Source organism: Panthera onca, chromosome D1, assembly GCF_046562875.1.
Source record: "Panthera onca isolate mPanOnc1 chromosome D1, mPanOnc1 haplotype 2, whole genome shotgun sequence".
NCBI classification, from domain to species: domain Eukaryota; kingdom Metazoa; phylum Chordata; class Mammalia; order Carnivora; family Felidae; genus Panthera; species Panthera onca.
This window is the reverse complement of record NC_138348.1, coordinates 234,596-293,811: the sequence shown is the minus strand read 5'-3', so window position 1 is coordinate 293,811 and position 59,216 is coordinate 234,596. Positions and strand designations below refer to the sequence as shown.

Sequence of the window (59,216 nt, the reverse complement as noted above, 5' to 3'; positions counted from 1 at the left end):
TGGCTGAGAGACGGAGATGCTGAGGCACAGAATGTTGGTGAGCCCCCTACTCTCAGCTCTTCTGTCCCCACTGGAACCTAGAGCTTCTCCCGACCCCCCCTGCTCTGCTGCAAGGAGCGGTCCACCTGTGGCCTCGCCCCTGAGCCTGAGCTCACCTCCACCGTGTCCCCGCCTGGACCACTACCCTTCACTCTGGGTACAGCCTGGCTCAACCCTCCCTTCAGATACACGTGCCCTGGCAGGGTCCACCATGGGACTCAGGAGCGGGGAAGTTGTCTCAGAAGCCCAGCACTTTGTGGCTCAGGTGGCCTGGTGGCAGGTCAGAGCACTTAGCAGAGCGGCTCTGACGACGTGGTCCCACACCCCGTGCCCGGGGCTCGCAGGGGGCCCGAGTCAGCAGGACTCACCCCGCCTGGGGAAGGGCCCAGCGGCCCTGAGCTTCCTCAGCCACACAGGTGATTGCCTGAAGGCCCAGGCACCAGGGGCTGTGAAGGCAGCCGATTCCGGCCTCTCTCAGGCAAAGCTGGTCCTGTGAGCACAGCACATGGAGCCACAGATCTGGGTGGCATGTGTCCTGGCCTCAGATCCCAAGGTTTCCCGAGGCCCGAAGGACTCACATTCATGGTGGTAAATACTGAAAGTATTGACAGAAATGCTCTCGTAAAATACCCTTACAGGGAAGGGAGAGAAATCTGCGGGTTTCGGGACGACGCCTGTAAGTCTGTAAAGGTGAACAGACTGCGGAGAACTCCACCACATTCTGTTTTCTGAGGGCTGACGGCGAGGTTGGGGCTACGGGACTGTCAGCCCAGGCAAGAACGACTCTCTGCTCCTTAAAAACAGGAGCTGCTGGGAATTTAAGGCCCAGAGGCGCTGGCTAGGGGAGCATCAGGGAGACAGAGCTGCCCCCGGGGCGAGGACATCAGGGCCTGGGGTCCCCACCCTGAAGCCCTGGTCTGACAGGCAAGGACCTGTGTCTGGCCGATCCCAGGAGCAGAGGCCCAGGCTGGGAGAGGAATCTTCCCTGCAGGGGCCTGAGGACGGGGGTGGGGGTGGGGGTGTCTGCTGCCCCAGACAGGCGCTGTGAGCCAGAGAGGCCAGACGGAGGCCAGGGGCATCTGGGACCAGCCCAGAGAGAGCTTGGGAGGCCCTGACTCCAGCTGACCTGGCTGTGAGCCTCTGAGAACTGTCCTCACTGAGACATCAGAGTATCTTTGGGCCACAAGACAGGCCACTGGGGCTGGGAGGGCAGATTCCCAAGGTGAGGACATGCCTGTTCCTGCTTGTGGGATTTTACCTGGGGCGCTCCCGGTGGCTTTGTCATCCTAACCCCCTCCACAGCGTGGCCACCAGCCCCCAGTTAAAAGGAGTCGAGGCATGGGGCACCTGGGTGGCTCAGTCGGTTGAGCGTCCGACTTCGGCTCAGGTCATGATCTCACGGTCGGTGAGTTCGAGCCCCGCGTCGGGCTCTGTGCTGACAGCTCGGAGCCTGGAGCCTGCTTCGGATTCTGTGCCTCCCTCTCTCTCTGCCCCTCCCCCGCTCGTGCTCTGCCTCTCTCTGTTTCAAAAATAAATAAAAACATTAAAAAAAAAAAAAACAAGGAGTCGAGGCAGCCTGGAGACAGTGGGAACGGGAGGCCCGCCTCCTGCTGTACTTTGGCCTCACGGAGGACGACGGCTGGGCAGGGTGCTCTGGAGCTTGGAGGAGGAAGGAAAAGGGAGCAGGGTCCAGGGTCCGTGGCCCACGGAGGCCTCGTGCTCTCCCCAAGACAGGGCAGCATGGACCCCGACACGGGTTCCATCCTGCGACTCTGGGATCATGACCTGAGCTGAAATCAAGAGTCAGACGCTCAGTGGACTGAGCCCCGCAGGCGCCCCGTAATGATTCAGTTTGTAAAAATGACGTGTGTTATAGAAAACACACATTTCTTGAGGAAAGCAAGCTGAGGGAAGAAAAGCGTATCCCTCCATTCACAGTTATATATATTCAACCTACTCTTCAGTTATTTTAAGGCATTTTCACTCAGTTGAGACAAAAAAATGCATATGTGTTTTTAATCTGTATTTTTTCACTTAACTGTGTAACATAAGCATTTTCCCATATGCTCGTAGCACTTTGAAAGAATACTTTGTAACGGCTCAGAGGTGCTTTCTCAGACGTCTCCCTGCAGTTGGACATGTAGGTGGTTTATAATTTTTGCCTCAAAGGACAGATTCATATACACTGTCGTTATTTTGGGGTTTTTTTCCTTAGGATAGCTTATAAAAAGTTAAGTTAATAAAGCATAAGCAGTTTTAAGGCTTCCGATTCTTTTTGCTGAATTGCTTTCCCAAAGGGCTGTGCCAGATGGGGCCGGGTGACGAGATCGGCCTTTATCTTACATCCTTCACTGAGAGTAGGACACCTGTCCCTGTCGGGCCAGGCATTCCTCCCCCACCTGGGCTGGAGACGCCTGCAATGACGCCTGTGTCAGGGGAAATCTATTGGTTGTTTTAACATGATGCGAATGTAAATGCAGACAGACCCCCCTGCGCCGGTGGAGTTGGAGACCAGGAGGAGACCGAGCCCAGGAGCTGGCTGGCAGTGTGGACCATGAGTTCGCATTACTCGTGCTCAAAAGCCCTTGCCTCTGTTCCCTGAACCCTAATGGGCCATTTGAGGCCCGTTGGCCTGCGCTCACTGCTGTGTGACCCTAGCGTCCTTCTACCTTCTCAGGAAAAGTGATCATAGTTCCCAGGCAAGGTATTGCAGGAAGTTGTGGGCAAGTGACCAACTGTGTGACAGGTGGAGCGCCCCTCCTTCACTTTCCTCTCCCTGCTGGCTTGAATGTGGCTGTGATGCCGGTGGTTTAGCAGCCACTTTGAGCCATGTGGCGAGACCAAGTGTTTACAGTGGCAGAACAACAATTAATACTAGTCCTGGACTAACCCTGCCACGGGGACTCCGCGGCCTCAGTCTTAGTGCACGTGTCTGGGTTTGCGCCATCACACCCGCACAGGCTCTGTGCCGCTAGGTCCCTCTCTCGGTCCCTCTTTGTCACAGTTTGGTCCTGGCCCCTGCTGCTGTCACAGCCTGCCATGGGGTTCCCGAGGCAGAAATGTGGGTGAGATGGAGCCACATAATCCCAGAGCGAATGTGTGTCAACGCTGGGCCTGGACCACAGGGCCACATGGGCTGCATGAGGGTGTGCCCTGACGCTGTGGGTGCTGCCTGCCCCCCGTGACCTCAGGTACCCACCAATGCTGTCCCATGTTTCCACGTGCCTCGCCCTGCTGCAGTTCCGCTCCGAGTCCTCAGCTTCCGAGCCGGGTGCCCCACGTCCCTGTTGGGGGCACTCTGCTCTCTGGTGGCCCAGAGCCTTCCCCAACTGCTGCCCTAGAACCACAGGATCCATGCGGCCCGGGGCCAGCGTGTGCCCTCAGGATCCCAAAGGTCCTCGCCTCTCCCAGTTGGGGTCCACAAAGCAGGGGCTCAGGGCAGCAGTTTCTTCTTCATCTTCAGTCCTTCCTGCCCATTTCTCCTCTAAGGGAACAAACACTGGACTTGGGGGTGGGAGTCAAGGGCTGGATGCTCTGGGGGCGGGGGGCTGGGGAAAGTGTGTCCCGGGATCTGGAAGAGTGAAGCCTGGGATAGTGGGGAGTGCTCGTGTGCTCCACTCATGCTGTACCCCAGGAGGGAAGTGCCAATCTAACTCATAGGGGAACCCCCCTGCAGGTGAGGGCAATGTCCTCAGGTGGGGGGAGGGGTCCCCACCCGACCAGGTCCTCAGGAAGGTGTCAACACCCCCCCCCCACACACACACACACACAGGGAGGGGTGTGTCTTCCAGCACAGGAGTGGCAGCAGAAGGATCGGCCAGGAGAAGGAGGAAGAAGGAGGGAGGGGTGAGTCCCACGCGGAAGTCAGGTAGGACGCGCCCAGCTGCCTTGCTGCCACACTTCGGTCCAGCTCTGCGGGCACCGCGATCGCTAGCCCCTCGCCAGACTCTGGGACCGGCATGCAGGTGAGTCGGGCCGGGCGGGGTCCACGCTTGTGGCCAGGCCACGCCCACCCCGTGGGCCCCTCCGGCCAGCCCTGCCAGCCTCACCTGGAAAGTGCCTGTGGAGGTTCCCTGGAGCCCTCAAGGCTGAGGTGAGGGTGGCCAGAGCTCAGACGGAGCCCCTGGGTTGGCTGGGGGTTGGAGCGGGACAGAGGGCAGATTTCCTCCTGCCCAGCCAGGGATTCTGGGGACCCCAGGGCCGGGCCTTTAGTGCATATGTAGGGCCTACAAGAGGAGAGCTTGTCCATCCCTAGACCTTGCAGCTCTGCCCTGCAGAGGGAGAGGGGGCTCTGGCCTCCAGGGTGGCCGACCGGGCCCTCTGCTCCCTGGGAGTCCTGCCCCAGGCGGGTTGGTGGCCGGCTGGGGGATGTTGGACTCTGATTCTGGGAGGCAGAGTAAGAGGCTGTGGGGGTCCCAGGGAGGTGGGCAGGAAAACATCCTGGGAAGACATCGTTTCTCCCCTCTGCCAGGGAAGGTCATCCGGGCCTGGGCCAACGACTGGGTAGCTCTGGGAGGAGACCCATGCCGAGGATGAGAGCGAAACCAGCCTCCCACTCAGCCTCCCTGGGGCTCTGCCAGGTGTGGGCCAAGCAGGCGGCCTCCTGCCCCACCTTTGCCCAGGGCCTCCTCGGCCCTTCCAGAGCCAACTCTGGCGCCTGGCTGCTCAGGCTAGCACACGGGCACACCTTAGCCTGACCCCAGCTTCCTCTGCCAGCCCTTTCCCCTCATGCCAGTCCCAAGCTGGGGTGAGGGAGACACTTGGGGGTGCCTAGGGGCGGGTGGGGAGGTGGCACGGGGTTTGGCTTAGGCTCGAGAATCAATGCCTTGAAAGGGACGTACGCAGATGCAGACAGCAGGGAGGACTTGGCGGCCCCAGCCACGAGCGGGATCTGAACACACCCTTCCACTCCAATCCCGTCCATGGCTCCCCATGGCCCCAGCTGCCTGAGCAGCTTCCATAATCCCTCTTCTGCCAACCCCCAGCCTCACTTCCTGGCAGCTCCCTTCTTGCTCTTTATGCTTCTGCCAAGCTCAAGTGCTGAGTTCTGAGTCCCTGGGAATACTAACTACCAAGTCCTTGTTGATGCTGAGCACTGAGTCTCTGGGAGGTACTGAGTACCAAGTCTTTGGATGTGCTGAGTACTGAGTCCCTGGGAGGTGCTGAGTACTGAGTCCCCGGGAGGTCCTGAGTACTAAGTCCCCGGACACTGATTGCATGCTGCCCCTCAGGGCCTGTCCCTACATGTTTCCCTCTCCCAGGAACGCTGCCCCTACTTTTTTGCCTCCTGCCAGCCTGTTGCCCTACAAGGCCAAGCTCCGGGCCGCCTCTCCAGGCCCCCGTGTCTACTTACACCGCACATCACCCCCAAGCCTGCTCTGTAGCAGGTTGCATCATAAAGGGTCTGGGGATGGGTGGATGGACACATGCAATGAGGAACTGACAGAAGACAGACGGACAGCTGAGGAGGTGGAGGGGAGCTGGGGGGTGCAGATGACTAGCTTCAGAAGTTGAAGAGAGAAGCAGGTGTGGGGAGATTCGCTCAGGAAGGGTGGACCCAGGGCGTCTGGGCTGAGTAAGCGAGGGTGGGCTTCTCTGTGTTTGTACACTTTAGTGGGGGCAGGAGGGTCCCCTGCTGGATGATGGAAGTCCAGGATGCCCATGGGGCCCAGGCAGAAGTGTGCTGTGACCCCAGGGTGAGATGTGCCACGGAGAGTGAGGGGCGGTCCAAACGTATTCCTTGTGCAGCTGGGGTGTCACCCGTGTGTGCTCCATGTGGCCCACCTGATCAGGAGCTGGGTGGCAGTCCCACCTGCACAGCAGTGTCCTCAGTCTCACTGGTGACCTAGAGGCCAAACTGGGAAGGACTTCCCCAGCTCTAACTGTTCGTGTCCTGTGCTGTCGGGGCGGGAATGTCTCCCAGGAGTTGTGGTGTCTCCAGAAGTTTCCTCGTTTGGAGCCACTCTGGCCCGTGTTACGCCGTGGGCCCTGGCCCACTAGGTGTGCGGCTCGCCGGGGGTGGAAGCTGGAAGGACTAAAGGGAGAACAATATGGGTCTCCGAGCCTGCACCCCTCATCTGTGCAGGGACTTGCCTGGGGTCTGCACATGGCCGAGGCCAAGTGTGTAGGGACAGCCCCTGTCTCTGCCCCGGGGGCCTGGGGGCCTGATGGCCACACGCAGCTTCCTGGAGGTGGAGCTTGCTGAAGGTGGGGGCGACTTCACATAAGCCCAGTCCCCACGTGTGAAGGCCTGTCACCCTGGAGGACAGAGGGACCGATGGACAGCCTCGTCCTGGAGGCCGTGGCTGTGGCTGTGGCCCACAGAAGGGACTTGCATCCAGTGAGTGACCTCAGGGATGGTGAGCCCAGAGTACATGGGAAGCAGATTCTCAGAACCTGGTCCCTGTCTGGCTGTGGGGAGGAGGACGGCCAAATGGGAGGGGGGACCCTGACCTGACGGCTCCTGTGGGTGCCTGCCCATTGTCGGGGGTGACCAGGCAGCGACCTGGGTGGGGGGGATCTCTGTCCAGTGGCGGGAATCAGATACCTTAGGTGCATCACTCCCCACTGTCCAGATCACACGCCAGGCCCCCAGGAGAGGCCGAGTCAGCCTTTCCCAGTTGCTCTGGGCAACTGTCCCAAAGCTGTGCAATGTCTCTGGTAGGGGAAGGTGCTGTCCAAATCGGGAGCTGTACCAGGCCCAGCAGCCTCATTTTCTGGGATTCAGTAAGGGCCCCCCGCCAAAAGCCTGAGCCTTGAGGTGCCTCTAGGACAGTCCCTCCTCCCCAGGCTCCATCCTCCTGCTCGGACCCCAGTGTTCTGCCCAGTCTGGTTTCCCCATGCTAACCCTTCACCACCTGGGGTCCCATCTCCCACCCCTGGTTGTCCTGCCTGTTCTTCCCACTGAAGCTGGGGTCTCTCCTCGCAGGATCTGCCAGAGGCGCTCAGTTCGGGGTTGGGGGTGGACAGGGAGAGCCCCCTCCCGCGTCTGAGGTCAAGTACATGAGGTCCCGTCAGTGCACGGGTCATCGTCCAACACGGCACTTGCTGAGCCTGTGGTGGGCGAGCCACAGAACCCGAGGCTGATGACCTGGATGTCCCTGTTCCCATCCAGCTGAGACTTCACTCTCTTCCCCGAGACAGAGGCACATCAGCCCAGGGGCTCTCCCCGTCCCTGCAATTCTGTGAACGGCAGGTTTCTCCTCTGGCCCAAGATGGGACAGGAGTTTCAGACACCGTAAGCCACATCCGAGCGCTAGAGGCTTGTTGTCTGTGTTAGCCCAGGCTTCTGAGATGGACACGGGGAGAGTGGGGCCGACCCGGGTCCCACCCTGGGGCCAGTAGTTCCTGGTGTGCCTGGGTGGGGTTGCAGTTTTGAAACAAATAAAACACAGATGCCCAGTTAAATTGAATTTTACACGAAAACTTTCTTTTTAGGTATAAGTGTGTCCCATGCAATAATTGGGACATACTTATACCACAAAGCATCTGTTGTTCGTCTCGGATTCAACTGGGACCGGGCAGCCTGCATTCTTCCTGACAGCCCTTCAGGGCAGACTGGCTGGAGCAGTCCAGGGAGGCTTTCTGAAGGAGGCAGGTCTTGAGCTGGGTGGAAAGTGGCCGTGGAAGGGAAGGGGTAGGAGGTGGGCGGACCGGCAGGGGGAAGGCCTGGCAGCGGGCAGGATAGAGAGGAGGGTGTGATGTGGTGCCAGACAGCCACGGGCCACACTGAGCTCATAAGCCAGGAGAAGGGCGGCAGGGGTGGTGGGCTGGCAGGAGGCCACGGCAAGAGCCCAGCAGGAGCGAGGTGGGCGCTCTGTGGGCCCAGCCCCCAGGGCGTCCCCCGCACCCTCATCCCTGGGAAGCTGCAGGGTCCCTGCGCCTCCCCGGAGAGCTGCCGGCTGGGAAGCACGCTTAGGGCCACACTGGGGTGCAGGGCGCGTCCCGCAGCCAGGCCGGAAGAGGTGGGCAGTCTTGCCTGAGGGCGCACAGGGTTGGCAACCCAGGCTCTGGGCTCCAAGGCCAAGGTCCCCTCCACATCTCAGCCTGGAGCTCCCCCCTTGGGACCCACTGTGACTGTCTGCCCTCGTCGCCCGCCTCCCGCACCTCCACTCCCTCGGCTGCCCGGCCCCGCGGCGAAAGGGCCCAGGTCTGCCTCGCAGCCTGCTGTCTGTCTGCTCATGAGGAGTGAGTGAGGCCTGAGCCCGCCCCCTCCCCACCTGTGCACGTTTAGCGCCTCTGTAAAGATTCCTGAGGTGTACAGAGACAGCACGAGGCTTCGCAGCGCCCCTCGCCCTGCTGCTCCGATGCCACAGCCCCGTGGCTGGGCGTCTGGCCAGAACCTAGAGCCCGACACGGGCACCTGGACTCCGATGTCACCAGCTGCCCCACTTGTGTCCTTCCTGTTCCCGGGTCCTTGCGGGATCCCACGTGGCACTTAGCCTCACGTCTCCTTGGGCACCTCCCGTCCGTGACGTTCCCTCTCTCCCTCCTTGTCCCTGGCCATCCGGCTTTGAGTCTGCTCAGGCTCTGGAGAAAGTCTGCTGTTTTCTCAAGCTGACCCAGGACTCCGTGTTTTGGGGGTGGGGGGTCCCTAACAGCTAACCCATACCACTGTGACCTAGACCTTCATCATGTAGGGTGGGGGCCGCCGCTGGGCTCCTCTCCTTCCCCTTCCCACACGTCCTTTCTCGGCCGGGAAGGCTGGAGCGCACTCACAAGGGGGAGCACGGAGGGAGGAAGAGAGAAGGCCCCGTGCCGTCCATAAACGCCGCCACAGTAACGGGGGCCCAGGAGGGGCCCCGGGGGCTGTGCACTCGTCCGCCTCCTCCTTGAGGTTCTGCCCCTGACTTATGATCCGTCCGTCTGGACGTCCTGCAGTACGTACCTCTGGGGCTTCTCATCGACTTTGACTGAGCTCAGAGCCCTGTCACGTTGGTCCCCAGGGCTCCGTGTGTCGCAGCCCGTTCACGTCTCTGCTGCGTGATTGTCCACCGTGTGCGGGATAACTTCGTCCAGCCACCCGCTGGTGGGAACTCGGGTTATCGCCACAATTTCTGTATGCAATATGCTACCGGGAGCATCCCGATCAGGGGTAGGTGGCCCGGCTGTACAGTCTAGGATGTTCAGCTTTGTTTCGCAAATTCGTGCGCAGGGAACCTGTTTGACGCGGAAGGGCCACTGACACGCCCGTAACCCAGTGGGTAGAGGGGATGCCTCCGGTGACCTGACCCGTGTTTCCCTGACCGTCTAGAGTTCCCGTGTCTTCCTCTTCTGCGAAACCCCTCTCTGCTGCTTGTCTTTTCTCAAGGATTTGAGGAGCCGTTTGCTTATGTTTTTGAACAGACCTTTGCCGGAGGCCCCGACGCCTCTCCAGCCATCCTTGCTCCTTGTGGTCCCAGCCCCGCTTGCAGCTTCCCCCTCGTCCGCTCGTTTTCCTGCACCCTTGCTTTACGTGTTGCCCCGTGCTGTCCCCTCGGTGCCGAGGCGCCCCGGCCGGGAGGGCTCTCCCCGCAGGAATGAGCCCCACCCTCCTCTACTCCCAGGCTGAGGAGAGCCTCCGGATCCTGGTGGGGACCGAAGGAGACAGCTTCCCGCTGATGGAGATCAACGCCGGTGAGGTGAGTCCCCTGGTGAGGGGAGATGGGCCCCACCCATCCCCGGGCCCTGTGCCGGCCCCAGCCTCGCGCCTCCTACCTCCAGACCGAGGCCTCCGAGCAGTGGGATTACGTCCTCGTGGCTGACCGCCGCACCCAGAGAAACCCCAGGCAGGCCTGCCAGCAGCGACGGTTCCTGGAGGAGCTCAGGACAAAGGGCTTCCATTACAAGGTGTGCTGGCTGAGCGCCTGGCTTGGTGTGGGGCACAGGGGACAAGTGTGTCCCGGGGGCCCGGAGACACGGCTGGGGCCTTGTGCCTGAGGTGGAAGGGACAGGCCAGTGTCAAAAAAGGACGAAGGGGATGGTTTCCAAAGTGGAGCGGAGGTCCCCAAGCGCCCTCCCACCCCCCAGATGATGGAGGACCGCGAGAAGGTGTTCTTTGGGGTCCGAGCCGACAGCAGGATCTTTGATCTGTACCGCACACTCCTCATGGAGCCTGAGGGTCCTGCCGCCAGAGTGCAGCCTGCCAGGCCAGCCCCCATCCCAGCCACCACCAGGTGAGAGGCTGGCCCAGAACGCCGTGTCCCTGGTCCGGTCAGGCTTCCAGGCGTGGTCTCGTGTCAGAGGTCCCAGGGGCCGGGCTCTGTGACTCGGTGTCCGTGTCTGTCTGTGATAAGGGACAATTTAGTTCTTGCTTCTAGGAGAGTTCTGAAGGTTACGTGTGTTCCCCGAAGGGAGGGCGGGATTTGGACAGGCCGGGAGGACCCTCCCAGCCAGCCCTTCCCCCATCCCCGCCGACCTGGGATGTGGGTCCCCACCTCCCCTCTCCAGACCAGCTGCCCCTCCCCGGACCTCTCTCCTCAGCCTCCCAGGCCTCCCAGCCTCTTCTCTGCAAGCATCTCCTTCCCCTGCTGAGACTCCACCTTCCACACCACTCTACCCTCGCTCCCCATATCCCTCCTCTGTCACCTGCCTGGCCTTGGCACAGGCCTCTCTGAGCCTCAGTCTCCCTGTATGCAAAATGGCTCACGGGGTGCGAGGGGGATTTGTGCACGTAAAGGCGTAGAGTGTGCTCTGAATGTGCGGGGGCTCCAGGTGGGAGGTGTGATTGGAGGCGGGGGGGGGGGGGGTCCAGGCCCAGTATCTGGGAGGGAACGGTGCAGGCCTGAGCCCTGGGAGGGGTCCTGGGAGGGGAGGGCCTACCCTGAGAGAGCCCCATACTGGAGCCGTGGGGCACAGGCCACAGGAGGACTTAAGAGGTGGGGGTCGGGCTCCCAGGTGAGTCTTAGATTCTGGGCTCCGGTCAGGCAATCAAGGCAGGCAGGCTGGAGGCTCCACTAGGGACACAGAGGGGCCTGGGACCTGGCCAGACAGAGGATGGGGTCCCCTGAGGAGCTCTTGTGTTCCAGAATCCGAATTGTCAACTTTGTACTGAACAGCAAGACAGCAGCTGGTGGTAAGGATGGGGTTGGCAGGTGGCCTGTGCGGCGCCCCACCCCTGCCCCAGGAGCGGTGTCAATGTGGGGAGAGCAGGGCAGGGTCCCCCCTCACCCCTCTGACCTGACACTCCCTGTGACCTCCAGACACGTTAGAGGATTTGGTGAAGGATGGGGTCTTTGAGACCAGATTCGCCCTGCACAAGGTGAGGGGTGGGCCCGGGCTGGGAGAAGGCCTGAGGGCGGGACCGGAGGCAGGGAGCCCTCGCTGTCTGTCACCTGTGCCCAGGGGGAGGACGACCTGAAGAAGAAATGGGCCCAGTGGAGAAACATGGTCAACAAGCAGCCGATTGATGACATCAGGTGACACTGCCTCAGACAAATCACCTGCGTCCCCACAGACACACCCGTGGCCCCACAGACACATGCATGTGCCTGCCTACACACCCAAGATCCCCAGACACACCTGTGTCCCCACAGGCACAGACACACCCGTGGCCACGGCAAACAGATGTGTCTGTGCTCCTGGGTGGGACACAGCAGTCTGGTCTCCCCATGTGCCACCTGGACCCCGGCACTGGCCTGTGGGGTCACATCCGGGGGTGGGGAGGGGCGGCCTGACGGGGCAGCCTCCCCACAGGGACTACTTTGGCGAGAAGGTGGCCCTGTACTTCGCCTGGCTGGGCTGGTACACGTACATGCTGGTGCCCGCTGCGGTGGCCGGCCTCGTCATCTTCCTGAGCGGCTTCTCCCTGTTCAACGCCAGTCAGATCAGGTGGGGATGGGAGGCCTGGGGCGGGGGCGGGGGGGGGGGGACAGGGCCCCTCGGGGACCCCTCCTCCCCGAGTCAGGGGAGAGCCGCCACCAGCCCGTCCCTGCGCCCTCAGCAAGGAGATCTGTGAGGCGGACGACATCCTGCTGTGTCCTCGCGGGGACCATGGCCGCAAGTACCAACGGCTCTCGGACACCTGCGTGTTTGCCAAGGTTTGCGGCTCCGGGGGGTTCTGCTCCCCCCCACCCGGGGGTCCCCTCCGGCCATCCTCTCCCACGAGCAGGGCGGAGGGTCTGCCCCTGCAGGGCCGTGGGGTGGGGGGCGGCAGGCCACAGAAGGCTGTCCCCAGCCTGGCTGCCGCTCTCCCCAGCTCACTCACCTCTTCGACAACGAGGGTACCGTGCTCTTTGCCATCTTCATGGCTCTGTGGGGTGAGTCGCTGGGGTGCTGGGAGGGAGGTGGGGGGGGCGGCCTGAGCCCCGGGGCCACTCCCCGCCCCCTGCCACCACCCCAGCCCTGCCCCCTCTTCCCCCCCCCCCACTCAGCCACGGTGTTCCTGGAGATCTGGAAGCGGCAACGAGCCCGAGTGGTCCTGCACTGGGACCTGTATGGGTGGGACGAGGACCAGGTGAGCGGCCGGCCGTGCAGGGCTCTTTCCAGTGCCCCGTGCGGCCCCCACAGCGCGTGGGACGCGGGTGTCCCTGTGTGGCAGGCCGTCCCCCGACTGAGTGGTGCGTTCCCTCCACAGGAGGAAATGGCACTTGAGCTCATTAACTGCCCTGATTACAAGCTCCGGCCACACCAGCACTCCTACCTGAGAAGCACGGCCATCCTCACTCTGTGTCTCTTGATGGTACTCCTGGGGGGCCTGCCGGGGGGCTGGAGACGTGGGCCGGCGACAGCCCTCCTGAGGACCCTCCCCGCAGATCTGCCTCATGATCGGCATGGCCCACGTCCTGGTGGTCTACCGCGTCCTGGCCGCCGCCCTCTTCAACTCCGCCCTGCTCTTCCAGGAAGAGCAGGTGACCACGGCCGTGGTGGTGACCGGGGCCCTGGTCCACTACGTGGCCATCCTCATCATGACCAAGGTGGCTGGAGGGGGGGCGGACAGAGGGAGGGCGGGGCGGGGGTCTCCACCGAGGCCCCAAGTGAGCCGTCTGGTCTCCCATCCTGCAGGTCAACAAGCGTGTGGCCCTCAAGCTCTGTGACTTTGGTGAGAGAGGAGGCGTCCGGCGCCTCTCTGGCCTTGGGGGGAGGGGTGCGCGGGGGAGGGACAGGACCCTTCAGGGCTGGGAGCCTGGGTCCCTGGATCCTCTGTGTCTCCGCCGCCTCTCACAGCTGGCAGACAGGTGAGGGCTGGCGGTGTCTCTGAGTTGTCGGGAGAGGGACAGGTTGGGGACGGGAGAGGGACAGCCTCCGTCTCATTCTAGAGAAGCCCAGGACGTTCTCAGAGCGGGAGAGCAAGTTCACCGTCAAGTTCTTCACTCTGCAGTTCTTTGCCCACTTCTCCTCCCTCGTCTACATCGCCTTCATCCTGGGCAGGTAGGGGCGGCCCCTCCCACCGCCGGCCTTCAACTCTTTCCCCTTTAAAGGAAATACCTGCTCATCTTAATTTTTAAAACAGTTTGTGCTCAGAGCAGTTGGAGCCCAATGCGAAAACACGTACAAGAGCTCACGGTGAACCCCCGGCTCTCTGCTCCCTGCCCTCGAGGTGACCCTGTAACCGTTCGGTGGGTCTTTCCAGAACTTTTTACACATTGAAGTACCCACGCATATACACCTGTTGACATACACTGCTCTCTCCTGTAAATAATCCTATCTTCTCTTTACGCTGAAAACTTACCATGGGCACCTCCCACATCCGCATGGATGCTGAGGCCTCATTTTTAAAACCACGCTATGAGCGCTATTTTGTGGAACGTGCTGGAATTTGTTTTCTCAGTTCAGCCGGTGGACGTTTGGCTCATCTCCAATGTTTGAGCTTCATAAAGCTGCATCCCGTGTAACACACATGCACCCCCCATTCCCTCTCCTTCTGGCAAAATGGACACGTTTTCGGTTCAACCAACATACACTTTTTGGTCTCTCCTGAAAAAAATAATTGCTTCACCTGTTCTGTGTGTTTAAATAGCACAAGACACAAACATATTGCCAGTTAGTTCCAAACTCCAGCAGAACTTACAAAACCAACCCAAACCACGCCGAGTCCCCCAAGTACGTTCAAAGACATCAGGCGGTGCCTAGACCTGGGCCGTCCCTGGAGATGCCCCCGCGTAGGGGCCTGCCCCTCCCCTTGCGGCCGTGTGTGCTCACGCTGGGTCCAGGAGCCCCTTGTGGTCTGCTGTGTGGGACCCCAGGTTTCCCAGGCTTCCTGAGGAAGGGTCCGTAGGAAATCGGAGGCCCCTACTGCTGGAGGCAGACCTCTCCCTGCTCTAACCTCGGCTACGCTGGCTTCTGAAATCTCTCAGCAGACTGTCTCGGTGGGTGTTTTCACTGGACGGGCTTGAGCGGTTCGCCTCTCTCCTCTGCCTCGTCCACGGCGATCTCTGTCCAGGATCATCTCCACCTCCACACAAGTATCCTGCCCTATTCCTTTCCAGGAGTGCTCTCAGCAGTGCGCCCGATGTCTGGGCCTCCCTGCTCCTGCCTCTCCCCTCCCCAGGCCTGCCGGCCCTTCCCTGGATGCCCACTTCTCCTCTTCTCCCGACCTCTAAACATGCCAACGCCCCGGTATCTGTCCTCATGACCTGACGTCATCTAGACACATCAGTGAGGCCCACGTTCCTGTCTCCAGCACAGAGCTCTCCCTGAAGTCCAGACTCACGGGTCCGGCTGCCTCTCGTTCCCCCTCAGATGCCCCGGCGGCACGCCGGCCTTACCGCCCGCTTGTCCACGCCGTCCCTCCTGCGCCCAGAGCCCTGGTCCCCCCACATTCCCCACTTTCCCTCTGGCCCCACGCTCTCTTTGCTTGCAGTCTCTCTTACGGGACCGCAGCTCCCTGAGGGGTCTTTGCTGAGTGGGCAACCACAGCAGGCTTGGCCTGTAGAATCGACCTCAGTCAAGTGGACAGAAATGACCAGGCACTTGCAGGGCCCGGAGCCTCGGGTCCTTCAGTCGCGAGTGGCTTTCATGCATCTTGTGTCTTTGGACACAGACGCCATTCCTTTTGTTTGGAAATGGGACCTTCTGAATGGACCGCCTAATTGCTTTTGCTTTTTTTCCTCCCGTTTTTGCTCCAGCTTCTGGGAGTTCTTCTCGGCACTGTTTCCCAACCCTTTGATTGAATGTTTTACTTCTGTACACGCACTTCCCCTCAGGGCCCTCCTTTGGACAGTTCCTTCACAGCCTCCTTCTCATGCCCCCTGACCCCATGGCTTTTCTTGTCTGAGGAGCTTCCTCTTTTTTCCCCTTCTGCTCTGCAATTCCTTCTATGCTTTCCACGTTTCTTTTACTCTTTCCCTAATGGTCTCCGATTTGGATGTTAGCGGCCTCCTTAGATGTCCTCCTTAGATGTTCTTGGCCCCCGTCCATCAGTGAGAAAGGCGCGTGCCAGTGGTTTTGCTCTGGGCCACATCTCTCCCGCGAGGGGCTTTTGCTCTGTCAGTCCCTGCATCCTGCCTGGTGGCAGAAGGAAGCTTGTCAGTGTTGCTGGGAGCTCAGTGGGGGAGAGACAGTATGGGGGTCTCAGTATGCAGTGGTCCAGCCCCCTAGAAGTGAGACTCTGTCTTCCTGACCGTTGGCCAGGAACCTGATTTTTGGTTTAATGCAGTTTGTATTTTTTTTATCATGTAAGGGAAAGGAGGTGATTTTAAGCACAAAGTAATCCTATGTGCACCGTTTCAATGGGGAGAAACAGGCCACTCCTAACAGGTCTTGTCAAGCACCTGTCTGCGCCTGGGATGGCCGGGCTGCTTGTGTGTGTGTGTGCGAGTGCGTGTGGAGGGATGTGTCTGGATGTGGGAAGGTCCCCCACCCCCACCCAGTCAGAAGCAAGGTCTGCCCCTCCTCTAGCCTAACTGTCCTTCCTAGGATCAATGGTCACCCCGGGAAGTCTGTGCGCCTGGCGGGGCTGTGGAGGCTGGAGGAGGTCAGTCTGTCCGGTACACTTTGTCATGCTGTCCCTGAGCACCGCCCCCCCCCCCCCACAGCCCTGCCTCCCCATACCTGACCTCCCATCCCCACCCCTGACCTCTCCACCCCTGACCTCCCATCCCCCACAGCCCTGCCTCCCCATACCTGACCTCCCATCCCCACCCCTGATCTCCCACTCCCCACCCCTGACCCCCTGACCCCCCCATCCCCCCACAGTGCCATCTCAGTGGCTGCATGATGGACCTGTTCCTGCAGATGGCCATTATCATGGGTCTGAAACAAACACTCAGCAACTGCATGGAGTACCTGGGCCCGTGAGGACCTCCCTCCTTCCCTAGGGCCCTCCCGCTCCCCCCCACCCCAGGGAGCCCCCTCATCTCCACATCTCCCAGAGCCAGCAGTCCCAAAGGGTCCTCAGCCCCCAGTTCCCCTCCCTGTTCCCCACTTGTTCTCATCACCCCCAGGTGGCTGGCCCACAAGTGTCGCCTAATACGGGTCAAGCTGGGCCACGCATCCGAGGACCCTGAGCTCAGGGACTGGCGGCGCAACTACCTCCTCAACCCAGTCAACACCTTCAGCCTGTTTGATGAGTTCATGGAGATGAGTACGTGGGTGGAGTTGGGGGCCTGAACGAGTCTCAGGGGCAGGTACTGGGGGACTGGCCGAGGGGGCGGGCACTGGGGGCGGGCGTTCTGGCGGGTGGCTGCCCCACGGCACAAGGGGACATCTCCACACCCCCCAGTGATCCAGTACGGCTTCACGACCATCTTCGTGGCGGCCTTCCCGCTCGCCCCGCTGCTGGCGCTCTTCAGCAACCTCGTGGAGATCCGCCTGGACGCCATCAAGATGGTCAGGCTGCAGCGGCGCCTGGTGCCCCGCAAGGCCAAGGACATCGGTCAGGGGCCCGACTCGGTGGCGAGGAGCACGGGCACTCCAGCCGGGGGCGGGGTGGCGAGGGGTGCTGGGACCAGGTGGTGCCCTCGAAATGATCCCAAGATAAGCCCCCTCCCCCCAGCCCTTCCCCAGGTTCTGCCTAGGCTGAGAGCTGGCCTTGGAGAGTGGTGCTCAGGCCCCAGGAAGAGGCGGGGCTGGTGTGCACCCGCAGGCCCCTGCCTCCCTCCCAGAGGAGGATCCAACTTGGGGGGGGGGGGGGCGGGCAGGCAGAGGAGCTGGGCTCTGAGAGCCCGGACCTGAGGGAGGGAGGGGTCCAGCAGCTGGGGGCAGGGACTAACAGGTGGCCTCCGTCACCCAGACTGCCCTTGCCGAGATGGCCAGGTATCAGGGAAGAGCAGAGGGGACTGGGTGCTGGGTGTGGGCAGAGGGAGAGGTCGGGGGGGAGAGGCCCCACTCTAGGGCCCAGGTTAAGGTGTTCTGACCCGGGAGTGGGGCAAGCTTGGGGCAGCTGAGGGGTTCAGGCAGAAGATGGGGGCCAGGGGGGACCTGAGCCCCTCCTGGTCTATGTCCGCCACGGCCCAGGTTTTCCTCGTCAGTGAATGCTGCCCACTGAACAGAGGCATGGGCAGAGGTGACAAGGCCCCATGACCATCCAAGCTCCCAGCCTTGGGGGACCATGGGTGGAGGTGGGGCGGGCAGTGCCAGAGGATCAGGGTTTGAGGAAGCAGACTGCTTCACCCCACTGCTGTGGCCCAGGGACCTGGCTGCAGGTGCTGGAGACCATCGGCGTGCTGGCGGTCATTGCCAATGGAATGGTCATCGCCTTCACATCAGAGTTCATCCCCCGAGTGGTGTACAAGTACCACTATGGCCCGTGCCGAAAGGGGGCCGACCCTGCAGTCGAGTAAGGGGGTGCCAGGGGAGCCTCAAACTGTCCAGAGACGCCTGGGAAAACTGGCCCAACCACAGCCCAGCCCTAGGGGAGCACAGGGGAAGGGCTTGATGTGTCTGTGGTTGTCATGAATCTGGGCCTGAGGGGGGTCCTGCCCTCCCATGACAATCTGCTAGGAACCCCCATGGGGGAATTAAGGTCCCAGCAGGAGCTGTTTTCTGAGCAGCCACCACCAGAATGACTCCCTCCCAAAAGTCAGATCCTCTGGGGTCTGCTCCACAGAAGAGGGCCGAACAGGGGACCGCTGCTCCTACAGATGGGGTTTGCAGGGGTCTCCCTCCGGAAGGCTCCCCTCGGTTTTTGCCACGGAAGGCGGGGGGGGGGCCCTCTGAGTCCCTTCAGTCACCCCCAGAGGCCCCTCTCCCACGCAGAGAAATGAAGGGGGTTCCGTGCTGTGCTCCACCCTGACAGCCCCCACCACACAGGGATTAGCTCCAGGAAAGCACCCTGGAAGCCAGAAGAGGCCACGCTCGGCAGCCCACACCTGCCTCTGCCCTTCTCTCCCTCCCCCAGCTGCCTCACGGGTTACATCAACCACAGTCTGTCCGTGTTCCACACCAAGGACTTCCAGGACCCCATCCGGATAGAGGGCTCAGAGAACGTGACTGAGTGCAGGTCTGGATTCCCCCAGCCCCCATGAGCAACCTCTGAATTCCTGCCCTCGGCCCCCTGACCTCAGGTGCTTCCCCCTGCCAGGTACCGGGACTATCGCAACGCTCAGGACTACAACTTATCCGAGCAGTTCTGGGTCCTGCTGGCCATCCGCCTGGTCTTCCTTATCCTGTTTGAGGTGGGCCAGAACCGGGGGAGGGGCCCCACAACGGAGGCGGCTCTCTCCAGCCCTTCTCCCTGGCCCCCAGCCCCTAAAATGCCTGCTCAGCCCTTGTCCCGTCCCCCCACGCCCAGCACGTGGCCTTGTGCATCAAGCTCATTGCCGCCTGGTTCGTGCCCGATGTCCCCCAGTCGGTAAAGAACAAGGTTCTGGAAGACAAGTACCGGACACTCCGGGAAAAGATATGGTATGGGAGGCTGAGGCCAGGCGGGGGTGGCGCCGGGCCCCAGGCCCGAGGTAGGACCTCACCCTGAACCCCAACACTTCACCCTGATCCCCAACAATCCCGGTCCTGCCTCCAGCTCCAGCCGCAAGAGCACAGATGTGTAGGAGACCCAGAGCTGGCCAAGAAGACCGGTGCCCGGAGCTGGGACTCAGAGCCACCACCACCTCCCCACCCACCCACCGCTTACGTGTGGGGTCCCGGGAGGCCAGCGTATACGCGGGGTCTTGGAGGGCCTGCGTGCGTTTGAGGTGTTGGTGAGCAGCACTCTGTGGTCTAGGAGGCCTGTTTCACGTGTTAGGGCTCAGGCTTGGTACAGCCCTGACTTGAACTCTGAGTGACTCCTGCCGCTCACAGAACTGGGGGGGGGGGGGGGGGGGTGCTTCTCAGCGGTCAGAACACAGGAAAACCAGCCCAGTCTCCTGAGCCTCTCTCTGACTTGTGGGACCCATATCCTACCCTCCCCACCCCACCCCAATTCTGGCTGGTCAGGGGGCCCTGACCCCACCTCTCTGGCTCTCCTCAGCCTGAAGAACTTTCTATAATAAAATAAAAACTTTTTCATGTCAATTCTGGGCCTCTTGTGGATTGTGTCTGTCCTCAGGGCTAGATGGGAAATTCTCCCAGATGGAGAAAAGTCTGGAATGTGGTAGCCTCCTGGTCCTCCTCTGGTTTTCCGTGGGTTTCCAAGAGAGCAGCGCCGTGTTGAGATCCTACCGTCCCTGCACGGGAGGGTCAGGGGCAGGCTTCCCGGAGGAAGAGCTGGGGAGGAGGGGCAGAACCAGAACGGTGCCCCGGGGGACAGTGGAAACTCTGAGGAGTCCCCCAGGTCCAAGACTCTGCCGGCTGGTTGGGCCGGTTCGCCCTCTGCCCCCAGGCTGCGTGGCTGCAGTTCCGAGGCTTCCCGGCGCCTGAGAGCAGGACGGTCTTAAGCGCCGGACTTGGGCGCACAACGGGGACTCTCGGGTCCGCCCTCAGGCCCTGGCTGCTGGGCGGGGCTGCACCTGCCGCCGCCGCCGGGATCGTCGCCGCTGCGCACCTGGCTCAGGTGAGCTGCCCCGCCCCCGCGGTCGGCGCGATCCCCAGGTCTTGGCAGCAGGTGAGTGGCTCAGACCCACGGAGGTGAGTTGCGGTCGCCGGCTCCTGGGAGCCGGAATGGCTCGGAGCTTGGGGGCCCCTTGTCCCGAAGAGCCTCTGGGCCGTGGCGGGCGCGGTCCCGCAGGAAGTGGCTCGGAGTCGGGCCGGCTGTCCCCGTCGCCCGGAAGCCTGAGTTTGTCGGCGTCCCGGCCCCGTGGGCCTGGCGGCGGAGCGGGGGGGGGGGGGGGGGGGGGGGGTTGGGGGGGGGGGAGGGGAACCGCAAGGGCCACGTTTCCCGCTCCGCCCGACGTGGGCAGTGGCTTCCTCGTGACCTTTGCCCAGGGGAGGGAGGTGGGACGCGGAGGCGCGCGGGGACCCTCGCCGCCGCCCGCCGCTCGGATCCCAGGCGCGAGGCCTCCCAGGGCCCCCGGGGCGTACCGAGGAGCCGGCTGGGGCCGTGCGCGGCGCTGGCCGCCGGGCGGAGCTACCGTCACGCGCGCGCTCCCGCCGTCCGTGTGTGGCCCCCACCTGCCGTGCTAGGCCTGCGCGCCCTCCGCGCCACCGCCGTGCGCGCCCGACCCGCCATCCACGGCCCCCTCGTGCGCGCCCCAGTCCGCCCTCGGCTCTCGGTGCGCGTTCCCATCGCGATACCCGCGTCCCCGCCCTCTGTGCCCGACCCCGACCCGCGTGCTCACCGCGCCTAGAGGGTGGGGGACTGCTAAATCCGGATCGCCCCTGACTAAGGCGGAGCGCCGGAGGTGGGGTGTATAGCGGAGGAGAACGGGGCGTGTGGCCCGGGGGAGCGGGACAGAGCTCCTCGCCTGCGGGGCCGAGACCTTGTGTGCAGTTCTGTCCTGCGGGAGACACGTCGGGGGGCGCAGCAAACGCGTGGCGCACAGAGCGTTGCAGGCCCGCTGAGCGGAAGATGTAACGAGACCGTGGGGTCCTAAGCAGCAAACCAGACGGCGGAGGGGTGGGATCGCCGCCCCCCCCCCATAGCCCCCCCCTTCCCCCGCCGTTTCCTGCGCCGCCGCCGAGGGGGCCAGAGCACAAGCAGAAGACCCGGAGCTTTCTAGGAACCCCTGGGGATGGGGGTGGGGGTGGGGTGGGGGGAGGGGAGGGGAGGGGCGGTTCTTGATGGTGCCTGAGGTGACGGGGGCTTGTGGGCGCTCACCTTGGAGCGTGAGCCTGGGGAGGAGGGTGTAGTTTAGAGGAAGAAGGGGGGGGGGGGCTGTCATGGCTGTGAGATGGTGGCACCGGGGACACACACTGAGCAACAGGAAGTCTGGCAGGAACTTGGAGAGGCAGCAAGGCTGCTTGGGGCTCTCTGTGTCCTCCCTGGGTACCCCTAGGCCGGTCACTGACGACTGTATGCCGGGTGCTTACGCCATCCGCCTCTGGGCGTCAGGCCCATTGAGGCACCTTCCAGGAGGGGCTGGTAGCAATACCCGCGCGCATCCAGGAAGCTGCAGCTCGGTGGGGAGAGGGTGCGGGCAGGTCTTCCGGTAGTTCTGTGGGACCCTGAGCCCTAGATGCACCATCAGCTGAGGGTCTTGCCAGCCATGGGGTGGGGGTGGGGGTGAGCAGGGCTGGGGCAGGGTCAGAGCAAGGACAAATGAAAGCCAGTACTGAGGGTGGCCCACTGGTGGGCCTCTGCTCTGGGTAGGTGAAAGCAGGGACAGGGCCTGAAGGGGACCCTCGCCCGGTTTCTATGGGTAGTGATGCCAGCCACCGATTTCTGGGCCCTGAGTCCCACGTCAGTCTGGGAGGGAAAGTGACAAAAGGGGATGCCAGCTGCCTCGCCTCCCCCCCCCCCCCCCCACACACAGCTGGGCTCAGAGCCCAGGAACCTCTATTGAGGCCTTTTCTTGTTTCCTTATCTGGAAAAGGGGGGACTGCCTTCCCATCCCAGCCTGAAACTAAGGTCCATGTGATACACAGCCCCTGCCTGGGCACTGTACGGGGGAAGTGGACCGGGAGGGAGCCCAAAAGCTCTGCTCAAGGCCCCATTACTGGCAGGAATATCCACAGGACTCCCCTCACCCCAGCAGCTCACAGGCCAGATGCACATTGGAGGCTCTCACCACCCTGAGCGTCACTCTGTCGGCTGTGTCTGGGAGGCGGTGACCCCATGCGACTGTGTGTGGGACGACCCTGACTGGGGGGGTCTCCCTAGGACCCCCTCACATCAGCCGGGGCCCCGGCCTCTCCGCAGCCTCCTCTCCGTCGCCCAGGCTTGGCCTCGGGAAGTACACTGCCTCGGTGGGCTGGGGTGGGCCCCGGAGGAAGGAGCCGCTTGACTCCGAGCGAACAGGAAGAAGTAGAGCAGGCGGGGCAGGGGCGAGAACCACCAACTGCGCGCCTGCCTGGGTGGGGTTTGGGGTCAGGAGAGGATGTGACCGTAAAGCCAGGAAGCTGCAGGGAAAGTTCTGATTAACACACACGCACAAACAAAAGGCAGGTCCTCACTGTGCTTGGCGATGTGCTCTGGGGCCGCGGTGCTGCGGGCCGGACCCGGGGCCCAGCTGAGCACACAGTTTGCTCCCAAGCAAGCGTCGATGACCTCGACGACCGCCATCCCCCCCCAGGAGGAGAGAGCCGGCACCAGGTGACTTCGTGTGCTCCCCCGACAGCCCTGCCGCTCCGCGTGGGCCTGTGTCCCTGCCCTCGGACACCATTCTGACCTGAGGCCGGTCCTCAGAGTCGGGCCCGGCCGAGGGGAGGCCCCGCAGCACGTGTAGCCTGTGTGTGCCTGTAAGAGCAGGGGGTGACGGGAGGCTGTGTGCGCGCCATGGGTGGCAAGGGCAGGTGTGAGATGCAGCGGGTGGTGTGGGGTTTGTACAGATGCTCGAGGCCATGCGCCCTGTGGGAGCCGTTGCAAGTACGTGTGTGCCGTGTGTGTGGCCACAAGAGTGCTGGAGGTGCGGGGTGGGGGGTGGGGTGCATGTAGTGCAGGTGTGCATGGGGAGGGGGCTGTGTGTGCACGTGGTGTGCAAAACAGACTATGCAGGGGAGGGTGCGCAGGGGGAGGTTGTGCGGTTTGGCCTGACCTTCCAGGAGGGCGGGAGACTGCCTCCCCGGGGGGAAAAGATCTTGAGAGTTTGAAAGGTGAAAGTGTTACTGCAGGAGTTTCCCTGGGACCCGCCCAGCTGGGGACCCCGGGGAGGGGGTGTGCGCTGCCCCGTCTCCCACAGTCTCCCAGTGGACTGGCTCTGCTTCAAGGACCTTCCCGAGACTGCCCCCCACCAGAGGGCTTCGGGAAGGAACCTCCTCACCAGTTCCCCGCCTGATGCTCCAGCAATCCCCGAGGAAATTGAGCCAGCCGAGCCCAGGGCTCCTGGGGGTGTGGAGGCTGGGCCAGGCCCACGGTGGCATCACCCACGCAGAAGGAATGCAGGGGAGGCTGAGAGACTTGGGGCCCTAGGCGTGGGGAGGACAGCCCTAGGCAGGAGTGGAGTGAGGTCTCAGTAAATACCTGCTGCATCAGCTGGGGCTTCGAGGAGGTGGCCCCCGGCCTCTGGCTCCTGCGCTGGGGGTTTGGCCCCTCCTTTCAGCCCACGTCGCCCTAGGGCTTTTTGTGTCAGGAGGTACCTGCAGCTGCTCCCAGTCTGGGTTCGGATGGTCCCAGCCCCACAGAGGAGAGGAGGGTCACCCGTGGTGGGGTGGGGGCCTCCCTTGGAGAACTAGACAATGCGGACAAAGGTCTTTGGTTTTGGACATGACAAACGGGGCGGGGCGGGGGGGGGGGGGGACACGGGTGTGGGACCCGGAAGGAGGGGGGACCCACAAGGCCTTCCGGAGCAGACTCAGTCCAGCCAGGCCCCCTCCCTCCTGCCTTGAGGACTGTGGCCTGGCTCAGCTCAGGTGCCCTGTCCCCACACACGCGTGCACACGGGACATGTCCAGGACAAAACGCTACGGCTGGGAGTATGGCTCCGAGTACAGCAGCCCACACCCACCCCGTGGTGGCAGGCAGGTTGCATGTGACCCTCGGCGCTCAGGGCCTGGGTGAAGCGAGGTCTGCACCCCAGTCCTCCTTGTCTGTGGCGTCCCTATCCCGGGGAATAGTGGGGACACAGCCACGTGCCACCCTATGAGGGGTGCCAGGGGGCCCTCCCTGAGCCATCGCGGTGACACCGGAGCAGGCGAAGGTAAGTCTGAGGGCTCCCCGAGCCCCCTGGGCCGTGCCCACTCCAGCATGAGGTGCCACACATGATGCTGTGCTGGTGTGCCCGGCACCCTCCAGGCAACTGGTGCGAGGTTACATGTTAACTCATCCTGTTCTTGTTTAACTTTCTCCTTTGGGATGGCAGCAGCCTCTGACCCCTCCTGGTGTCCTGACTGACCGGCCACAGAGACAGAGAGCCCCGGGGGACCAGTCTGCTCAGCCAAGGAGCCCTGAGGAGCCGGGGGGGGTGTGGCACCAGTGCCCAGCCTGCCCCGAGAAGGCCCCGGCCAGACCATGGCAGGTAGACGGGTCAGAGAGGGACAGGCACGGACCCCACTCCCACCCCCTGTCCCTCGGGCTGGCTCCGTGCTGTGATGTTGTCTGGCCTCCGGCCAGGGGTACAAAGGCCTCTGCTCACCCCTCCCACATAGCCCAAGGTCCTGACCCCACAGTTAGGGCAGGCCCTGCGCCTTCTCCTTCCCAAAGCCTCTAGACTATGGTCGTGGAAGTCAGTAAAGCCGAGAGACACTGGAAATGGCAGCTAGTGGGGGGCCCCTGGGGGCAGGATGGGTACGTGTGGGCTACCGAGAGACCACACCACCGAGATGACGGTGGTCTCCTCTCACGTCCCCTGGGACTCTTCGCCCTGATTTAAAGATCAGAAAGCGTAGGTCTCAGGGAGGTGGGAAAGCTTGCTCGTGGCCAACAGAGGAAGGTCCTGGAATCCCATGCTGCCATCCCAGGTGGAAGGAGTGGCACGCTCAGCACCTGTGCCCCCCCAAGCCCCTAGTGTTCACATTTGTCGTAGCTCCCCCAGCAGAGGGGCCGGGGGAGGGGTGCAGTGCCTGGCCGTTCACCTGGGCGGGAGTCGCAGTTGCCGGCAACAGGCGCACACAGAAAGTGTGGGAGCTGGGCTCATGTCCCGGGTGGATGGGCAGTCAGGTGGGCCCCCTGAGCTGGGGTGGGTCAGCTCAGCTATGACTCTGGCCCCTGCCTTCCAATGTCCTCTGAGGACAGAGCAGCCACATCGAAGGCAGGCAGAACACCCAAGACCCTGCCAGGCCCTGTCCCCTGTGGGACCTGTGCATGGACATGGTGAGGCCACCAAGCATCCCATGGCACTGACCGTCTTGTTTTCTTCCTGGCCCACAGACCATCTGTGGTTGGTGGGAGCCCAGCATTCCAGGCATGGCTAATCACTGGGTCCTCTCTCTGCAGGTGTCTGTGACACGGCCCCCAGCTTCCTCTCCCCGTCTGGAAACCAGGCCCTGGAGCCTGCCCTGGGCAGTGCGGTCTCCCTGAACTGCACGGCCTGGGTGGTCTCTGGGCCCCACTGTCCCCTGCCCTCAGTCCAGTGGCTGAAAGATGGGCTGCCGCTGGGCAATGGAAGCCACTGTGGCCTCCATGAAGACTCCCGGTAAGAGACTGGGGCGTTCAGGGTCAGGTGACTACCCTGGTTATACCCGTGGCCACCTATACCCTGGTCTATAACCACCTGGACATGGGCAGAGTGCCACTTCTGACACAGACCAAGGGTCAGTGACTGCAGGGACAGATAGCCCCTTGTAGACAGCCCAGGGCCAACGGTGCTAGCACAGTCCTATGGCCTGAATTAGGTACTGACCCCCCAAAACCCAGACCCAAGATCACGTGACTGCCCCAGACAGATCCACACCCCCACCAGGTTTTGGCCCCTTCTCTTAGCTTTTGGCTCAAGGGCTACTCAGGAAGCCCACACCTGCATCCTCCGTGGGTGAGTCCGACCGGTGGGATCCAGGGACATCCACTGATGCTCTCAGGCCCCAGGTAAGAGGGTTGGGCCTGGTCTCCCCAGGATCAAGGCCAACTCATCAGAGGTGCTTGTGTCCAGTGTTCTGGGGGTCAACCTGACCAGTGCTGAGGACTATGGGGTCTTCACCTGCTCCATCCGGAATGTCAGCTCCTCCTCCTTCACTCTTTGGAGAGCTGGTGAGTGGGAGTACACTGGGTGGAAGGTGGGAGGCCTGGCGGGGGGGGGGGGGGGGCGGGCTGGGGAGCCTTGAGGCTTGGAAAATGCCGGGTGGGGGTGGCAGCGGTTCAGACTGCAGCTCTGTCCCAGGCCCAGCTGGCCACCTGGCCGCAGTGCTGGCCTCACTCCTGGTCCTGCTGGCCCTGCTCCTGGCGGCCCTGCTCTATGTGAAGTGTCGACTAAATGTGCTGCTCTGGTACCAAGACGCCTACGGGGAGCTGGAGATGAACGGTGCGTGGGGCCAGGATGGACGAAGAGAATGAATCAGCTATGAGACCTCCCTAGGCTCAGTTTTGGGTGGGCGGGTTGCCCCGGTAAGTGTGGAGGGGGGACCCTGGAGGTCCCTCAGGGGCTCTTGAGCACGCAGTCCAGGAAAGAGGGCAGAGGGCTGGGGTCGGCAGAAGCCAGATAGGCGGCCAGCATCCAGAGCTGGAGGCGGCGTTGCGGGCGTGCGTGCGGGATCTGCCAGGTGGGATCTGCCAGGTAGGCATGCCTGGTCCCCCCAAGCTCGTGGGGAGGGGTTAGAGGACCCGGAATGGGCGGGGGCGGCGGCCAGGGTCGCGGGCCCGGGCCTGGAAAGCTGGGCGCTGACCCTTTGCCGTCCGCAGACGGGAAACTCTACGACGCCTACGTCTCCTACAGCGACAGCCCCGAGGACCGGAAGTTCGTGAACTTCATCCTGAAGCCACAGCTAGAGCGGCGTCGGGGCTACAAGCTCTTCCTGGATGACCGCGACCTCCTGCCACGCGCGGGTACCGCGGGCCCAGCCTGGTGGCCTCGCTCCAGTCCGGAGACCTTGCCCGCCCTCCCATGGCCCCGCCCCGTTCTGGGCCCGGGCCCCGCCCTCCCATAGTACCGCCCCCGTTCCGGGACCGGGCCCGCCCTACGCGGCCCCGCCCCATTCTGGGCTCAGGACCGCCCCCCCATGGTACCACCCTCGTCCCGGGACCGGGCCCGCCCTCCGTGGCCCCGCCCCATCTCCGGGCCCCGCCCCCGTCCGAGACGGGGCCGGCTCTCTGTGGCCCCGCCCCGTTCTGGGCCCGGGCCCGCCCCCCGGGGCCCCGCCCCATCTCCCTCCGGGCCCCGCCCTTCCTCGGCCCCGCCGACGCCTGGTTTTCGCAGAGCCCTCGGCCGATCTCCTGGTGAACCTGAGCCGCTGTCGACGTCTCATCGTGGTGCTGTCGGAAGCATTCCTGGGCCGGGCCTGGTGCAGCCACAGCTTCCGGTGGGTCCCGCGCAGGGTGGGGTGGGCCCCCGCCTCGTCCCCTCCCTGACGGTCCCGCCCGCGCAGGGAGGGCTTGTGCCGGCTACTGGAGCTCACGCGCAGGCCCATATTCATCACCTTCGAGGGCCAGAAGCGCGACCCCGTGCACCCCGCGCTCCGCCTGCTGCGCCAGCACCGCCACCTGGTGACCCTGCTGCTCTGGAAGCCCGGCTCCGTGGTGCGGAGAGGGGCGAGGGGAGGGGCGCCCTAATGGGGGTGGTGGTACCGGGCGCCAAGGAGGGGCTCCTCCGTGGGCAGCTCTGTGGTGTGGGGACTTGTGGATGGGACCCCGTGGGGGTGAGGGTTCTGTGGGCTGCTGCCCAGAAGAGGGGCCTCTTCTGAGGCCCCTGGAGCCTGGTGAACGCATGCCTCCAGGTGTGCCCCTTGGGGCCAAGGCGACCAGGCTAACAGCCCAGTCCTGGCCCCCAGGCGCCTTCTTCAGAGTTTTGGAAAGAGCTGCAGCTGGCACTGCCACGGAAGGTGCGGCACAGAGCCATGGAGGGAGACCCCCAGACCCGGCTGCAGGGTGACAAGGACCCCATGCTGATCGTGCAAGGCCACCCACCCGAGGGTCGCACCCTGCACCTGGAGCTGGACCCCGACCCCGAGGGGGACCTGGGTATGCCCACCTGGTCCCACCCCGACCCTGAGAAGCTTGGCCTGGGGCGGAGGGGGTGCACGGGGCTGAGGAGCCCAGAAAGGGGTCCAGGTGGCGGGGACTTCCTCCCTGCAGCCCATAGGTGGGCTTGACCCCCAGCACACCCTCACTGCCTCTTTCCCGGAGGCACGCGGACCCGAGGCCTGCCTGGGAACCTCCAGGACCTCAGATGCCACTATGCAGGAGGGTGAGCAGGGAGTGACCCTCATTCATGGGTCCTAGCAGAAGTCAGGCTGTGGACAGCCCAGCCTCAGGCCCGGTGGTACCCTCTTCCCAGGTGTCCGAGGGCCTATCTTTGGGGAGCCATTAGCTCCACCCCATGCCAGTGGGGTCGCCCTCGGAGAGGGCCGGGGCAGCGAGGTGGATGTCTCGGACCTCGGCTGCCGCAACTACAGTGCCCGCACGGACTTCTACTGCCTGGTGTCCGAGGATGACGTGTAGCCTGCACCCGCCGGAGCGTCAGGATCACCAAGGACAGCTGGGTGCAGGGTGGGGTGGGGTTTTTCTCCTCTCAGCAGGACTACCAGCCATGAGACCTTGAGGGAAGTGGGGGGACTCTAGTGTGCCTCCTTGTGCCAGAAAATAAAGTCCTTTTAGATCCTGCCTGAGCCTCAGCCTCTCCTCTCCCGGGGCAGGAAGGGGCACGTCCATCTCAGGGTCTCCACAGCCCTCAGCCCCTCCCCTTCCTCATCCCCACGGCCACCCAGTCACAGGTCTGGCTGTCCACGCAGTCCCGCCCTCTCTCCAACCTCCATCCTGAGCCAGCTCAGACACATCTCTTAACAGTAGCCTCCTTGGGTCTCTCTGTTTGGGGGCGTGACGGTCCCCAGCCCCGCTCTGATCCACACAGGTCCTGGAGGAGGGGCAGGCCCCTTAGAGTCTGCAGGTTCTGAGCTTTGCAGAAGAAGCCTTTTGTTGTAAAATGTGAGTGGGAGGGAGCTTCACCACCAAATGTCCTGGTTTGGTGAGATGGGTTCCCAGGGCTCAGTCAGACGGTGCAAGTCCCTGGTCAGGACACCCCCAGGTCCAGCGAGGCAGGGCAGAGACAAGTGTTGGGTGTGGACGGCCCAGCAGGGCAGCACCTCAGCCAGGGGAGGTCACAACTCTCCCAGGAGTGGCCACCCCTCTGCACACACGGTCCCCAACACTGCTGCGTTTGTGCCTCGGTTGGCCCCTGGGCTGCCTCTGCTGTCTGCCCTGGTCCCTCCAGTTCTCTCCCCACTGGATACTCTTGTCCTGGTCCTGGGCATTCTGACCTGGAGAAGCATCTGAGTGACTCGGGGTGAGTATCATCAGGGGCAGGCGCGGCTATGCTCAGGGACGCTGCTGAGTCCCTGGCTTGGACCCCCAGGTCGAGCCAGCCGAAGAAACTTGCAGGGCTGTGTCCATAGCTATCTTTATTCCCAGCACTGACAGTTCACCACCTCTGCCCAATGACCCGGTCACCACCCCACACACCGAGCAGCCTCAAGCCCTGCCCTACCCCTGCCCTATAGAAGCCAAATCCCTAGAACAGCGCCCCCATGCCCTCCCTGGTGCCTGGGCCCCTGCAAAATGGCACACGGGGCTCCCGTGAGAGGCCCCGGGCCATCAGCCTTCTCCGCCAGGCTGGCCAGCGAGCAGCGCAGAGCTGAGCCTATCCCTTGGAGGCTAGGCGACGTTGCATCCTCCTCCAGGAAGGCCTCACCTATGGGCCCAGGAAGTCCTCCTTTCGATAGCCTTTCTGCAGTGGACAGGGGGGCCCAGAGTCAGGGTTCCTGCCCGCGGGCCCTGTGGTCCCCATGCCCCACTCCTCCCTGGGTCTCTGGTCTCCTTTCTCATGTTCCCCACTTCCCGAGTCTCCTGTTCCACGTGAGTTGCCAGGTCTGTTCCCTGCCACCCGATGTCCCGCCCCCGGGGCCGGCCCTGCCTGCCCTGGGTCGCCAGAACATACCGCCCGGAAGTCTCGGTGGAGCTTGCTGTATTGCCACAGGTTGGCCAGGAGGCTGGAGGCTGCTCGGGAGGACTTCTCACTGTCGGGGCTGGGGTGGGGCGGGAAGGGCAGGGGTCAGCAGGAGGACAGGCTAGGCCGCGAGGGAGGGTGCTGGAGGGGCCTCACCTGTCCCGCTTCTTCTTGATGAAGACCAGCTTTCGGAGCCCGTCAAAATAGAGCAAGTCTCGGGCAGCGACGGGACTGGCCACCACCAGGTTGTTGAGCACGGCTATGATGTTGACCAGCACGTCGGCGGGGGGACACTTCTCGCCCACGCTGCCCGGCAGCTTCTCGATCAGGTGACTCACCACCTTGGTGGCTGCCGGGAGGCCGGGAGGTGGGGAGGTCAGGAAGGCAGCCTCCACTCCTGGCCGCCTGCCCACCCCCCGTTCCGCACCCCCCATCTATCCGCTCAGCTCTAGCTTGCCAGGGGCTCGCCCAAACGGGCAGCAGGAAAGAAACTCGGGGGTGAGCCCAGCTAGGCACGGTGAGGGCAGAGCCCGGGCTGCGGGGTGGCCGGACTCACACATCTCGTCCTTGTTTCTGGCATTCCGAGACAGGTTTCGGATGAGGCCAGTCAGCGAGCGGAGCTGGTGGTGGTCAGCGGTCCGAACCCGGTCGAGCAGTGGGTTCAGGACGCGCTCCTGCTCTAGAGCCAGGCGGCTCAGCACGCCCGCCCACTGCGGGTAGGAGAGGAGCTGGTGAGCGCCGCGGGTTGGGGCTCTTCTCTGTCCCTGTCCCTCTCCCTCCCCAAAACCCTGAGGCAGGACTGGACCCCACCGTCTCTCACCTGCTCTGTTCTTTCTGCTTCTGCCCTCACAGCCCAGCCAGGAGCCTCATCACGTGTGACTTGGGTCAGCCCCTTCTCAGCTCACGACTCTCCCTAAACCCTCAGGTATCCTGGGGGCCTGTCCCGTCTGGGACACTGGCCTCACACTCCTGGCTGCCCCTCCTGTCCCCTGCCTCTTGCACCCCTGGCAGCGTCCTGTCCCCTCGGTGTCCCCTGCCTCCCGCACCCCTGGCTGCGTGTCCTGTCCCCTCCGGTGTCCCCTGCCTCTCGCACCCCTGGCTGCGTGTCCTGTCCCCTCCTGTGTCCCCTGCGTCTCACACCCCTGGCGGCACGTCCTGTCCCCTCCGGTGTCCCCTGCCTCTCGCATCCCTGGCTGTGTGTCCTGTCCCCTCCGGTGTCCCCTGCCTCTCGCATCCCTGGCTGTGTGTCCTGTCCCCTCCGGTGTCCCCTGCCTCTCGCACTCCTGGCAGCGTCCTGTCCCCTCCGGTGTCCCCTGCCTCTCGCATCCCTGGCTGTGTGTCCTGTGCCCTCCGGTGTCCCCTGCCTCTCGCATCCCTGGCTGCGTGTCCTGTCCCCTCCAGTGTCCCCTGCCTCTCGCACTCCTGGCAGCGTCCTGTCCCCTCCGGTGTCCCCTGCCTCTCGCATCCCTGGCTGTGTGTCCTGTCCCCTCCGGTGTCCCCTGCCTCTCGCATCCCTGGCTGCGTGTCCTGTCCCCTCCAGTGTCCCCTGCCTCTCGCACCCCTGGCAGCGTCCTCTCCCCTCCAGTGTCCCCTGCCTCTCGCACCCCTGGCGGCACGTCCTGTCCCCTCCGTCTTGGGTTTTGGCTCATTCACCTGGCTGTGTTCATCCCGCTCCAACAGACTAAACTGGAAAGCTCCTGCACCCTCCTCATTCACCCTTCGTGTCCCCAGTGCAAGGCCACACGTGGGTCCTCACCCTGCGGTCGCCCGCAGTGATGTTCTGCAGTGCTCCCGCGGCTGCCTCGGTCGTGTGTGGGTTGAGTTCACAGCGCTGCAGCAGCCGGTTGTACAGCCCCACGATCTGGGGGCTCCACAGCCACTCAAGACCCTTGGGGTCCTTAGACACCTCGGCGAAGGTCAGTGCATCAGCCGTGAGGGGCAGCTGGGTGGGAGGTGTGGAGGGTCAGCTGGGTTCGGGCCGGGGGCCCTGCTCCCAGCTGCCCAGGCCCGCGCCCACCTCTCGAAGCCGCCGGCTCTGCGGCGTGAAGCAGCCCACCACCTCGCCGGGTGGCGCCCCAGCCGTGTCCCTGCGGCCCCGGCCCTCGAGCCGCTGCAGGGCGGAGGGCGGCATCTCATCGTACAGGCGGTAGGACAGGTTCCTCAGCACGCACACGGCGTTCTCCACACTCTGCAGGGGGCGGACCGTGGTCAGCGTGGGCCAGAACCCCCCAGGACCTTTCGGCAGTGGCCGCCCCTCACCTTGTCCTCACACTTGCCCACGTCCAGGGCGTGGTTGATGTAGGTGACCAGGGCATCCACCAGCCCGTGGCACTCACGCATCTTCTGGCGAGTGGCCTGGGAAGCTGAGCTGAGGTTCCTGCGGACGGAGGCAGACCGGGGACCCCCCCAGTGGGAACCAGTCCCAAGGGCCGAGCCCTTGAGCCCCAGTCACCTCCTTGCCCTGAGCTGGGCCCCGCCCCCTGGCCCCCGCAGCCCCTCTGCATGCCCATCCCCCCCTCCCGCCAAGTGTCCAGAGTGGAGGGGAGCCTGTGGACCCCAGGGCCTGCTGCCACCTGACATATCACCGCTCTGCCTGGGACCAGCTGCCTGTCCCACTTCTGTGCCAGCACCCGTACCTTGCGTGGCCGGTCTGCTTCTGCCTGCCGCCCTGGCCAGCCCCACCCTGCCATTCAGACCTGGGACTCAAGTGCCCCTTCTCCAGGCCTCCCCTGCCCCCTTCCAGGCACCCCGTTCTTTCCCCACGGCCACCGTCTTAGCCTCTCTCTCTGCTGCCCCCCGCCCCGGCGCACCTGAGGAAGCCCGTGGCATTATAGAAGATTTCAGCCTCAGAGGCATTCTGCTGGATGAGGGGTGGTCCTCCGGCCCCCGAGAGGGGGCTCAGCACCAGGTCGGTGAGCTGTTCCAGTGTGTCCCTGGCCAGGCGATCCTTCAGATGGTCGCTGGAGGACAGGTTCCACAGGATCCCTGGGGCAGGCGGGGCCGTGGCCATGGTCAGCAGTCGCCCACTGGTCCCCTCCAGCCCCTCCAGGGAGGGTGGGGATGAGGACCCCAACCTCTCCCAGGGCCCCTCCTGGCGTTTGGAGCCTCGCTCGAGAGCCCCATGGGGAGAGCCTGCATACAACCTACAGGTCACGGGGCTGTGACACAGCCGAGAGACAACGCTTGGGGACACGGGGCCTGGGGGCTGGAGGCTAGCTGCACACATATGGCACAAGAACAGTCGGGACCAATGGAAGTGGCGGGGACAGAGGAACAGAGAACGGAGGGAGGGAAGGAGAGGGCTGGCGTGGGCTGGCAGGGCACCTGTGACGTTCTTGCGCAGCTCGTCGTCATGCTCACGCAGCGTGCGCAGCAGCTCGAAGATGCCGTTCTCCTCCACCAGGGCCAGCTTGTTGTCCGCGTTGTCGTAGATGAGGTTGCGCACGGCGCCCGTGGCGTGGCGTTGCACCTCCTGGTTGGCGTGGTTGAAGAGCTTCACCAGCCTGGGCACAGCCTGAAGGCTGCGGGCCTGCACGCACAGGCACGCGGGTGTGAGCAACGTGCGCACAGGCGTGTGCAGACGGGTGCAAGTGCGGGAGGGCGTGTGCCGGTGACGGAGACGTGCAGGTGTATGCAGGCGTGTCAGGCGTGTGCAGGGGTGCGCAGGTGTCTTTAGATGTGTGCGGATGCGTGCGGGTGTGCGCAGGTGTGTGCAGAGGCACGCGGCTGTACTTGTACGTATGCACATCACTTCCTCCTGCCCCTCGTCTGCCGGGGAGGCTCTGGGCCAAAGGGGGGTCTGCCTGCCCGGTCAGCGTGGGGACCGTTGAGGGGTGGTTAGGGACCGGAGATTAATGACAAGTGGGAGGATCACCGAGGGTGGTAGGCAGGGGTGTTCACGGACCAGCGGGCCACAGGTGGCACCAGCGGGGGCGGTCGGTCACCTGCTTCTTGGCTGCCGCGTCGCTATAGCACTTGTGCTGGATGTAGGCTGCTCCCAGCACCTGCAGGTTGGGGTCTGAGGCCATGAGGTACTTGACTGCTGAGGGCAGGTCGATGTCGTCAAATCTGCAGGGACGGGGGCCGGGAGGGGTCAGGCTGACCCCGGGGCCGGGCCAGGGCCGTGGCAGAAGTCCCCTCCCCAAGCCAGGCCCAGCTCACCCGCTGCTGAGCCTCTGCAGGGTGCGGTGGCCACCGTAGCTGTCCAGGCCACGCACATCCGGCAGGCGGCTGGAGTCGGCCAGGCTCAGGCTGAGGCTGCGCACAGACGGTGCTCGGGCCACAGGCTCCGGGACACCCCCTGGGGCCACCCCGGCCACGCCTCGGCTGCGGTGGCCGCTCTGGAATCGCTGCAGGGTCCGCATGGCCGGCGCACGGATGGTCCGGCTGGGCGGCCCCTCAGCGGCTCCCGGCCAGTCCAAGCCCCCTGACCGGCCGGAGCTGGCCTGGCGCTCGTAGCCAAAGGCCCTGTAGGCGGAGGCAGCTGGGGGCTCCAGCTGCTCGGATACCACGCTGTAGCGGTCATCCAGGCCCCCGGCCCCTAGCCTCAGCGAGCGCAGGGACAACGTGTCGTAGTCCACCCGGCTCCCCGCCCCCCCACGCTCGTGGAAGGACGTGGGCCGGGTAGGCATGGGTGCGGCAGGCTGGGCTCCCCCGTACCCCGCGACCCCAAAGGCGCTGCCCCCGTTGTGGGCAGAGCTCAGCCTCCGACTAGAGCTCAGATCCACAGCTGAGCGGGAGGACCAGGAGGCCGGGCTGTAGGCAGGCTTGGCAACGGGCCGGAAGGTCTGCGGGGCAGGGAGGAGAGCAGCGAGTGGGTGCTGGGGGCTCACCTGGCACCAGCCCCTCTCCCTGACCCTGCAGCTCCCAGCTTCCCCCAGAGCCTCCCCCACGAGCCTCTCCCGAGGCTGGAGAGAGTGTACTCACAGAGACGTTGTCCCCACCGAGGCTCTGAGAGCGCGAGCTGAAGCCAGACTGCAGGGTGTGGTAGTGACCGCGGGATGTGCCTGCCGACAGGGACAGTGGTGGCCTGGCTGGGCCAGATGCCTCATGGGTCTCCTCCGCTTGTGGGTCAACCCTGTTCGGACCTCTCCCACAGCCCCCTGCCCCTCCAGCTGTGCTGGGGGATGGGCACGCTCACCACCCCCCCCCCCCCACCCCCGACCCCCTGGCTGCCTGGGAAGTGTGCCGGGACTCCATCAACTCTCTAGTCCCTGCCAGGACGCACACCGGACCCCCTCCTCCAGGAAGCCACACTGACCTCTGTGAGCCCGTCCTTTGCTGTGGCCACACGGGAGTGATGCCACACTCGCCAAGGACACACAGTTCCCTGTCCCACCTGGAAAAGCCACGCCCGCCCCATCCAGCCACACAGAAACTGAGGCTGCTGGCGCCAGCCCGACTCTGTGGTGAGTGGACAGACGGGGGGGTGGGTGAAGGGTGGAGAGATGGCAGAGGAGGAGGAGGGAGGGCTGGTCGGACCGTTGGAAGGAGGGGTGGATGGACAGATGGATGGCTGGTTTGATAGACAACAGGTGCATGAGCTGGAAACACTGAGGACGGTTGGGTGAAGGTCAGACCAAGGCAGAGCAGGGGGACGGACTGGGGTGAGGTGGCTCCGGCGTCTCTGGACAGGGAGGAGGTGCCCGGAGGGGATCAGCCTCTGCCAGGGTCCCTGCTAGGGCCATATCTTGGGGGAGAAGGGTCACATGTCCCCAGAGAGCCTAGGCAGGGTGAGTGGCTGAAAGGACTCATGATGTGAGTGAAGGGAGGGGGCTTCAGCCCCTCCCCCGGCCTCTTCCAACTAGGTCTGGGGGGCTCCCCTCCCAGTACATTCCCCAGACCCGCCCTGGTTAATGAGGCTTCTGGGCAGGGGCTATTAACCCTTTGACGCTAGTGAGGCTCAGCCTGGGGGGACACACCCCCAGCCTGGGGACCTTACTCCCACCCCCAAATTATAATCCTCCCCCTAATTGGCAGGGTAGCCAGGGTGGTAATTAACCCTTCCCTGCTCCCTCCTCCACCCCATGACCCCTGGGCACCCAACTACTTAGCCACCAGCAAGGCTGAGGCCCAGGGAGGAGAGGACCCAGGAATCCAGGCTGCTCTGGCAGGCCCCTATGCTGGCTGACCCTCTCCCCCCGTGTCTGGCCAGCATCTGGAGACCTGTCCTGGGAAAGGGCCCTCTAAAGGTCACGTGAACCACTGTGGAACTGGTGTCTTGGCTCCTGACATCCTGGGAAGTTCACCTTACTATCTAACCTTGATCCCTGTTGCTGCAGTCTGGCCAGGGAGGAAATGGCATTTCTAGAACAACTGCTCTGAACTCACTGTGTTTGTGGGATCCTTTAATAGGCATGCGCCCACATGCACACACACACATCCACACACACATGCATGCACACTCACGCATTTGCTCTCGAACTCACACACACGCTGGTAGAGCCGGGGTTCCGACACAGGGCGGTCTGCCCGCACCGAGGGGGCACTCCCCCACCTGATGTTCTCGGGAATAATATCTGGGTCACTCCTGCGGGCCCCCCACCCCCACCCCGCCGCAATTCCCCAGGGAGACCCCGGTCCAGACAGGCAGGTGGCTCCGGTCCAGGCTTCCCAGACCCGCCCCCTCACGTTTCTGTCTGCTTATTCCCTTGGGGCCTGGAGGGTGGTGGGGAGGGACGCTGGAGTCTGGGTGTCTGTGTCTCAGGGTGTTTGTGTCTTAGTGGGACTGACGTGTATGTCTGCGCGCCCGAGGCCGCGTGCGAGCCTGTGTTACGTGGGACCGGACGTGTGCCCGGTCCCGTTTTGCCGACAGAGGCAGGCCCGGGTGGCCTGCCACGTGCCGACGGCGGCGCTCGGGGCGGAAGGGGCGGCGGGGCCCGAGCTCGGGGGTCCCTGCCGGCTGGTGGGAGGCCGCACCCATGCCTTCTCCCACACCTGGCGGGCGGGGCGGGTGACTCAGTGCGAGGCCTCGGTGAGTCAGGGCGCTGAACCCCATGCCGGCTCTACCCCGGCCTCTGGCCCTCGTACCGCCACACCCACCGAGGCCACCTCTGCCCACTGCCGTTCCCGCTGCCCGGCACCCACCCTGCAGGCGCCCGCTTACCTCTGGCCACCTCGGTGGCGCCCTCGGGCTCCGCCGCCCCGTTGTGCCGAGCCTGCCGGCCCAGCTGCAGGAGGCGGGCGCAGACCTGCTCCTGGACGCGGGCCGCCCGCAGCCGCTCAGCGTCGGGCCCCTCTGCGCCCCGGCGGTCCAGCTGCAGGTCGGAGGGCAGCGCCAGGGAGCACACGCCGGCCTCGGGCTGCAGGGCCGACAGCAGGAAGTTACCGTCCTGCATGGCGGCAGGCGTGCGGGGCTGGGTGTGCGCCCGGCCTGGGCCGCCGGGCCTCCTCGGCCTGAGCAGTCTTCACCGTCCCGTCCCCGAAGTCCCCTCCCCACTGGCCTCGCCCAGAGCCAGCCTGGAGACAGACGCCTGCCCAGCCCTGAGCTTGGCTGGGGGCGGGGACACCTGGGCCAGGTGAGAGGGAGGGGCCACCACCAGCTTAAGGTGGAATTTGGGCGGAAGAACAGGCCCCACGTCCCGGCCTGGCCTCCCCGTTCCTTCCGCCTGTTCCGGGACGGGGCGGCAGGGTCCGGGCCCATCTGGGTTCCCCGGCCACAGTGGGACCTTTGGGGCAGGGGCGGGACAATCAGGCCCCACTGTCCTGAGTGTCAGGGAAGGGCCAGGTTAGGTCACTGGGGAACCTACGGCCAGCCACCTCCAGGAGTCTGAAGGGAGGGATCTTCCCTCCCTGGGTGACTGGGGGCCCTGAGCCAGGCAGGGGTCAGCATCCTGGGTCACTATTAGGAGTCAGGGGTCGATGCTAAGGGTGAGGACTGAGGACAAAGGGCTTGGGGTGGGGGAGCTTTCGGGTAGAAGAGGGCCCCATGGACCTTGATCTTTGGTGCCCAGGAGACCCCAGAAGCATACAGATAGACTTGGCCCACACCCTAGTCTTGTGACCCTCTGGATCTCTGTCCTGTAGACCCCAGAAGTTGCCCCCATCTCCCCAACTTCTGCAGAGGCCTCCAAAGGGCTGGCTTGGCCCTCTCTCTCACCCCTCCCTGGCTTCTGCCCCCCAGGCTGTGAGGCAGAAGGCCATTCCCTACATGTGAGTCAGGGCTCAGCTCAACAGAGCTCTGATGGGGCAGGGTAGGCAGGACTGCCACAAGGCATTGACTCAGAGCCCCCCCCTCCGCCCCCCCCGCCCCCCCCCCCCCCCCCCCCGTCCAGGCTGGGGGTGCAGGAGCAGAGGCTGTGTCAGCGGAGGAAGAACCCAGGAGTCTGGCAGAACAGTGATTAGGAGGGGTCGGCATCAGGGGTGGGGAGGGGGGCCCGGGCCTATCAGGGTTTGCCCCCAGAAAGTCTCCCTGGGGTGCTCCCATCCAGCTGGACCAGCATGCTGCAAGGCCTCCTGGGTAGGCCTGGAGTGAATCTAGGATAGGCCCTTGGTGGATGGAGTAGGGGCAAGGGGTGAGCTGGGCAGGGCTGGAGGGGTGGAGGGGTTGAGTGGCTTCAGGTACCTCCTGGGGCCCCCTTGAGGAGTCACTGTGGGGCCCACCCTAACAGCCTCCTCTCTCCCATGGGAGTCCCTTACCCTGGCCCCTGAAGACAACTGCCTTAATCTGCAATCAGTCTTTTCAGGGGATGTAGCCCCAGGTGGGGATGGTGGATGGGGGCCTGGGGGTGACGAGGGAGGTCAGGGTCAGAAGGCAGGCCTAGGGGTGAGGTCAGTGCTGGAGAGGAAGGGGCAGGGTGGGGACAGGCTCAAAGGGGAGGGGAGGGTCCTCGGAAAGGTCAAGGTGAAGCCTGGGGTGGGACTGCCGGGCCGAGGTGGGCGCTTGGGTGGGAGACCTACCGTGCTGGGGGTCTGGATCCTGCAGGCTCCATGGCTCAACCCGGAGGCCACTGCTACAGGCAGAGGGGTCCTGGACTCCATCCCAGGCCCAGCGCGTCCGTCTGGGGCGGCCTCTCACTGCAGGACGGGACTGTGGGGGCACCAGGAGGGCGGGGTGGGAACGCCCGCACGCCTAGCTCATCAGACCGGTTGCTTCCCTGGGAGACGTGTTTTGTGTGGAAAAATCCTGGGAGACAAGTTTGTGCGGCGCTGAGCTCACCTGAAGGCACACGCCTGGCACGGGCCTGGGGCCCGCCCTCCATCTGGGGTCTACCTGGGCCCACCTGGGGCCCTGCCTGGGGAACCAGCCTCGAGGCTGCAGGTAGGGGTTCAAAGGGCTTGTGGGGTAGCCCCAGGGGTAAGCCGGGTCAGCCGGGGCTGCAGAGGAGCGGAGGGGGCTTTGCTGGGGTGGCACGGCTGGCTCCCACTGCCCCAAAGCTGTGCTGAGCATCCCTGAGGATATGTGGACCCCTCCCCCACCGTGGACCTCTTACCTCTGTGGCCCAGCGTTCCTAGGAAGTCTGGGATTCTGGGCGCTGTAACCACCGCAGGGCCAGGGGGCTGGCTGTGGCCCAGACCTGTTACCAGCACTCTGAAGCCCAGGCTGGGAGCCACATCTGGCCTCTGCAACCGGCCTTCTGCTCTGTCCTCCTCAGAGTTCCCCTTGCCCTGTAGTGCAACGAAGATTCAAGCCTAGGCTTGATGGTAGGCTTCCTGGAGGAGGTGGGTTTGTGGCAAATGGAAGATCCATCTAGGGAGCTTAGAAAACAGATAGGGCCGTTTGTGGAGCAGGGCCTGGGAACCCGCGTCTAACCCTCCAGATGGCTATGGTGCATCATCAGTGTTGAGAACCTGAGGCCTGGGGCCTCCACGGGGGAGTAAGTTAGGCTCTCACTTGGGAGGTGGGCAGCTCCTGGGGGGAGCCTGGACTCTGCTCTGGGGAGTTCGAAGGAAAGGCTGTGGCAGCTTGAGTGGGGTGACTTAGCATTTATACTCCTCCATTGCACTGGGCATAGAGGATGTGCCAGGTGGTCGACTGGAGGTGGGGACCCCCAGGCGGCTGTTGGAAAAACCTCTGGAAGAGGAGCGGGGGACAAAAATCAGGGGGCAAGGGATGGGGAGGCCTCCAGGGCTCAGTGCCAGAGTGGAGGGAGGGGGTGGAAGGAGGACCCCCTAGTGCTGGCTTCAGTGACCTGGAACTGGAGGAGGGGCCCAGAGGGCACCCCAGCCCTACCCCACCATCGGGAGCGGGGTGTGGAGTGGTGGTTATTAGGGAGCAGAAGATGGGGAAAGTTTGCGGCAAAAGAATATCGACAAAAATGTGGGCGCTGGCGCACAGAGCGGTTAAGCGGATTGCCTGGGACCACACAGCCCGCAAGGGTGGGGGTGGATCGGCGAACCTGGCGGGAGCTGACGGCTGGAGGGGAGGGCGCAGCAGCTCACTGGCAGCGGGAGGGCCAAGGCTCGCGTCTCGTTTCCTTCCCGCTCCAGCCCCCCCCCCCCCCCCCCCCCCCGGGCGCAGCCTCCCAGGCTTCCTGTCTGTGAGCCTGTGCCCACGCTCGCAAAGCTTCCAACGTTCCACGGGCTGGGACCCCGCCAAATGCAGCCTGCGCCCGCTTCGTCCACAGAGCCCACCTGGGTTAGCGCGACGGCCGCCAACCCCCTGGCCCTGTGGGCAGGGTGGCCTCTGCGTCTAATTCCCGGGGACCCTGGTTGGGACGTTTGGGACCTGGCATCCTCTGTGCCCCCACCTCTTGCCTTGCGCCTTTGGCGTGGAAGGTAGGTGAAGGATACGGGCGCCAGGTGGCCCAGGGAGCGGGGTGGCACTTTGCATCTACACACCCATCCACCCGGCTGTTCCCCGGCATCTGTCCGTCCGTCCGCCCGTTCCCTTGTGTGTTGGTCAGATGTGTCCTGAACTCTTCTAGGCACCTGGGGCTGTTCTGGGGAAGGCAGGTGTGACCCAGATGTGTGCAGCTTTCCCCGGGAGCTCTCCTGCCCCGCAGGAGAAACCAGCGCTGACCTGCCCCGCCCCGACCCGCCCCGACCCGGGCCCGTGTTCTCCGGGATCTTCACCTCCGAAGCCCGCTGACCTCCTGTGCCTGTGCATTGGCTAAATTCCTGGCATCAGTTGGTTCAAGCTTTTGATCCTGGCATGTATTTATTTCAGAAAAGTTTTCTCCTGCTACATCACTCACATACTTTTCTTCTCTTGTCTTCTCAGAAATCGCTTTTAGCTCTGTTCTTTTCCATTTCATTTTGTGCACTTTTCTTGGACTTGTCTTCTGTGTCCCTGGTTTTTATCATTGATTTTTAAAGAAGACTGAATTTTTTAGAGCAGTTTTAGGTTCACAGCAAAATTAAGAGCAAGGTACGGAGATTTCCCCGCCCCCCCATGCATAGACTCCCCCCTTTCCCAGCATGCCCCCCCAGAGTGATACCTTCGTTACAATTCACAAGCCTACATGGACACATCATTAGCGCCAAAGTCCACAGTCCACACTGGTGGTGTATACTCTGTGGGCTTGGACAAACACGTGACGACATGTGCCCATCGTTGTGTCAGCCAGAGTGGTTTCACTGCCCCAAAACCCTCGGCCTAGTCATCCCTTCCCCCACCCTTACAACCCCTGATAACCACTGGTCTTTTCAGCTGTGTAAGACACTGGCAAGTGTCTTGCAGGGTGGCCACACCAGTGTGCATTCCCACCAGCAGTGACAGAGTTCCTGGTGCCCAATGTCCTCATCAGCGTTTGCCGTCGGTGTTCCAGATTTTGGCCATTCTAACAGGCGTGTGGAGGGATCTCGTCGTTTTAATTTTCATTTCCTGATGACGCAGGACACACAGCGGCCATTCGTGTGCTCACTTGCCATCCGTGTATCTTCTTTGGTGAAGCGCCTGTTAAGGTCTCTGGACCACTTTTTACTGTTTAGTTAAAAATGTTTTGTTTTGGGGGCAGCTGGGTGGCTCAGTCGGTTAAGCGTCTGGTTTCGGCCCAGGTCATGATCTCACCGTTCGTGGGTTCAAGCCCCGAATCGGGCTCTGTGCTGACAGCTCGGAGCCTGGAGCCTGCTTCAGATTCTGTGTCTCCCTCTCTCCTTGCCCCTCCCACACTCACGCTCTGTCTCTCTCTGCCTCAAAAATAATTAAACAAACAACAACAAAAAGACATTTTAAAAATGTTTTGTTTTGTTGTTTATTTTGTTATTATTGAGCCTGAAGAGTTCTTTCCATATTTTGGATAACAGTCCTTTATCAGATGTGTCTTTTGCAAGTATTTTCTCCCTGGCTGTGACTTGTCTTCTCATTCTCTCGATACTGTCTTTCACGGAAGTTCATCAAGTCCTGCTTACCAATTACTACTCTCATGGACCATGCCTTTCGTGTCATGTCTTAAAAGTCATCATCATGCCCCAGGTCATCCAGGTTTTCTCCTATGTTATCTTCTAAGGGTTTTATAGATTCGTGTTTTACATTAAGGTCTAGGATCCATTTCGAGTTAACCTTTGCGAAGGTTTAAGGTCTGTGTCTGTTGCACGTGGACGTCCAGCTGGCCCAGCAATGTCGTTGAAGAAACGGTCTTTGTTCCTTTGTCAAGGACCGTGTTTATGTGGGTCTGTTTCTGAGCTCTCCGTTCTGTTCCATTCACCTATTTGTCTACTTTCCATCAACGTCACAGTCTTGATCACTAGCTTTTCAGTCAGGTGGCATCCACCGGAGTTTGTTCTTCTCCTTCAGTGTTACGTTGGCCATTCTGGGCCATTTGCCTCTTCATATAAACTTTAGAATCAATTGCTGATATCCACAGAATAACCTGCTATGATTTTAAGTGGGATTGCATTGAATCTACAGATCAAGTTGGGAAAGAACAGACATCATGGTAATATTGAGTCCTCCTATTCATGAACACGGATATTTCTTCATTTATTTGATTTTTCTTTGATTTTGTTCATTACAGTTTTGTAGTTTTCCTCATATAGATCTTGTGCATACTTTGTTAGATTTATACTGAAGTAACTAATTTTTTTGGTATTAATGTGAATGGTATTGTGTTTTAAATTTCAAATTCCAATTGTTCGTTGCTGGTGTATAGGAAAACAATTGACTTTTGTGTATTAACCTTATTATATCCTGCAACATTGCTATAATTGCTTATTAATTCCAGGAGGGTTTTTTTCTTTTTGTTTTTTTTTCTTTTTTTTGCTGATTCTTTTAGATTTTCTACATAGATGATCATCAGCAAACAAAGCCATTCATGTACGTAACCCTTTTATTTCCCATATGTATACTTTTTATTTCTTTTTCTTGTCTTATTGCATTAGCTAGTACAGTTGACCCTTGAACAACATGGGTTTGTGCTGTGCAGGTCCACTTATTGGTGGATTTTTTAAAAAATACAGTTCTGTGCTGTATTTTCTCTTCTTTATGATTCTCTTAGTAACATTTTTTTCTAGCTTATTTCAAGAATACAATATATAATACACATATTTAAAATACATGTGTCAATTGGCTATGTTATCGGTAAGGCTTCCCATCAACAGTAGGCTGTAAGTAGTTAAATTTTGGGGGCGTCAAAAGTTATGCACAGATGTTTGACTGTGCAGAGATTTTGCCCCTAACCTGGAAGTCAGCTGTACTTCCAATATGTTGTTGAAACGGAGTGGTGAGAGGCATTTGCTGCTAATTAAAAAAAAATGTCCTCAAGTGTCACCTCTGAGCCCTTGTACCCCCAGTGGCATCCTTGGTAGCTTTACAGCCTTCAGATCTTTTCTGGGATGTCACCTTCTCAGACTTGCTTTTTCTGACCGCTGTTTACAACTGCAGTCTCACTCAAACTTACTATTCCCTTTCCTGGCTTTTTTCTACAACAGTTGCCACCATCTAATATGCTAGATGTTTTCTTATTCTGTCATCTGCCAAGTTCTACAAGGGCAGACTCTTGTCTCTTTTGTTCACCTTTCCTCAGCAGGTGGAAACACCTGTTAGGCGAACACCTAACACAGTCAGTGTTCAATGAGCAGTTGTTAAGATGGATTAATAAATTATGGTTTATGTATAGTCCAGATTACATGTGATTTTGAGATTTTCTTCTGCTTCTGGAAGTAATCTTTTTTGGTTGTTTTTGTTTTTTGTTTTTGGTGTGAGGCTTCATCTGCCTGTTGCTTGCATGTCCCCTGCCCTTTAGAGGATGTATTCCTTTTTTTAATGTCTATTTATTTTTGAAAGAGAGAGACAAGGCGTGAACCAGGGAGGGGCAGAGAGAGGGAGACACAGAATCCTAAATGGGCTCCAGGCTCTGAACCCTCAGCACAGAGCCTGACACAGGGCTCGAACTCATGAACTGCAAGATCACGACCTGAGCTGAAGTGGGATTAACTGACTGAGTCACCCAGGCGCCCTGAGAATGTATTTCTAAATCCAGCACTCGTTTTTTTCTTGTTATGAAATATCTGTGAGTGGAGAAAATTCCCACTCACTAGATGCTTGGGGAGAAGTGGGCAGTGTGAGCTAAAGGCATCTGGTAGCTTCTGAGCAGGTATGTGGCAGCTTGGTGGTGTCCTCTGCCCTGCAGGCACTTGTGCTCCGTGGACCCGCAGGACTTGTGAAGCCCACGTTATTACATGGGACTTGGTGTCTACACACATCTGCTGGCTACTCCGGTCAGCAGCGGCGGTGGTCAATGTCCCTTCCAGCAGGGTCATTTCTAGAGTCTTCTCAGGGCCAGATGGTGGTATCCATCTGGTTCTTCTTTCATTGGAATCTTTCCTGCTGCCCCATGTTCATGGTGAGGTATGACCTAAGGAGACAACTTGGGTCAATCTCACAAGGGTTATTTGGGCTGCTGGGTGCATGTATTGCCTTCCCACTGAATGTCAGTGAGGAGGTACAGAGAATTATGGCCCCAAAGAATCCAGGCCCTAACCCTGGAACCTGTGGCTGTCGACGGACATGGCAAAAAGAACTTTGCAGATGTGATTACGTAAAGAATGTTGATGGAGATGGGGAGATTATCCGGGAATAATGGAGGGGAGCAGTGTAACCACACATGTCCTCACGAGAGGGAGGCAGGAGGGCCAGAGAGATGTGACGATGGAAGCAGAGGTGACAGACACAGGAAGGGAGGGCTCTGAAGATGCTAAGCTGCTGGCTTTGACATAAGCAGCAGCCCTGAGCCAAGGAACTCAAGTGGCCTCTAAAAGTGGGGACAGGACAAGGCAGATTCATTTCTAAAGCCTCCAGGGGCGCCTGGGTGGCTCAGTCGGTTAAGCGGCCGACTTCGGCTCAGGTCATGATCTCGCGGTCCGTGAGTTCGAGCCCCGCGTCAGGCTCTGGGCTGACAGCTCAGAGCCTGGAGCCTGCTTCGGATTCTGTGTCTCCCTCTCTCTCTGACCCTCCCCTGTTCATGCTCTGTCTCTCTCTGTCTCAAAAATAAATAAATGTTAAAAAAAATTTTTTTAAAGCCTCAGATCGGGCCACAGAAACCTTGTTTTTGGGCTTCTGACCTACAGAACATGGAGGTCATACATTCTGTGTTTCTGGAAATCTGTCACGGCAGCCACAAGGACCTCATATAGGCAGCTGCTTAGTACCAGGCAGAGCACTGGGACCCATCTTCAGACAGCTGAGACCCCCAGGGAGGGGCTGGGCCTTGACAGCATCATCCAGCCTCTGGGTCAGCACTCTCCTAGTGTGCTCCTGACCCTGAACTTCCACTGACACGAACAGAAGTAAAATAATCACCCCCCCCCCCCACCCCCATTATGGCGTAAACCAGCTTGAGTTGGGTTTTCTGCTTCTGGCAGCTCAGCCCTGAGTGCCACTCCCAATGTGGCCACAGAATGGGTGCCGAGTTCACCTTGACCTTCTAGGAAGACCGGGTAGGGCTAACATCCAAGTTCTGTTTTCAAAAGGAGTGAAATGACCGAACGTTCTTTTCTCAAAGCTGTGCAGGCCCTGCCCCGTGTCTGTCACTGGTGGCCACATGACTCCACGGGCACCGAGCAGCAGGAAAGAGGCCCGAAGCCCTTTCACCTCCAGGTCCCACCTCTGAAGGTCAAGAGGAGAGGGCAGGAAGAGAGTGGTCTCGGGAGAGTGTGGGGTCGGTAGCTGCTGCTGCTGTGGGACAGGAAGGGGCCTCAGGGGCAGAGAGAGTGCCCGTGAGGGCAGGGCTCCTGGCAGTCACTGAGGCTTATCTCTGCCCTCCCAAGAGAACCAGGCAGAGGACAAGTCAGAACTAAAAAAAATATTTCATTTCATTCTGAATAAAAAACGGAACAGACAGAACTCTCGGAAATCCTGAAAACAACGTCATCGCTACAGCAAAATTTCACAGAAATCATCGCGCAGAGTGTGGAGACCAAGCCCGGGCCCCAACCAGCTGTGAAGGCTGCCTCTCTGGGGAGGGGCACAAAGGGGGCGGTGGCCTCGCTGGGCCAGGCACAGGTGGTGGCCATTCCCCTGTGATAAGCCTTGCCGGGGTTCCCAGGGCCCGGCCTCCAGCCCCCACCACGGGACGGCGGCCAGGGGCTGGGAGGGGGTTGCCTGGTCTTCAGGATCCCTCGGTGCGGGAGCCCTTCCGGCCACGTGCGCCCCACATTCCCCGCTTGGAGTGGTAGTGGTGGTAGAAATTCCGCACTCGGAGTCGCTCCACCTCCAGCCCTGCCTGCAGGACCCTGGGTGGAAAGGGGGTGTCAGGACCCTGGAGAGGGGTGCCTATAGGATCTGGGTGGTAGGGGGATAGTTGTGGCTGCCCTGGTTCTTCTGGAGCCTGGGGGCAGGGCAGCATGGAAGTGCTCAGGACCCTGGCCCAAGGGCTAGGGGTGTCAGGCCTTCCCCTACTGTGGGACCCCGGTGGGAGATGGGGACTCAGGGCCACCACTGGGCCTATAGATCTGGGGACAGAATTTGGTGCAAGGCTGTTCCCGAGTCTGCAGAACCCTAGAGATAGGAAGAGGTGTGGGGTGGGGTAGGGTCACAGATCCTGGGATACGAAGCAGAAGTCCCTGCAGCACGTGAGGACCCTGGGGTACCCTCCCCGCTCAGAGGAAGTATCCTCAGTCCCCGAGATGGGGGGCAGTCACCTGTCCAGGAGCTCCCAGTCCTCGCCCCCCCACTGGTCCCGGAACTCCTCAGTGTTCATGCCCCCGACGCGGTCGAAGTCTGACTTGTAGATCCCGAAGAGGCCGAAGCCATTCACCTCCCAGTAGCCTGGGTAGGGAGGTGCCCTTCAGACACCAGAACCTGCAAGCCTTCCTCCCCAGCCTCCAGAGGGGGTCTGCTGCAGGGTCCCATCCTCAGAGGGGCGTCAAGAGTCACTCTTCTGTGTGGGGTCATAACCTGCGGCCCTGCACACGACTGGGGTGCTGGAGGAGGTTCCCAGGCATGACCCTGGAGGCTCTGGGGTCCTAGGCAATACGCGGGGCATTGATGGATCCCCAGGCCCACCTCCGGGGTTGGGAGAGGCCCCCAGGGGCCTGGGCCTCACCCTGCCCTTGGCGGAACTCCCAGTGTTATTGGGGTATGGGGAGGCATCCAGGGCATTACCGTGCGGGTCCCCCGGCGAGCTCCCACAGCCCAGGCGCATGACCACGGGTGCAAAGGCCAGTTTGCCCTCCACACAGTGTTTGCGGATGCCGTCCAGGATGTTGGGCGGGAAGTGGATGTGCAGATCACAGAGGAAAACGATGCTGCTGGCATCCTGGAGGCCGAGGTCACGGGGAGGCCTGAGCACGCCCCTCCGCTCCCCCAGCGGAGTTCCTTCCTTGGTGGTCTGGACGGGCTCTCCCTGCTCTCCCAACCCTCCCACGCACCTCCACCGCGTCCACTCCAGCCTGCAAGCCCGCCGAGCGCTCAAAGTTTCCAGTTCGCCTCAAATACTGGTACCTGGGGGTGGTGGGGAGGAGAGCAGGGGGCCGGAGGTCACAGGCCCTGACCCCTGCGGGCCGGAGCTATAAAACCCGCGGCCCGGAAGGGGCGGGGGAGGCAACGCGCGCTCGGCCGCCCCTGGCGGGGGCGCCGTTACCGGGGCAGCCGGGCAGAGCGCAGCGCCTGCTCGACGTCCATGTCCTCGCTCTCAAAGTCCACCAGGGTGATGCTGAAGTGCGAGTCCCCCGTGCGGGCGTGCAGCGCGGCCATGTCCGCCAGGAACCGGGCCACCCAGCGCGCCTGGTTCTTCACTGGAGGAAGGTGGTGCCGCTGAGCCCACCCCGACCTGACTCCGCGGGACCCGGTCCACGGCCAGCGGCGTTCCCACTGGCCGCGGGGGCTCGGGGAAGCCCAGCCCACGTCCCAGGTGCCCGGGCCCGAGGCGCTCCCGCGCACCTGGCACGATGAAGTGTACCATCACATCCTGGCGCCAGGCCAGGCGCAGCGGCCGGCAGAGCTCGGGGCGGCCGTCGGGGCGCGTGGGGGCGGCGGGAGCGGGCTCCGGGCTCTCCCCGTCGGCGTCGGCGCCTCCCGCGTGGGCTCCGGGCAGTCGCAGGAAGACGTACTCTGACAGGCGCAGGCGGCCGCCCCCGCGCTCCTGCAGCTCCAACTCCAGCAGGAAGCGGCTTCCGCGCGCGGAGTCCCGGCGCTTCTCCACGTTCACGATGCGCAGAAGCGCGTAGCGCCTGGGAAGCGGGGGCTGCGTCGGCACGCTGGGGCTCCAAGCTTGCGGCCCTCCCTCTTCCCTGCCCCCCTCCCCCCGACTGTTCCTGCGGGTCGCCCCCGGCTCCAGAAACCAGGGGGCCACTCAGAAGACGGGCTGGGGCAGCTGCCGTGAATCCCCTCTGTCCCAGGCTGCCCCCTCCCCCCCCCCCCCCCCCCCCACGCCGCGTCCTGCCGGGGAGCTCCCAGAGGGCGGGCGCCCATTTCGTGCCTCCCCTCCCTAGGGCAGCCTCCTCTGTGGTCTTCGTGTCACCGCTCACGCATCCACAGTGACCTTTATGACGGCGCCACCCACTGTCCACAGGACGAGGTTCGCTGGTCTTACACTGACATTCTAGGGCCTCAAGCCGACTCGAGCTTGCCTTCAATGTCCCCTCGTGCTGAGTGAGCCGACTTCCTCCTGCACTGGCTCTTTTTTCCGGGGTATCCAATCTGCAAGCTTGCCCCAATCCTCCCCGGCTCTTTCGAGGCTCCTCAGATAAGCCTCCCTTTTGCCTCTTCCGGCACCAGCCCCGGGGCTATCCTGACCCAGGGGAAGATGCCACTGGGCCTACCCTGAGCCTCTTCTGCCCCTTCCCTCCTTCTGGCCCTGCTGAGCGTCTTCGTCCCCCACTCTGTTACCAAGCAGAGGCTTCTCATCCTGGGAAAACGGGACCCTGCCCTTGACTAAAGTGGCTTCTTCCTTTCTCCAAATGCCCTCCCTTTGCAGACCCTGACCATGGGAGCCTACCTGTGTGACCCCCAACGAGTCCCCACTCCTCCCTGCAAACCCCGCCATTCCCACTGTGCTCTCCCCAAGCGTCAGGGACTTTCTGTCCCAAACACTCTGGGTCTTTCTGAACTCTGTCCTTAGGCCCACCCACACCCTACTCTCAGGAAGCTTTGAGCCAAGCACTCAGCCACCTAGAATCAAATCCCTGCCCTTCCCACACCATCTCATCACTGCCCTGGCACAAGCCTGGCAGTCACGGCCCCTGTGGGCTTCCCATCCCGTCCACTCCCCTCCAAGGCAGCAACAGGCCTGTCTGCAACCCCAACAGGTCGGCCCCTGTCTTGCTCAAAACCTGGTACGGTCTGCAAGAAAAATGAGTCCTGAGCAGGTTGCTCGAGGCCCACGATGGCCCCTTCTCCGTCCTCTGCACACCGGGCCCCTGGCCTCCTGCCCCAGTGCCTTTGCCTACCAGTGCTGTCTGTACTGGTTCTACTCCTCTTTTAAGGCTCACAGAACCCACCAGTGTCTCCTTTGGGGCCAACTTTGGGGCCTCCCATTCTCTGTCCCACTAGCCTACATATGGGGGTGGTGACAGGCCTGGATTCCTGGGGGGTGGGGGCGGGGATCAGAGGCAGCAATGGGGCAGGAGCCCTGCGCTCCCCTGAGCTGGAGAAAGACCCTCTGGGAAGACCCAGGAGCCCTGTACCAGAAGAGGAGGAGGGGTCCAGGGACTCTCAGCCTGACCTTTGGGTCTCTACTTGGAGGAGAGCCCTGGCTGGTTCAGATTCATTCTTGGGTTCAGGCCCAAGGTGACAGGGTGGGTTTGGAGGTTCAGGACAAGGGAGCCCACCCTGGGTGCCTGTGAGGAGGTGAGGCTTCTAACACTGAACAGGGACCCTGGACACTAAGAAGCCCCAGGAGACAGGGAAGAGACAGGGAGAGACAGCTGTTCCCTAGGAGGTCCGTGTGCCATGCCCAGACCAGCACCCTGTTAAACCCTGGGGAAGGTCTGAAGGTTCCACAGAGGCCAGGACTTCCCCTTCCCAGGCACACACTTCCCAGGGCCTCCCCTCCCACGCACCCCCCCAGGTCCTCCCCTTCCCAGGCGCACCCCCCCCCCCAAGGGTCTCCCCTCCCGCACTCACCTCCTCCAGGGCCTCCCCTCCTACATGACCCCCCCCACACCCTCCCACACTCACCCCCCAGGTCCTCTCCCTCCAGGTACCCCCCTCCTCCCCTCCTCCCCTCCCATTCGCATTCCCCAGGGCCTCCCCTCCCACTCACCCCCCCCCCCCCCCCCCAGCGCCTCCACTTCCCAGGCGCACTTCCTCCCAGGGCCTCCCCTCCCACAAGCACCTCCCAGGGCTTCCCCTTCCCAGGCGCCCCCCCCAGGGCCTCCCCTTCCCAGGCGCACCCACCCCCCCAGGGCCTCCCCTCCCACACTCACCTCCTCCGGGGCCTCCCCTCCTACATGACCCCCCGACCCTCCCATACTCACCCCCCAGGTCCTCTCCTTCCCAGGAACCCCCCCTTCCCCCCTCCTCCCCTCCTATACGCATTCCCCAAGGCCTACCCTCCCACTCACCCCCCCCCCGCCCCCCCCAAGTCCTCCCCTCCCACACTCACCCCCCCAGGGCCTCCCCTTCCCAGGCGCACATCCTCCCAGGGCCTCCCCTCCCACACGCACCTCCCAGGGCTTCCCCTTCCCAGGCCCTCCCTCCAGGGCCTCCCCTCCCATATGCCACCCCCCCCCAACATTCACCACCCCCCAGGTCCTCCCCTTCCCAGGCGCACGCCCCCTAGGGCCTCCCCTCCCACGCGCACACTCTGGACGCACCCGCCGTGGCGCGCGTTGAGCCGCTCCATGTACTGGGCCACCACGTCCACGGCCTCGGCCTCGGGCAGCTGCAGGTTCCCCGACACGTTGCAGCGCAGGTCGTTCCAGTCGGAGCGTAGCTGCTCGAAATCCACGGCGCCCACGCTGAACGTGCGCTGCCAGTCAATGGCGTCCTCGCGCCAGCGGCCTCGGGGGGCTCCCGCGGCCTCCTCGCTGTCCTCATCTTCGCCCCGCGCCCCGTCGTCGTCGTCTGCCTCCTCCTCGTCGCCCGCTGCAGGCAGCTGCGCCCTGGACACTTGGGACAAGCTCAGGAAGGAGGTCACGGGCTGAGCTTCCGACGACAGGTTCGCGGCCGCGGTCGGAGCTGGGAGTCCCAGCAAGCGCGGCTGGCCCTCCAGGCTCCCCTGGGTGGCCTGCGCCCGGGCCGGGGGCCTCAGCTCTGCGCTTGGGGAACCACCGGTCCTGCGGCCTCGAGACCGCGGCGGCCGCGGGGGCGCCCGCAGCTGCACCCGGGGAAGAGGTCTGGGGCGGAGGAAGACTCCGGGGAAGGGCGGCCAGGGTGGGCCGCGTGGGCCGAGAGGCGCCCGCAGTCCCGGCCGCACCCGCGTCACATACACCTTCGGGGGCTGCTGCTGAGCCGCAGCTCGGGGGCGCAGGGCGCGGCCCAAGAAGAGGGGCAGGGGGCGCGCGGCCCGGGCGGCCCAGCTCAGCGCCCGGGAGCGCCGGGTGGTGGGCAGGTCTCCGGGGCTGGGAGGCACCGGCGGGGCGGGCGTGGCTCCGGGCGCTGTGGGGGCCGCGGGCAGGGGGAGGTGGTGGCGGCTCTGCAGGGGGGACGCCTCCGTGGGCTCCAGGCTGTCTAGCAGCTCCCCCTCTTCCTCATCGTCCAGGAAGTCTGCGGGAAGCAGCCCAGGTGGGCACAGGCTGGGGGGGCGCACTCCACGCCCAGGTGGGCACACGCTGGGGGGCGCGCGGGGTCACTCCACGCCCAGGTGGGCACAGGCTGGGGGGCACGCGCGCGGGGGCGGTACTCACCATCCGGGTTGAGAAAGAGGAAGGCTCGGCGCTGCACCTCTTCCTCCTCGTCTTCCTCTCCCTCCTCCCTGTCCATCTTCATGTATTTATAGAACCCAAACCTGGGGCGGTGAGGGGCATCAGAGAGGACCCCCCCTACCGGCCGCTGCCCCCGCCCCATCCCTTGCCTGCCCCGCCCACCTCTCCAAGTACAGCGGCGACTCTCGGTAGAAGCACTTGTTTTCCGTCTCCATGTGCGTGAGGCGCGTGTGGTCATTGGGGTAGACAAAGGACAGGTACACCTGTGGGCGGGGCAGAGGGCTCAGGGGACCCTGGGCGGGAGGCCGGGGCCTCAGGGAAGGTCTTGGTGAGGGGCACTTACAAACTGCAGCCCCTGGTATCTCGCGATTGGAAAGTCCTTGACAACATAGGTGGGGGCGTAGGCGCAGGGCTCCAGCACGTTCTCCAGACTCGAAGGCTCCACCCGAGGTGCTGTGGGAGGAGTGGTCACAGAGTGGCAGGCTGGGTATCCCTGCCCCAACCCCCCTCCACGGTCCCCTCTCACTGAGGAAGAAGGTGTCTCGGGGGTCTGGGCGCAGCATGTCAGCTCTGGGCTCCTCCTGTGGCAGGTGCCCCCCGACGTGGCTGGCTGGAGACTGGGGGACATGGGCCACGTGGTCCATCTTCAGGGACGATTCATCTGGGGACAGAGGAATGTGTGGGGTCCTCAGGAGTACCCAAGGACCACTCCTCACCCCTCCCCACCCACATCCAGAGACCACCCTAAAGAGACCGCAGATCAGGAGCCCGCCCCCCTCCCCAAAGAGGCACTGGGCTCCACACCTGTGTACAGGGAGATGTGAGCAGAGCCTATGACCTCAAACTTCAGGCCTGGCAGGAAGGCTCGCCACTGGGGAAGGGAGAGAGCGGTCAGGACCAAAGCTCTGTGGTCCTGGAGCTGGAGAGGAACGGGTCTTTTCTGAACGTGGGCACGGGGAGCAGGTGGGGACAGCCCCTTCAAGGGCACAGGAAGCTTGGAGGTTGGATGGCAGAGGGGTTCTTGGTGGATGGGACACCCCCCTCCCATGCTCCCTCCAGGCCTTTCCTGACACCCTAAGCACTTCCTTGCCCGCTGGTTATGGCTTTGCCACGGCCTCCTTCCCCATGCTGCAGCCGTCGCCTTCCTGGCGGTCACAGCTAGCCTTCTAGAGGCCCCTACCCCTCACCTCACTGGCCCTCACCCTCCCTGTTTCCCCATTCCTGTGGCAGCTCCTTCTCAGTCTCCTCCTTTGCAGACTCGGTTCCTCCCTCCCTCAAGCTGGGGTTCCTGGGAGCTGTTCCAGGCCCTCTCCCTTCCTAGCTCATTCTGGGTCTTCTTGGCACCCCCTTGGCTTCCACAAGATCACCCCAAGCCTGCGTTTCCAGCCTGGACTCCCTGCCAGCTGAGCTGGGTTGATGCCTAGCACATAGAGTCGACACATGCCCCATCTCCCCCAGCCAGGCTCAGGCCCCACCTCCCTGCTTCAGGGACCATGTCTAAAAGATCCGCCCCCGCCCAGGCTCTCTGCAGCAGTGGCCAAAGGGTTTTTCCTGAAATGCAAACCCAATTGCTTTGGGCTGTCCAGGGTTCGCGCTGCAGGCCCTGCCTGGCCACTGGATCCTCTGGAGTTCTGGAAGAACTCTGCTGTTCCTCTGCTGTTCTTGAGATCACCCGAGGCACTCCAATTCTCTCCTCACTGGATCTCCCTACGAATGTCTCCTCTCTCAAGACTCTACTCAATACTCAAGCGCCACTTCTCCATGAAGCCTCCCTGGGCAGAGTTGATCTTGGACACCCCCCCCCCCCCCCCCCCCCGTCCCTGAGTGTCTGCTTTGCTAACTAGATGGGAACTCCTGGGGGTGAGGGCGCAGGACCCACACCATTGTCCTGCAGGGAGTGCTGGGAGCAGAGAGAGCAGGGGAAGGGACGTGGATTCTCCAGAAGCCCACGGACGGCAGGCCACACTCACGCCCACTTCCACGTGGTCTGAGCCTCGGTCATCCTGCTTGTGCAGCAGCTCAAAGTAGTACCTCCGGGAGGCCATGAGCCTGGGGACATAAGCGGTCAGGGCGACATGCTCCTACCATGCTCCAGGAGCCCCAGACAGAAACCCCAGAAAAGGCGGGGTGCTCGGGGGCGGTCCCTCGGGGCGATGGCAGTGTGGCCACGACAGTACAGGTGCGGTGGTTTCTGTGTGCTGGTGCACGTTCCCCCCCACCCCCCGATACACCCTGATGCACACACGCTCCCAGTCACTCACCGCTTGGGCTTGGACACCTGCGAGCTGAACTTGGTGAATTCCCCAGGTGCTGTCCACTCTGAGCCAGTCTGGGAAGCGATACAGAAGGGTGGGGGGGTTCACCCTCTCCTCGGGGGCACCAGCCTCATCCAGTCCCCGTCCCTCAGAAGCTGGAGGAGACAGGTGACGGAGGCGGAGGAGGCCCAGTGAAGACAGATGGGGGTGTGGGCGGAGGGGCTGGGGTGGGAGGGCTGTGGGGTTAAGGGTACCTTGCCCACAAAGGCCACCAGCTGGGCACCCGCCGGGCTCTCATCTGGGCTCAGCCAGAACTCGGAGTTGTCATCCGAAGCCACAGAGAACTGGACGTCTCCTAGGCCACAGGACAGGGGCTCAGGGGGGTGGTGTGGGGCCCCTCCTGCTGCCCCCTCCCTGGCACATCCCCGCCCCCGCACCATCTCTCGCCGGGTGGATGAAGCCGAAAATCCGTAGTCCGTAGTTCTTCCACTTGGGGGACACGGCCAACTTCTTCACGGTGGTGCGAGTCTGGGGGGACAGTGGCCTCTGACGTCAAAGCCTTTCCCTGTCCTGCCCTGCCCCCCACCCCCTGCCAGCTCCCTACCACTGGCACTCACGTGCGGAAACAGCGGGAAGTGCAGGTTCCTCCTTAGATGGCCCACGGCGCCTCCGCACCAGTCCTCAAATACATGCAGGTTCACCTGCCCCTTGTACTGGGGGGCGGGAGGTGGGCCTTACCTTCTGCACAGCCCCCCCCCCCCCAGCCCTCCCCTGAAGCTCATCACAAGCCAAGCAGAGCTCACCTCTTCCCACCACGGGGGAACCTGATGGGTGAGGTTCAGAGGGGGTGGCTTTCCAGCCCCCACAGGAAACAGCATGTTTGGGTCCCGTCCTTCTGGCTACAGGACAGAAAAGGCACCAGGGTCAAAGGAGAGCAATGGGAAGACAGGGAGGGGTCACCCCCCCCCCCCCACACACACACACCGGGACACACCTCACAAGGACTCCCCTGTACACATCCAGCCATAAAATCCCGAACCCATGGTACCCCAACCACACACACCCAGAGGACCCTCACCACACCTGCCCAGGCAAGCACTGGCCAGCACGCTCGTGCACACCCATGCCTGCCGGACGTGAACTGCAGGCTGGGCTGTGCTCCGTGCCTGCACCCGTGTCCCCCATCCACCCAGCCCACAGGTCCCGAGGCCACTGGCACACTAGTGGCCTCAGGGATGTGTGTGTGCCGCACACGCGTTCTTTCCCACAGCCCTGCTCACCACCTGCTCCTCCTCCCGACTCTCGCTGGAGTCCTCCGCCCTCTGTGTGGACAGCGCAGCCCGGACGCCCCTGCCCTCCGTCACACCGCTCAGCTTCTCACCATCTGTGGGCGGCACGTGGGGCATGACTGGGGCCCAGGCTCTCTCCGAGGCGGCCCCTGCCGCTGGGGGTCAGGTGGGGACAGCAGTGTCTCCTGCTGAAGCCTTCGCACTTCAGTCTGCTCCCCGTGCTGCCCAGGGCCCCACCTGTGGCTGTGCAATTGCTCTCTGGGTCCTTCTTCCACATTCCGCCTCTGGGGTGGGTAGCCCCCTCTCCAGCCCTCCACCTGGCTTCTCCTAGCCCCCTGACTGGTGCCAGGGAGCAGAGTCATGTGTGTGCATGTGCTAATGCATATACATACACACTTATCTGGCCATCCTCACCGCGGCTCTGCCTCCAGGAAGGCCCCCAGGACTACTGCACTGTGCCCTCAGCACTTTTCCCTCGTCCTGAGGGTTCTGTGTCTCCCTCCCTCATCAGAACTGTGTGCTAAGGGTTAGTGCTAGCGCTTGTTATTGGAAAGCTGGTGCTTTTGTCTTAAGGCTAAGCCAGCCCCTGCTCACAGCACATGTGCCACCTGCTGGCCTTGAGAGGGGTTCAGGACCAGAGAAGTCCTGGCACCAGCCTGGACAGAAGAGGAACAGACATGCTGGTCTGGCTGCTGGGGGGCCGGGGGCCAACATGGCTCCAGCGACTGTGACCCTGAGGAACCCCTCCTAGGTCTGTCTGTAGCTCTCTCCAGAGCTTGGCACCCTTATAAACAACCCCTATCCTAGGGCCGACCATCCCCATGCCCCTAACTCCCTCAAATTCCCAGGCTTCTTGCCTAAGCTGTGGACCTGAACATCCCACCCTGTCCTCTGGGGGGAGGGGTGTGCCACACCTTGAGACTCAAGGCTCTTCTGGGAGGCTTTATTATATCCCACCTCTGCCCCCAGCCCTGTGCTCCCAGCCAGGGATACCCAATCCAGGAGCACCCCCTCTGCTCCAGGGCAAGCCGGAATTTCGACATTCATGCCCATCCTTCAATCCAGACCCACAGATTCCTGTGTGGACACAATTGGCCTGAGTCCCTTCTCCGGGGGAGGGGAGCTGACCTTAGTCTCCTGCCTGGAGGACCCCTGTGGTACTTGCCCACCTGCTCCTTCTTCTGGGTTCCTCCCCCACTGTCCTCTATCCAGCTGGGAGGTGAGCCCCTAAGAGGCTCCTGGCCAAATCCCCCCAGCCTGGCCCTATGCTCCCTGCCCACCAAGCTAAGTCCATGGGTACCAGGAGCCTTCTGTGGTGGGGTCCCAGCCCAGCCTTCCACCACTGTCCAGCACAGTGAGATCCCCAGAGGGCTCCTGCCACATGGGTATCCTGCAGGATACCAGGAAGGTAGAGACCCCCTGTCCCGCTCCAGTGCTGCCTCCCCAGTTGGAAGTGAAGACAGCACTGACCCAACAGTCAAAAAGTCCTCGGGCGTGCCCAGCTGCTCCGCTTCTCACAAGCCTTACCCTGGTGGGAGCCCAGGTGGCTGGACGAAGAGGCTGCAGCCCAGAGCCAGGACCCATGGGCTGGGGCTTTCCTGGAAGGTGCCCCATGAGAGTTTGACCTTCCAGGACGCTGAGCAGCTCCTGCTCACCCAGGAGTCGTAAGGGCAGTCTGCTGGTCCAGCTGAGAGCAGAGATGCCCTCAGAAATGGGGTTCCCACACTGCTACTCCCTCCGTTGCTGAGCTAGACTCCCCAGCTACTCAGGAAGTCAGTTGGTGAAGGCTGCGGTTGCTCAGAAAGCCACAGAGGTGGCTGGGGAGGGGGGGTGGGTTTTCTTCTGTGTCACTGGGTCACGATCTGGGATCCTGCCTTATTTGCTGATAGCTGGGGGAGGGGGGCTTCTTTTAGGGACTGAGCTGTGCTGGGGACCCCTCATGGGTGTGGTGGCTGTGAGGGGTGTAGACTCTGGGGGGTTGGGACAAGCTCCACACCCCTGGCCTGGGAGGTCTGTGGAGCCAGGTGTCCAGCCACATGGAAAGGAGGCAGAAGGGGACCGAGCAGGGAGGCCCTCAGTGGAGTGGCCCTGGGTGCCGTGGGCCAAAGTCACTGTTAGGAAGAGGGTGAGGAAGCGGGACCCACACCCCTGACCTCTCACCCTAAGGGCACCCAGCACCACACTTCCTAAGAAGGGGCAGGGGCAGCCCGGCTGGGAGCTTCCCTGCCTGGGCAGAGGAGGCTTCTGCTCCCGGCCTCTGCTGGGAGGTTTAAGGTGGGGGGGGGGGGGAGGGGGGAGTGTTACTCCCTGAGGTGCTTCCCTCTCTCCCATGCCCTCCCCCTTCCCCAGGTTCTAGGCTCCCTGCTTCTCCCCTTCCCACCAGGTTGTCACAGGCTCATCCCTCCTGCCAGGCACACTCTCCCCCCAGATGTCGTGGGCGGGCAGCACTACCTTCAAGGGGCCATCCAGACCCCCCCTGCCCTGGCTCTTTCGCACCACACTCACCAGGAACTGATGTGCTTTGTGGGTTTATTGTCTTCACCGGAGTGTGAGCTGGAGGAGCCTGGGAAAGTTTACTCCAGGCAGTTCAGGGGTCCCCAGGCTGGACCCCCATCACTGTGCTTCCCCACCCCCACCCCCACCACAAAAGCCTGCCCCCTGTCACAGGGTTACTTAGGGCACCCCTCAGGAAGCCTTCCAACTGCACCAGTCAGCTTCCTCCAAACCCTCCCCGACCCCCACCCCGAGGGGAGGCTGGACCCCTCCCTCCTCTCTCCCCCAGCAGACGGGTAAACTGAGGAAACAAGCGGTGGGGGTGCGAGGCCTTCCTGAAAAGCCCAGCCTGCAGGGCCTGCGGGCGATCTCCCTGAGAGCCCGCTGTTCACACCGTCACTGCTGGCTCCAGGTCACATCCCGGAGTCGGCCCGGGTTCGGGGACGCTCCCCAAGAGGGTCGCGGGCGTCACTGCTGACGTCATTGGGCTCCGGGCCCGGCCGAACCGCGCCCCCTGCCCAAATACCGCAGAGCCGGGAAGGGCGGGCGGCCGGGGTCTCCGGGCGCGGTGCGGAGGCCCGGCCCCCCAGCGCTCCTCGGGGTGCCCCCGCCCCCCGCCCCCGGGTGCGCCCCCGTACCTCGCCCGTAGCCCAGGCGCTGGCGCAGCGCGCGGCCCTGGCGCACCAGGCTCAGGTGCACGTACGTGAGCCACGCGGCGCAGGTGACCAGCACCAGCAGCAGCAGCAGCTTGATCTGTTTGCGGATCTTCTTCACCGGGAACCACGGCATCGCGCCCGGCCCCGCCCCGCCTCGGGCCGCGCTCAGCGGCACCGCTGCGGCCCCCGGTTCCCGCGCGCCCCGCGCCGCGGCCCCCGGCCCCGCATGGCCCTTTGTCCGCCGCCCGCGGCCACACCGAGCGGCCGCGACCCCAGGCTGCCCCCCGCCCCCCGGCCGCGGGCCCGGGGTGGGCGGCGGAGCGGCTCCCGGCGGTGCCCCCGCCCGGCCCCGCCCGGCCGCTCGGGCTCCACGCTCCTGGGGGC

At 62.7% G+C, this 59,216-nt stretch overlaps 4 protein-coding genes across 21 annotated transcripts in view; 2 read left to right on the top strand and 2 right to left on the bottom strand.

Annotated features, from left to right (window-relative positions):
- The first annotated feature begins 3,876 nt into the window (after window positions 1–3,876).
- ANO9 (anoctamin 9) lies at window positions 3,877–19,412 on the top strand. 6 transcript variants are annotated; one of them, XM_060607643.3, is made up of 25 exons: window positions 3,886–4,004; window positions 4,511–4,619; window positions 9,585–9,659; window positions 9,742–9,867; window positions 10,048–10,193; window positions 11,046–11,092; window positions 11,220–11,278; window positions 11,362–11,435; window positions 11,713–11,847; window positions 11,960–12,056; window positions 12,215–12,275; window positions 12,390–12,472; window positions 12,593–12,697; window positions 12,771–12,932; window positions 13,021–13,057; window positions 13,275–13,386; window positions 15,874–15,931; window positions 16,153–16,250; window positions 16,401–16,540; window positions 16,679–16,831; window positions 17,587–17,734; window positions 18,296–18,397; window positions 18,479–18,572; window positions 18,689–18,801; window positions 18,917–19,410. In XM_060607643.3, the coding sequence occupies exons 2-25, from the start codon at window positions 4,563–4,565 to the stop codon at window positions 18,942–18,944; spliced, it is 2,310 nt and encodes a 769-aa protein (XP_060463626.1). In that variant the 5' UTR covers window positions 3,886–4,004; window positions 4,511–4,562; the 3' UTR covers window positions 18,945–19,410. The 6 variants fall into 6 exon arrangements, with proteins under 6 accessions (XP_060463627.1, XP_078290016.1, XP_060463626.1 ...); XM_060607644.3 differs by lacking the exon at window positions 4,511–4,619 and having other exon boundaries at window positions 3,877–4,004; window positions 18,917–19,409; XM_078433888.2 differs by lacking the exon at window positions 9,742–9,867 and having other exon boundaries at window positions 18,917–19,412.
- A 155-nt stretch (window positions 19,413–19,567) lies between these two features.
- SIGIRR (single Ig and TIR domain containing) lies at window positions 19,568–28,615 on the top strand. Of its 8 annotated transcripts, none has more exons than XM_078433898.2 (10): window positions 19,568–19,885; window positions 24,231–24,383; window positions 25,301–25,499; window positions 25,917–26,050; window positions 26,181–26,321; window positions 26,699–26,842; window positions 27,213–27,315; window positions 27,382–27,532; window positions 27,784–27,973; window positions 28,290–28,615. In XM_078433898.2, the coding sequence occupies exons 2-10, from the start codon at window positions 24,377–24,379 to the stop codon at window positions 28,451–28,453; spliced, it is 1,233 nt and encodes a 410-aa protein (XP_078290024.1). In that variant the 5' UTR covers window positions 19,568–19,885; window positions 24,231–24,376; the 3' UTR covers window positions 28,454–28,615. The 8 variants fall into 8 exon arrangements, 7 of the variants coding, with proteins under 7 accessions (XP_078290024.1, XP_078290021.1, XP_078290023.1 ...); XM_078433895.2 differs by having other exon boundaries at window positions 24,228–24,383; XM_078433897.2 differs by having other exon boundaries at window positions 19,568–19,936.
- A 703-nt stretch (window positions 28,616–29,318) lies between these two features.
- Window positions 29,319–39,319, bottom strand: PKP3 (plakophilin 3). 3 transcript variants are annotated; one of them, XM_060607648.3, is made up of 14 exons: window positions 38,853–39,319; window positions 37,060–37,255; window positions 34,881–34,960; window positions 34,116–34,741; window positions 33,899–34,022; window positions 33,279–33,483; window positions 32,765–32,939; window positions 32,214–32,331; window positions 31,972–32,142; window positions 31,711–31,896; window positions 30,511–30,664; window positions 30,111–30,303; window positions 29,946–30,033; window positions 29,320–29,735 (listed from the first exon to the last, which is right to left on the bottom strand). In XM_060607648.3, the coding sequence occupies exons 1-14, from the start codon at window positions 38,931–38,933 to the stop codon at window positions 29,700–29,702; spliced, it is 2,433 nt and encodes an 810-aa protein (XP_060463631.2). In that variant the 5' UTR covers window positions 38,934–39,319; the 3' UTR covers window positions 29,320–29,699. The 3 variants fall into 3 exon arrangements, with proteins under 3 accessions (XP_081646315.1, XP_060463631.2, XP_060463630.2); XM_081790189.1 differs by lacking the exons at window positions 37,060–37,255; window positions 38,853–39,319 and adding an exon at window positions 35,215–37,035 and having other exon boundaries at window positions 29,319–29,735; XM_060607647.3 differs by lacking the exon at window positions 38,853–39,319 and having other exon boundaries at window positions 29,322–29,735; window positions 37,060–37,435.
- A 6,808-nt stretch (window positions 39,320–46,127) lies between these two features.
- B4GALNT4 (beta-1,4-N-acetyl-galactosaminyltransferase 4) overlaps window positions 46,128–59,216 on the bottom strand; it is a 13,133-nt gene continuing 44 nt past the window's right edge. The window contains exons 1-20 of one of the 4 annotated variants that reach the window (XM_078433900.2): window positions 58,815–59,216; window positions 55,675–55,778; window positions 55,198–55,293; window positions 55,012–55,107; window positions 54,832–54,922; window positions 54,649–54,749; window positions 54,401–54,468; window positions 54,110–54,188; window positions 52,944–53,010; window positions 52,666–52,800; window positions 52,483–52,592; window positions 52,302–52,402; window positions 52,122–52,222; window positions 51,090–51,981; window positions 48,214–48,503; window positions 47,915–48,068; window positions 47,703–47,775; window positions 47,437–47,590; window positions 46,974–47,100; window positions 46,128–46,565 (exon numbers count right to left, since the gene is read on the bottom strand). The exon at window positions 58,815–59,216 is cut by the window's right edge and continues 44 nt beyond it. In XM_078433900.2, coding sequence (XP_078290026.2) covers window positions 46,442–46,565; window positions 46,974–47,100; window positions 47,437–47,590; window positions 47,703–47,775; window positions 47,915–48,068; window positions 48,214–48,503; window positions 51,090–51,981; window positions 52,122–52,222; window positions 52,302–52,402; window positions 52,483–52,592; window positions 52,666–52,800; window positions 52,944–53,010; window positions 54,110–54,188; window positions 54,401–54,468; window positions 54,649–54,749; window positions 54,832–54,922; window positions 55,012–55,107; window positions 55,198–55,293; window positions 55,675–55,778; window positions 58,815–58,965 — 3,114 coding nt within the window. In that variant the 5' untranslated portion in view covers window positions 58,966–59,216 and the 3' untranslated portion in view covers window positions 46,128–46,441. The remainder of the gene's footprint in view (window positions 46,566–46,973; window positions 47,101–47,436; window positions 47,591–47,702; window positions 47,776–47,914; window positions 48,069–48,213; window positions 48,504–51,089; window positions 51,982–52,121; window positions 52,223–52,301; window positions 52,403–52,482; window positions 52,593–52,665; window positions 52,801–52,943; window positions 53,011–54,109; window positions 54,189–54,400; window positions 54,469–54,648; window positions 54,750–54,831; window positions 54,923–55,011; window positions 55,108–55,197; window positions 55,294–55,674; window positions 55,779–58,814) is intronic. The other 3 variants (XM_078433901.2, XM_078433902.2, XM_078433904.2) reach the window with 3 other exon arrangements.

What these genes read in the sequence shown, in the direction of transcription:
- PKP3 (XM_081790189.1), bottom strand. Translation starts at nt 35,494, where the DNA reads ATGCACCTGTTGTCTATCAAACCAGCCATCCATCTGTCCATCCACCCC. An exon ending in CTGCAGAGGCTCAGCAGCGG is followed by an intron (nt 34,023 to 34,115) that starts GTGAGCTGGGCC and finishes CCGTCCCTGCAG; the next exon opens with ATTTGACGACATCGACCTGC. An exon ending in ATCAAGAAGAAGCGGGACAG is followed by an intron (nt 30,034 to 30,110) that starts GTGAGGCCCCTC and finishes GCCCCACCCCAG; the next exon opens with CCCCGACAGTGAGAAGTCCT.
- ANO9 (XM_060607643.3), top strand. Translation starts at nt 4,563, where the DNA reads ATGCCGAGGATGAGAGCGAAACCAGCCTCCCACTCAGCCTCCCTGGGG. An exon ending in TGGAGATCAACGCCGGTGAG is followed by an intron (nt 9,660 to 9,741) that starts GTGAGTCCCCTG and finishes TCCTACCTCCAG; the next exon opens with ACCGAGGCCTCCGAGCAGTG. An exon ending in CAGCAAGACAGCAGCTGGTG is followed by an intron (nt 11,093 to 11,219) that starts GTAAGGATGGGG and finishes TGTGACCTCCAG; the next exon opens with ACACGTTAGAGGATTTGGTG.
- SIGIRR (XM_078433898.2), top strand. An exon ending in CTTCACTCTTTGGAGAGCTG is followed by an intron (nt 26,051 to 26,180) that starts GTGAGTGGGAGT and finishes GCTCTGTCCCAG; the next exon opens with GCCCAGCTGGCCACCTGGCC. An exon ending in TCTGGAAGCCCGGCTCCGTG is followed by an intron (nt 27,533 to 27,783) that starts GTGCGGAGAGGG and finishes CCTGGCCCCCAG; the next exon opens with GCGCCTTCTTCAGAGTTTTG.